At 43.2% G+C, this 71839-nt stretch overlaps 4 protein-coding genes across 4 annotated transcripts; all 4 read left to right on the forward strand.

Annotated features, from left to right (window-relative positions):
• The first annotated feature begins 9758 nt into the window (after nucleotides 1–9758).
• Nucleotides 9759–15345, forward strand: LOC139396405 (zinc finger protein 180-like). Its single transcript, XM_071143444.1, has 2 exons — nucleotides 9759–10185; nucleotides 13249–15345. The coding sequence occupies exons 1-2, from the start codon at nucleotides 9759–9761 to the stop codon at nucleotides 14127–14129; spliced, it is 1308 nt and encodes a 435-aa protein (XP_070999545.1). The 3' UTR covers nucleotides 14130–15345.
• Nucleotides 15346–18165: 2820 nt separating this feature from the next.
• On the forward strand, nucleotides 18166–28753 carry LOC139396403 (zinc finger protein 135-like). The gene is made up of 3 exons (XM_071143441.1): nucleotides 18166–18227; nucleotides 27385–27861; nucleotides 28021–28753. Exons 1-3 carry the CDS (start codon nucleotides 18166–18168, stop codon nucleotides 28751–28753), a joined length of 1272 nt encoding a protein of 423 aa, XP_070999542.1.
• An 18458-nt stretch (nucleotides 28754–47211) lies between these two features.
• On the forward strand, nucleotides 47212–52845 carry LOC139396404 (zinc finger protein 271-like). The gene is made up of 4 exons (XM_071143443.1): nucleotides 47212–47560; nucleotides 50365–50554; nucleotides 51059–52375; nucleotides 52458–52845. The coding sequence occupies exons 1-4, from the start codon at nucleotides 47212–47214 to the stop codon at nucleotides 52843–52845; spliced, it is 2244 nt and encodes a 747-aa protein (XP_070999544.1).
• Nucleotides 52846–61571: 8726 nt separating this feature from the next.
• Nucleotides 61572–66102, forward strand: LOC139396406 (zinc finger protein 180-like). Its single transcript, XM_071143445.1, has 3 exons — nucleotides 61572–61998; nucleotides 65152–65291; nucleotides 65354–66102. Exons 1-3 carry the CDS (start codon nucleotides 61572–61574, stop codon nucleotides 66032–66034), a joined length of 1248 nt encoding a protein of 415 aa, XP_070999546.1. The 3' UTR covers nucleotides 66035–66102.
• The last annotated feature ends 5737 nt before the right edge of the window (nucleotides 66103–71839 follow it).

Below are 71839 nucleotides of genomic sequence, written 5' to 3' on the forward strand. Positions count from 1 at the left end.
CACCAAAGAAGAAAGGGATAAAGAGGGGGAGCTTGGCAGGAAGTGAGAGGGAGGGGGGTGTGGAGGGGGAGGGGGGGGTTAAGAGAGTGGCGGGAGGGGGAGGGGAGGGTAATTTGTCCTCCCGGTTTGCCTCAGCCCCTTGCATTTTAGTGGATGACTCCAGTGAGGGGTCGGTGGGTTGTTTGCTAGAGGGATCCCAACTCCTGTTTGGGGAGATGGGGTCCCCTATATGCAGCCCCGAGGCAAACAGGGAGGGGGGGATGGTGGGTGGGGAGGGAGGACCCAACACACTGCCTGGATCATGGGTTGGGATGGAGGACGGGGGGGCGTCAGGAGAGGAGAGGACGTCCCCGCCGGTGGAGATGGACCAGGGGAGCATCGGGTGAGTCTCCTGGTTTTTCTTTGGGTTTTGGGGTTTTTATTTGTTGTAAATATTTAAATGAATAGTTCTGTTTCTTTTTTTAGTCTAAATGTTAGGGGGTTAAGGGATAATGTTAAAAGGAGGGCGGTTTTTTGTTATTTAGAGGGTGTGGGGTTTGATTTCTGTTTTTTACAGGAGGCTCACCTGAGGGATGGTGGGGATGTGTGTAGATTTAAGAGGGAGTGGGATAAGGGGGAATCTTTTTGGGGCATAGGAGGGGTGCACTCAACAGGAGTAGGGATTTTGTGTGGGCATAGAGAGGTTAAAATAGAGAACACTTTTGTAATAATGCAGGGTAGAGTTTTGGGGATAGATGTTAAGTTTAGAGAAGCTAGATATAGGTTAATTGGGGTGTATGGGCCACAGGTGGCGGCAGACAGGAGGGAGATGGTGGACTGTCTGGCGCCCCTGTGTGTTACAAACAGGCACTTGGTGATAGGAGGAGACTTTAATATAGATTTAGGGTTAGGCGGTGATAGCAGTGCAGGTGCCATCTCTGGGCTAATGGCTTGCCATGGTCTGGTTGATGGTGGCCTGCACACTACTCCGGCAATGGTCGGTCCTACATGGCGCAACTCCAGGGGGGTTGCGCGGAGGCTCGACTACATTTTTGTATCCAGGTCTTTGGGTCAGTTGTCTGGGCGGCTGTTGCCTGTTTTCTTCACGGATCACGACGGGGTGTTCCTGCAGGTGGGGTCGCCAGTCTGCCTCTTCGGTAGGGGGTACTGGAAGTTAGATCGGGATATACTGGAGGAGCAGGCTTTCGTTGATGCATTTTTTTGTTTCTTTCGGAGGCTTGACGGCCTCCGGTCCATGTGCGAGGGGGTGTTAGAGTGGTGGGATTTAGTCAAGGGGAGGATAAGGGCTTTTATAATAGGATATTGTAGAAGGAAAAAAAGGGAGGAAAGGAGGGAGGTGGATCGTATCCAAAGGTTAATTGAACTCGAGTACGAGGCAGGCAACCTCGGCGGGTCGATTGACTGGGAGAGATTCGCAGCCCTAAAGGCGCAGCTCAGGGAGCTGCAGGAGCAGAAGGCTCGAGCTTTCCTGGAGCGTGCGCATAGTGGCTTTCTAGAACATAATGAGACTTGTTCCGCTATGTTCTTTAAGTCGGTTAGGGCCAGACAGAGTAGGAAGGTAATGAAGGGAGTTAGGGAAGAAAATGGTAGTATAGTAAGTAAACCAGAGGAAATGGTCAGGGTGACAACTGATCATTTCCAAGGTTTATTTAAGGAAAGGGAAATAGATGTAGAGCAGGGAAACGTGTTTTTAGAACACTTGTCCCGGCGGTTGCCAGAGGACATTAGAGACGTGATGGAGGCCCAGATCTCACTAGAAGAGGTTGAGAGCGCTCTTAGGAGGATGGGAAAAGGGAAGGTGCCTGGGATGGATGGGCTGCCGGCTGAGTTTTACCTCAAGTTTTGGGGTATACTTGGACCAGTGGTTCTCGAAGTCTTGAAGGCCATCCTTGAGACGGGGGTCCCGGGGGGATCAATGGCTGTTGGTGTGCTGTCACTTCTTTATAAGAAGGGGGAAGCAACTGACCTTGGCAACTGGCGGCCATTGACCATGCTGTGCGTAGATTACAAGATTCTTGCAAAGGTTTTAGCAGACCGGTTGCGCACAGCCCTTCCCTACGTCGTCCACGAGGATCAGACGTGCGGGGTAGAGGGCCGCTCTATAAGATGGAACCTACAGTTGATCAGGGATTCCATCGCTTGGGTTGAAGATAGAGGGCTGCCTTTAATGGTAGCAGCGCTAGATCAGGCGAAAGCTTTTGATCGCGTGAATAGATCTTTTCTATTCAGGGTGTTAGGTAGATTAGGATTTGGGGAGAAGTTTATAGGATGGATCCGTACTTTATATGTCGGAGCGGGGTGTCGAGTTAGTGTAAATAGTCACTTAGGTGACGTTTTTGACCTCTCGTCTGGGGTCAGGCAGGGATGCCCACTCTCGGCTCTCCTCTTCGTTCTGTACATGGAGCCTCTGGGGGCTGCCATTAGGGCAGACACAGGGGTGGAAGGCTTGTTGATCCCTGGAAGCGGTGGGCTGCGTGTTAAGATGACGCAGTACGCCGACGACACTTCCTTGCTGTTGTGCAAGGACTCGTGCCTGACAAGGTCCCTTGCCATCTTTGGGGATTTCACCCGAGCGTCGGGAGCAGTTCTGAACCATGCAAAGTCTTCCGTCAAGTTTTTCGGAAGATGGCGCGGTAGAACGGATGTGCCTGGGGGGTTATCTCTCTGTGAAGGGGCCCTGAGGATTCTCGGGGTTCATTTTGAGACCTCCGGCTCAGCGACGCTAAACTGGAACATGCGTATCGCAGTGGTACAGAGGAAGCTAGCAATGTGGAAGGCTAGGTATTTGTCTTTTATGGGCAAAGTCCTGGTCCTAAAGGTGGATGTGTTGCCGTCTCTTTTGTATGTGGCATACATCTATCCATTGCCGGCTTGTCTGAGGAGGCCTCTAGTGAGGCTTGTGTTTCAGTTTATGTGGAGTGGCAGGTGCGAGTGGGTCGCCAGGGCACGCATGATCTGTCCCATCGGGGAGGGAGGTAGGGGGGTACCACATTTCCCCCTCAAGCTGGACGCCATTTTTGTTTCTTTCTTGTTGACGGAGCTTGCTCGTCCGGTTATACACCCGTCCGGTTACCTCCTGCGGGTGTTCTTCTCGTATAAGGCGAGAAGCGTAATGGTGTGGTCTAACGCGGGTCCTCGGGCGGAACAGCTGCCGTGGCATTTTGGCCATGCGGCCAAGTGGCTGCGTGCGCACCCCGAGGTTGAAGTTGCCCGAGTAGGTTTAGACCACAGGCACCTGTACGAGGAGGTCAGGCAGGCAGGGAGTCCTGCGCCTGTAGCGGGCATCTCGTCAGTGGTCTGGGAGGGAGTGCAGGCGCGGGGCCTGGACAATAGGCTCAAGGACCTGAATTGGTTGGGCCTCCATAAGTGCTTGCCGGTACGTGCCATCTTGTACCGGTATAGTTTGGTGCAATCCCCCACCTGTCCAAGATCCTCTTGTGGCAGGGAGGAGACTGTGCGCCATGCCTTTTGGGACTGTGCCTTTGCCGGACTAGTCTGGGCTAGGGCACGGGTAATGCTAGGTGTGGTTAGGAGTGATTTTGTTTTGACATGGGCTAGGCTAGAGAGAGGCGTAGGGAGAGCAAAGGGAACGGATAGGGACAGGTTTCTGCTCTGGCTTCTCATGAGTCTCTTTAAAAAGGGACTGTGGGAAGCCAGGCAGAATTTAGTCAAGACAGGGAGAGATTGGGGGGTGGAAGGGATAGTGAGAAGGGTGGAAGGTGATTTGAGGGGGAAGATGAAGAGGGAGGAGAGGAAGTGGGGGAAGCATGCGGCACGGGAGAGGTGGAAAGGGGGTTTAGGGCTGGGAGTGTTAGAGTGAGTTTGGTAAGGGGATAGATTAGGGAAGGGGAGATAGGGAAAGGGTTAGGTATTGGTTAGGTATGACGGGGAGGGACGATGCTCCCCTGAGGTTTGTTTTTGTTTGATGTTTTTGTAAATACAATTAATTAAGAATGAATGAGAATTATGATTTTGTAATAGTATGAATGGTATTGATTGTAATAAATTATTTTAACCACCACCGTTTTGGTTTGCTTCCTGTTTTTAAGTTTGTTGTGGGTTTTTCTCTTGTTTGCCTCTTCTTGGGCAGATTTAGTGGGTCTCATGGTGGGTGTCTTTTAGGTCCCAGTTGTTGTTACTAGTCAACTTTCAGTGGACACTGAGAGCAAAACTGCAACATTATGTTATTGTACTTTTATTGTATCAAATGGTTGTTTTATGCAACAGAATAGAGGGTTCTTAGAACTATTGTGTCTGTGTTCTACTGAGGATGGGCCTCTGGGAGGAAACACTGACAGGAGATTTACAATGTCTTTTGGGTGATTAAAACCTAAAGAGACAGTATTCCAGATTATGAGTTAATGTTTCTGTTCTATATGTTACCAGGGAGAGATGACCCCAGGGCCAGACCCTGGTTTCTACTCAGAGTACTGTTTTTACAGCAGATGCTTATAATTCTCAGCAGACAGTATCTTTCATACAAATCTTAACCTTGTGACCCGTTCCATACATCTGTTGGTCATATAGGTTGAAAGGGGTTTATCTTAGCTATAAAAGACCTTTGTACTTTTGTCTCGTGGCTCTCAACGAATCATCTGGGGGTGATTTGTTGACCAGCCAATATTATCGTAGAGCACTCAATTGATTCACTTTATATGTGTGTGTTGTATTGACCTGCTCCCTTATTAATAAGTGAATAAAGATTTAGTTTAAGAATACATCTGACTTGTGTGATAAGTTTGTTTCTCATTTGATATTAAAGAAATTTACAACCACATTTGGCAATGTGAATCTTGACTTGGTGACCGCTCCTGACGACCTGGGTAAATCGTCCTTGAGGGATCCCTCAAACTTGGAATCTCATGGAGACCACACTTCGGGAACGGAGCAGATGGACCCACCTGAGGCAGCGAGCAGATTCTATACACCTAGTTTTTTTTAAAGTGAGTTTTTAGAATATCCTCGTAGGCTCTGAGTGTGTATTCCTATGTGAGGGGGCACCTTGGAGGCGTAAACCGGGCCGAGTCAGGACCTGAGTGTGTACTCCTGTGTGGGGGTGTAAACAGGGCCCAGTCAGGAGGCTCGGAGTGTGTATTCCTATGCGAGGGGGCACCTTGGAGGCATAAACAGGGCCGAGTCAGGACCTGAGTGTGTACTCCTGTGTGGGGGTGTAAACAGGCTCTGAGTATAAATGTATGAGTTGCATTATTCTAGGAACTAACCATGAGATAGAATTGTGAAAATATTCCTGAAGGTAAAAATATTGTTGAAAAACTAATTGATTAGGTATGTTTGGGAATAGCATTGTGTGACTGATATGAGAGTTGTGTGAATGTGGAAATGAGTGTTAATCTGACGTTTGGATAGTAACATATAGAAATATGATTACTCAGATTATTGAAATTTGGATAATAAACGGGATGATATTTTAGAAAGCAGCGGGAGGTTTATAGTTCCTGGGAGTCTTGATTTTGCCGTGGTCTCTGGGAGGTTAGAGAACTGTTGAGGATCCCATGGTCATTGTCTGGGAAACAAAAGTTTATTTTTTTATTCTGCTGAGAGTATGTTTGGAGAGCTGCTTCTTAGCTATGGAGAGTCCTTGAAAAAGCAAATTGAATGGTTGTCGCAAGTCGCTGAGAATTTCTGACGTTTTATATGGATTCTGTAAATATAGGAAAAGATGATGAATTGTATGTGTGTATAATGATTACTACAGATTTGATAAAGTAAAACTGGGAATATAATTAGATACAATTTAAACAACCCATATGTAGACAAACGTAGGTTTTAAATTGGTATCTTTAATGGATAATTTGATAAAGATGAGGTTTATACTTTCAGACAAAAAGCTAAAAAAGTTATTTGAAGAACCCCTTATCATGGTTGCTCAAGGAACCTTTTGGGGTTCCTTTTTTAACTCCCTGTCCACCCTCCCTCCATTATAAAAACAGATTATAATAATATTGACAATATTGACTTAAATAATTCATTGTTTATTTAGTGGCAGCACAAATGTGAATTAATATTTACAAAACAATTTACCCCCCAAAAAAACACATTACAAAATTGCAACATTTCTGCAGACATGTCAGACCATAATAAATAATAAAATTACTTTGTAAAGTGCTTTTCATGACATTTAAAACACATCTAAAATAGCTGTGGGGTCTTTGTAATGTAGGTTTGATAGTTATATTTTCAATAATGAAGTGTTAGCTGTTATGTGACAATTAGGTCAAAAACTCTATTTTATATTTTTTGGTGTAGATGGCCAAGGAAGTTGCACAGAACTTCCCCAACATCCCAAATTGATATGGAACCTTCAAAAAACACATGGAGCAACTGCAGAAATAAATGGCTGAGGATATACTAAAAATGTCTGGTATGTAATGACATTTAATTCAAAGTAAATGTCAATTCTTTATTTTTATGTAGTTGTGTGGGACAGCCATATGTTCAGTTCATGCCTATGATTTCAGAGTTCAAAAAAGCCTGCTTCATGTGTGCCACTGATGAAGAACCTGGATGTGGCCCAGACTGACAGGGTTAGTAACTTTATTTAACATGTTTATAATCTTTTGACAACAGTGACGGCATGTAAGACAATTTATGATATAACACAATGGATGGCTAATTCGTCATACTGCATCGATATTTGATATTACTTCTAACGTGTTCCGCTTTGTTTTAGATTGAATGCTTTGCCAACGTGGGTTCCATGTGCTGTGCCTCGGAATGAAGACCAAAGAGTTCACCAGAGTAAAGAACACAAACTGGAAGTGCAGTCTTTGTTGTTGAAAATGTCTGCTCTACCCCATCCACACTGAAGAGGCTCTGACATGTACATCAACCAGGGATAAAGAGGAAGTTAACACTGACATGTACATCAACCAGGGATAAAGAGGAAGTTAACACTGACGTGTACATCAACCAGGGATAAAGAGGAAGTTAACACTGACATGTACATCAACCAGGGATAAAGAGGAAGTTAACACTGACGTGTACATCAACCAGGGATAAAGAGGAAGTTAACACTGACATGTACATCAACCAGGGATAAAGAGGATGTTAACACTGACGTGTACATCAACCAGGGATACAGAGGAAGTTAACACTGACGTGTACATCAACCAGGGATAAAGAGGAAGTTAACACTGACATGTACATCGACCAGGGATAAAGAGGAAGTTAACACTGACATGTACATCAACCAGGGATAAAGAGGAAGTTAACACTGACATGTACATCAACCAGGGATAAAGAGGAAGTTAACACTGACATGTACATCAACCAGGGATAAAGAGGATGTTAACACTGACGTGTACATCAACCAGGGATACAGAGGAAGTTAACACTGACGTGTACATCAACCAGGGATAAAGAGGAAGTTAACACTGACATGTACATCGACCAGGGATAAAGAGGAAGTTAACACTGACATGTACATCAACCAGGGATAAAGAGGAAGTTAACACTGACATGTACATCAACCAGGGATAAAGAGGAAGTTAACACTGACGTGTACATCAACCAGGGATAAAGAGGAAGTTAACACTGACATGTACATCAACCAGGGATAAAGAGGAAGTTAACACTGACATGTACATCAACCAGGGATAAAGAGGAAGTTAACACTGACATGTACATCAACCAGGGATAAAGAGGAAGTTAACACTGACATGTACATCAACCAGGGATAAAGAGGAAGTTAACACTGACATGTACATCGACCAGGGATAAAGAGGAAGTTAACACTGACATGTACATCGACCAGGGATAAAGAGGAAGTTAACACTGACATGTACATCGACCAGGGATAAAGAGGAAGTTAACACTGACATGTACATCAACCAGGGATAAAGAGGAAGTTAACACTGACATGTACATCAACCAGGGATAAAGAGGAAGTTAACATGGTGAAATCCCACTGCAGCCCACCTCACCAGCTAACTCTCCATCCCTGTTCAGTATATGTATTGGCCAGCAAACCCACTGCAGCCTACCTCACCAGCTAACTCTCCATCCATGTTCAGTATATGTATTGACCAGCAAACCCACTGCAGCCTACCTCACCAGCTAACTCTCCATCCCTGCTTTGAACAATTAATAGCATGACTCTCGTACTTTGCCATTTTCTTTTATGGTTGATGTTAACGATAAAAGGATATATTATCTGTCTCTCTCCTATCTGTCTCTCTCCTATCTGTCTCTCTCTCCTATCTGTCTCTCTCTCCTATCTGTCTCTCTCTCCTATCTGTCTCTCTCTCCTATCTGTCTCTCTCTCCTATCTGTCTCTCTCTCCTATCTGTCTCTCTCTCCTATCTGTCTCTCTCCTATCTGTCTCTCTCTCCTATCTGTCTCTCTCTCCTATCGCTGTTAAATACTGTGGGAAAAGGAAAAAAACAGGGGAAATAAGTACTTAGAACTACCCATTTTTGTAGATAAATATTAAAGAAAAGGGTAAACAACAACACTGGACTGAACCCCATAACTGTCAAACTAATATTAATGTGCAACAATATAGAAGAGACATGACTAGAGGTTATACAATATGGGTGTATATCCACTGCATGCTTCTTAGGTGTGTAATTGACATGACCAAGGAGCTATTGCAAATTTGAAACTATGAAAAATGTATGTTACACCTTGTGATTTTACACTACACAAACCAGACTGTGCAATATTGAAGGGTAGTCAGCAGACAATAGGTCATACGACCAAGGAGCTATTGAATTTTTAATTTACATTTTTTTAAATGTAAAACCATGTGAGATGAAAATGGACAAACTAAAGTGTGTGCAATATAGAAGTGTAGTCAGTGGATATTCTGAACCTTGTTTGAAGTCAGTAGATCACATGACCAAGGACCGATTGAAATTTGAATGTAAAAAAAGTTTATCCTTTGTTTACGCTCCCTAACTAATTCAACAAGGAATACAAAATATTGCTCACATTTCCACATGTTTATTAGCTTTGGAAAGAGAATTAATGTCCAAATCGTGAAAATAAGAACTGTGCAATGTTGTGCGCAATATTTCCAACATCATGACACTTATTTGGAGTCTGTGGCTCAAGTGGTTTGAAAGCTATTTAGGTTTGAAAGCGCGAATATCTGTCTAATTTCCAAGTTAAAACTGTCTTTACCTCGGTCGTTACACTGGCATACAAACTCGGTAGCACAGAGAATATCATCCATATGACGTTGGGAAATAGTGCATTGTGGGTAGTTTAGAAGATTTTCCGAAATAAGTTAATAAATATGTAATAACGCAAAAACATAACTGTTTGTTCTTATAGGTAACCATAAAGTGGCTACAACTAGCTTACTAAGTATTTAACCACACTGTATTGTTACACTGGTGAGTAAAAACTCCTGCTTCCTACACTTTAACTTGTTGTCTGAAGATAAAATATACATTTTACTCAACTGCGTTACCCACTCCAGTCAGCAGATGGCGGTCTGGGAATTTAAGGCGATGCTGCTGGTGTGACGTATAATCTACTGGACGGAACGCTTCTTTCAACAGCAGCAACAGTTCTTCAGACACCTCGGTAGCTTGCTAGACAAAATAGACGAACCAATAAAGCTCTTTAGACGCTTTAGTGTTTATTAGCCACTGTATTTTAAACTCACTACTGTCGTCTAGTTAGTTATCCGATTTAATTTAATGATTTAATTTCATATTTACGGTGTTGTTATTAGTCAGTTTAGGGGCTGGTTAAGTTAGCATTAGCCTAGCTAGCTAACATCTCTGACCATGACTTCACTAAGCTGCTCTCCTCCTGATAAAGAAGAGGAGGTCTGCTGGACGGAGAAAGAAGCTCTGGTGAAAGAGGAGGAGGAAGTTACAATACAAAAACTAGTAGAGGGTGAGGCTGTTAAGGTGAAAGAAGAAGAGAAAGAGAAAGACGTCTCAGTTAAAGAAGAGGAAGATACGTTCAGAGTGAAAGAGGAGGAGGATGTTACAGTAAAAGAAGAGGAGGAAGAGAAAGAGGAGGATGCGGTTTTTGGAGTGAAAGAGGAGGAGGAGGAGGTGACTGTCACATCCAAAAAGGAGGAGGAAGAAGATGAGGAAACTGGATATCTGGGCCCGGTTTCCCAAACGCATCTTCAGGCGTCCGATGGTTCTAACAATGAACTTAGCCGTAAGATGGTTTTGAGAAACCGGGCCCTGATTAACACTAGTAAGTACAGTCTTAAAAACAGAGGCACAAACTCTGCAGTTGTTGGGCTGATGTTTGGTGTTAAAGGGGAAATCTGCAATGCTACATCCATTTTTTTACTTTTAAATGATTTATTTATAGTAATTGATTCTTGAAGAATATAACACATGCCTCATGAGCTTAGTTCAACTGTTGTACCCCATCAGAACCCCAAAACGGCTGATTTGTAGATTTGTGAACATATCAAAATACTTAAACGTACAAAATACCCGCTGTTAACTTTTAAATGATTGGAATGAATTATCCAAAGAGAGTGTAAAGATTTTTATTTTTGGACAAAGACTGGCCATCCATGAGGTCAAAATTATAGTTTAATTTCGAGGCTATATAGTATATTCTAGAATTCATCCATGATGTTATAATAATAGTTAAACCAGGTTTCTAGGATATATTCTAGAATTCATCTATGATGTCATAATGATAGTTTAACCAGGTTTATAGGCTATATAGTATATTATAGAATTCATCCATGAGGTCATAATGATAGTTTAACCAGGTTTATAGGCTATATAGTATATTCTAGAATTCATCCATGAGGTCATAATGATAGTTTAACCAGGTTTCTAGGATATATAGTATATTCTAGAATGACCAGTGTAGATTTCCTGTGGAGGTCAAATTGTTAGAGCTGTTGATAAGTCATTGTATAATATTCATCCAGATTATTTTCATGCCATTACATCAATATAGTCTAACCAGAAGAGAAAAGACTCTAACCGAACCACCTCCTCCTGGTGGCCTTTGTAAATTTCTACCAATCTGCGTGCCAGTTATGATTTTTACATGCACATTTTTGTGGAACAGTTTCATTTAATTTATAATAGTATCTCAAAATCATTGTCTGTGATTAATCTACATTCTATCTAAATTAAAATTATAAGTAACTTTTATTGCCATTGCCAACTATGTAAACAAATAGTCTACATAAAGCCAACAAATAAAAGCATTGCAAATAAATATACTATAAATCACATGGCCTGTCTAGAATGAACTTGAAACATTGTATAAGATATTCTGGGCTCTCAGTTTCCCGTGCCAGTGAGTTCTGGACAGACACAGCTGTAAGCTATTTGTGAAAAGGATAAGAAGTAATCAGGTTTTTTAGGACATTTCCACTGGATCAGAGCATTACATTTTTCCCTTTTATGCCGAGTGGTTATCGAAAGGGCGAGAGCTGGAAATATTTTACAAAAATACTTTGAGGAACTATTCTCATTTGCAATTGATTTTGATTAGACTTTGTTTACTTGCTGTTTGAGGTGAAGATACATTTGCTTTGAGAAGCTCCACAACTCATTAGTGGTGGTGCGTTAAGACAATCAGAAATACTATCAGACATCCCCAAGTGGGCACATTTATAGGCCTACATTTGTGCCCAGGCCAGGTAGACTCGTCCTACTTCTATATGCGTAATTGGGTGTGTGTCCTTACTCAACATTGACAGGAGTGTTTCAAACAAAAGACAATGAATAAACTGACTCATCTTGCGGGGTCAGGTCTGGGTGGTCTGGGTGGTCTGGGTCAGGTCTGGGTGGTCTGCCAGGGGCCTTTTCATTTAGTATCCGTTTGGGTCGGCATGAGGAGTGATTGTATTTCCCCATGGTATGTTGAGTAAGTAGAGGGAACATTAGTTATAGTCATAACGTTAAGCTTGTCATGTGAGGAACTTAAATACTGGATCTTGCTGTCGGACAGTTTTTTGTATTCAGATCTCTGAAATGCTCTCTACCTACGTAACATTTAGTGTCTCCTTATGTTACGCTGGGAAAACAGTTTTCATTGGCACAGATCCTAAATCATTTCAGAGTTTGCTAAATCCAATGATTCTAACCGAGAGTCACCATAACTTTATTGACAACACCCAAATCAATACTGTCATTAATGTGGTTCTTCAATAATTACACATCATTCTTAATACTGTAGCTGTTTAGTTACAGTCACATGTTCGACAATCTGTCATTCAGAAAACGATCAGCCGATCCAGGAAATCATTTTTTGAATGACAGTCAAATGACAAACATCACGACAACAACCAAAGTGCTTCTTCATTCATTACTCTGGTAAAGACAGTTATGCCGTGCTCCACGTTGGATCCAACATCCCTAACAAATTGATGTTTATAATTTGTTATTGACTGCTTGATTTACAGTAGGGTCTTGTTAGTCTGTTTGGACACAGAGATACTTAGCTCATAATTTGTGGAGAACTGTTCCTTGATGGATAGGCTATTGTACAACACACACGTGCTCTAGTATGTCTGTAGTTATTGTGGTTCGGGGAAGTTATGGGTCCTACAGTAGGTCTATGTTATTGTTAGGTGAAGTTATGGGCCAATTTGTTATAAACACTTAATGTACAAACCCTCATTGCCAGGCTGATGGCAAAGCTAGCTAAAGAGCATTTTACTGGTTGAAGTGTTTTATAAGTATAAAGCAGTTTATTTGCGACGATAACACAAACATATTAAGCAGGAGATTCAAGCGAGCCTTACAATTATATTCCAAAAGTAATGCAAAATGCGAATAAGCAACCTGTAAATGGAGGCTATTTTTGCTGTCAGCCTATGAGAACTCCCCTGAGTTTCCCCCCACGGTGGTGAATTAGTGAATAGACACAGAGCTTAATGTGAGTTTCCTTCAGTAGCTCTCCTGATCTTGCACTGTAATCTTCAGAATACATTGTGAAAACGAGAAAATCTGCTCACCATTTTTGCTCCAGGCAGATATACTACATCGGTTTCCTCATTAGCATGGGGGAGCTTCTGCAATCAAATTGTGTGTGTGCGTCGCCCTCATGCCGCAATTTTAGCAAACACAGAAAGGGGCCTTTTTTGGAGACCAAAGGTCGTCTGCCACACTGCTTAGGTTTTGACTGTCTTAAGACAATTGTAAAATAATTTAACAGATGTCAATTGTTGTACAACTTCATGGGGATGCTCTGGGCATCACCTTTTACCTCAAATAAACAGTGGAGTTCTGGTGTTGTGGGCCTTTAAACATCTGTCTGACCTTGTTGTTCACACAGGAGAGAGATGTGACTATCGTGGATCCTCTGGGGAGCCTCAACAACATCATGAGACAGAGAAAAGTCTCTCCAGATCAGAACTCCTCAAGAAACACCAGCAGAGACCCACAGGGAAGAAATCTCACTTCTGCCCTGACTGTGGGAAAGGTTGCAAATCTTCATCAGAACTTAAAATACACCAGCGAGTACACACAGGAGAGAAATCTCACTGCTGCTCTGACTATGGTAAAAGATTAAACTCTTCAGTAAAACTTAAAATACATCAAAGATTACACAAAAGAGACAAACCATATGGCTGTGCTCAATGTGGGAAGAGTTTTTCTTCATCTAGCTATCTCATTGTACACAAGAGAACACACACAGGAGAGAAACCTTATAACTGTGATCAATGTGGGAAGAGTTTTACTTCATCTGGCCAGCTGACGTTACACCAGAGAACACACACAGGAGAGAAATTGTATAGCTGTGATCAATGTGGGAAGAGTTTTACTCGATCTGACCATCTGACTTTACACCAGAGAATACACACAGGAGAGAAGTCTTATAGCTGTGAACAATGTGGGAAGAGTTTTACTAGATCTGACCATCTGACTTTACACCAGAGGATACACACAGGAGAGAAATCTTATAGCTGTGATCAATGTGGGAAGAGTTTTACTAGATCTGACCATCTGACTTTACACCAGAGAATACACACAGGAGAGAAACCGTTTAGCTGTGATCAATGTGGGAAGAGTTTTACGACATCTAGCTATCTGACTATACACCAGCGGACACACACAGGAGAGAAACCTTATAGCTGTAATCAATGTGGGAAGAGATACTCTGGTAAAAGATCTCTGATTAAACATCAGAAAATACATGAAGGAGTTGTTTCATGATATCAATGAAATAATGTCACAATGTAGAATGTTTTAACATAATGTCACAATGTAGAACCCTAAATGTTTCTCCCCTCCCTGTTCTATTAATTTCCACATTAAATGGATATTAGCCTCAGGGGAAAAATCTAGGCTCTGAATTGAAAGAGTACTATGATGTCACAATGTAGAATCCTTTATTTATGAGATTTAACAAAAAGTGACAACAAAAAGAGTTGTTACACTGACCACGTTGGCCACCCACTTGAATCAAAATGTAGCCAGCTGTTTTCTACAAGTTGTCCTCTAACCAGGGATGTACACATTATTCCCAGATTCCGTGTGGTTTTTGCTGCGTTAGTTTTAACAGGGCGTGCAACCTCATCTCCCTCCTTTCGCACAATTGATTTCAACATGATATTGATGAGTGATGACAAATAAGTCTTGCGTTCCTTTGTTTAGTGACCCCTACATTTAAATGCATCACTCCAAAATGTAGCTGACTGTCTTCTGCAGGTTGTCCTCTAACCAGTGAGGTGAAATATATCTCCCATTTCCATTTGTTTTTTTAGTTGTGTTCGTTTCAACGGCACGTACAACCTGATTTCCCCCCTAATCGATATCATTGATTTATTGCTACTTGTCAAAACAACAGCGTTTCTGGTGCTTGTTTAAGAAAAATTCAAGTAATATGATTATTGTGGAAGATGTTTGTGTATATAGCACATTTTATGTTTAGGCTTTCAATATATCACAAACTGTTTCTGCATATTGGTTATTGATAATGGAATGTATATGTTTAAGGTAATGACTAAAGGATTCCACCCTGAAACGTATAACTGTGTAAAGAATTAGAATTAATAGACTGTAATTCTCTAATGTGTGTGCGTAGGACAAGTTAAGACTTTACTATTTAGCAATTCAAGTGAGACATTCAAGGAAAAGAGGAACTGTTAACAGACAGCTTGTGACAGACAACTTGTGACCACTGTAAAACTGATAACAGGAAGGAGGTCTCCCCACCCAGGGCTGAGGGAAACCGTTAGGCTTGCAGTAGATTATGTAACATGTTTCAGGATATGATAAGCAATGTATGTGTTGGAGAAGACTTGTAACCAGCATTGACAGTGTTTGAGAAGAGTAGGGGTATTTATATAACCAAATGTGAGGTATAAAAGGCTATGTGCTTGTATGATTTTCGGAGCTCTCTGAATAAAGAACTTACCCTTTGCAGAAATTCTGGGACTTTGTCCAATTCTTCTATGAAGGGGCCTTACAACCCCCAGCAGTCTGACTGGGGAATTGGTCAGTAGATTGTGAGTTTTGAGTTCATATCATTGGAACTAGACATTCTTGTGACAGTTATTGATTTGGAAACTTGGGGGGGAAAAATGTGTAATTGGAAAGACATTGAAAAGGAGGCTATGCCCAACGTCCAATATGCGTTTGGTTGTAGTTGAATGTGAAAGTTGAAAATGTTGTTTTGGGTTGTTTTTTTCAACGACTTACATGGATACACATGGACGCAGTATAATACATTGGTCTATAATCAATTTTATTAACAGTCCTACATCACTCCAGCATTTCTTGACAACACTCAAGTGCTAATTGTCTTTATTCCAATACTGAAGAAGCATGACTCAAATCACCTCATATTTCAAACATTCAGCCTGACAAAATATACATGTTTTATTATTCCATGCCTCACCATTATGTTAATTATTACATATTAACAAAGGGGTGTACATTTGGTTTTCATATTTATAATTAATGTAACATTTAGTATTCATAATTATTTATGCAACCAACTGACAATTTTTGGGTACAATTATATTGACATTGTTGCCCTGCTTTTATAATATCAGGGATCATTCTCAGATGTGCCAACCCAAATGTACTAGAGACTGGGCCCCAAATATTGGAGACTGGGCCCCGATCCTACAACATGCCTGTCGAGTGAACCCTGAGAAGAGAGAGAGAAGCTCTGCAGTGAGGTAGAAAGTTACTACGGATATTACAGGAGTTTCCTCTTGAACTCAGACATGTCGATGGTAAGGACAACTTGGTTGCTGATTGTTTCAAGGGTGGGCAGTCAAAAATATTTGTGTTTTGCGTTAAGCCAGTGCTTTTCCATGGATCACAATTTATTTTGACACGTTTTTCTGTATTGGAGATGAGTTTTGTTTGGACTCGTTCTAAGGGGACAAGAGTTCTAGAAGGTAGTGAGTTTTAGGAAGATGAGAGTTCTAGAAGCTAGTGGGTTTTAGGAAGATGAGAGTTCTAGAAGCTAGTGAGTTTTAGGAAGATGAGAGTTCTAGAAGCTAGTGGGTTTTAGGAAGATGAGAGTTCTAGAAGCTAGTGAGTTTTAGAAAGACGAGAGTTCTAGAAGCTAGTGAGTTTTAGAAGACGAGAGTTCTAGAAGCTAGTGAATTTTAGAAGACGAGAGTTCTAGAAGCTAGTGGGTTTTAGGAAGACGAGAGTTCTAGAAGCTAGTGTGTTTTTAGGAAGACGGGAGTTCTAGAAGCTTGTGGGGAAAAATATATGTATTTTTCTTGTTTTTAATTGTTGACAGCCAGTCTACACCATAGAAGGTGAAGCATTGTAGTTGATTATTATGTGAAATGGAAGTTGTTTTCTTTTGGTGGTAAGCAAACTTGTCCAACAAAACGATAGGACATAAACTCCTGATGATCAACCTCCTCCTTCACATCTGACTCCTGATGATCAACCTCCTCCTTCACATCTGACCCCAGTGATCAATCCAGAGCGTCTTCTTTCTTGGGGGGAATCCCGATGGACGACATCATCTAATAGGCCGTCATCTCCACCACCACCCACAAGTTAATTGTCATTCAGGTTATCAATGGGAAGAGCATTAGCAATACGTCCTGTCTGGTAACTTGTCTCACTTAATGGATTTACATTGGCAGGTGCACAGGGAGAATAGGACAACGGCAGTCATGTCTGAAGTGTAAAACTACCAATAACTCAGTAATCCTTCTGGGAATGTCATGGGAATGTTATGACGTCATAAAGATATGGGTGGAGTTAGAAAGTTGGCTGTCAGAAATAAATCATAAATCAAATCAAATGTATTTATATAGCCCTTCGTACATCAGCTGATATCTCAAAGTGCTGTACAGAAACCCAGCCTAAAACCCCAAACAGCAAGCAATGCAGGTGTAGAAGCACGGTAGCTAGGAAAAACTCCCTAGAAAGGCCAAAACCTAGGAAGAAACCTAGAGAGGAACCAGGCTATGTGGGGTGGCCAGTCCTCTTCTGGCTGTGCCGGGTGGAGATTATAACAGAACATGGCCAAGATGTTCAAATGTTCATAAATGACCAGCATGGTCGAATAATAATAAGGCAGAACAGTTGAAACTGGAGCAGCAGCACAGTCAGGTGGACTGGGGACAGCAAGGAGTCATCATGTCAGGTAGTCCTGGGGCATGGTCCTAGGGCTCAGGTCCTCCGAGAGAGAGAAAGAAAGAGAGAATTAGAGAGAGCATATGTGGGGTGGCCAGTCCTCTTCTGGCATGGTCCTAGGGCTCAGGTCTTCCGAGAGAGAGAAAGAAAGAGAGAAGGAGAGAATTAGAGAACGCACACTTAGATTCACACAGGACACCGAATAGGACAGGAGAAGTACTCCAGATATAACAAACTGACCCTAGCCCCCCGACACATAAACTACTGCAGCATAAATACTGGAGGCTGAGACAGGAGGGGTCAGGAGACACTGTGGCCCCATCTGAGGACACCCCCGGACAGGGCCAAACAGGAAGGATATAACCCCACCGACTTTGCCAAAGCACAGCCCCCACACCACCAAGTACAGTTATACAATGTAAAATTACTTTTAATCCATCTGTCTGCATATTTCAAGACATGGAATATGAGGGTGTGTTGAGATACCCGATAGTTGGATGATACTTTTCTCATCAATCATCTTAAATATTAAAAACTGGAAATCAACCAATCTTCCACTGTTAACTCAATGGAAAGGTCAAATTCTTTATTATCTAAAAATGTAAAGTTCTGGGCGATGGAGAGAAATAAAATGGTGCAGTTTGAGGCCATGTGGCGGAGAGTGATGCAGGAGCTGGAGATGGGGGTGTGTCAGTGGCGACCTGTCATTCAGGGCAGAGCCCCAGAATGTTTGCCCCAAGAAATCAAATATATATAAACATGTGGGGGGGCTTGCCTGTTTTGCATGTTAATTTGGCATTAATAAGTGTTGCACATCAGTTGCAAACAATGTCAAAATATATATATATATATCATTGAGTTAATACATTTGCATACACACATGGCATATTTTTGTTTTCTTGAGTAAGGCAGCTCCAAATTGCAGGTGTTTCAGCTTAGCTCAGTGCTTTCTGTGGCGGTGGGGCGAGCCAGCAAAAAATAGGAGCATTGCGCTGTAATTGGCTCAGTGTTCTGTCACTCATGGGGACACTACGTCGTGGGGAAGTTTATGTCCTTAGTAAAGGTAGACATCCAAAATGTCAGCCCTTTGCATCCTGCCATAGAGTTAATATTACAAGTGGCCTTCCAAGAAGGCTCAAGGTCATTGGCCACAGATAAAATTACATCAAATCACGTTATATGTACGGTAGCTTTGATTGGACTGATCATGCCAACATCTTACTGTTGTGTTGTGTCTTGCAGGCATGCATTTAAAACAATATTGAGGAGACCCCACCAAGATTGACATGCTAAAATCGGGTCTGGGCAGGTGTGATGTAGTTAATGGAGATGGGGGTGTGTTCTAGTGGGTCTGGGCAGGTTTGATGTGGATAATGGAGATGGAGGTGTGTTCTAGTGGGTCTGGGCAGGTGTGATGTAGTTCATGGGGAAGGAGATGTGTTCTAGTGGGTCTGGGCAGGTGTGATGTAGTTAATGGAGATGGAGGTGGGTTCTTGTGGGTCTGGGCAGGTGTGATGTAGTTAATGGAGATGGGGGTGTGTTCTAGTGGGTCTGGGCAGCTGTGATGTAGTTAATGGAGATTGGGGTGTGTTCTAGTGCGTCTGGGCAGGTGTGATATAGTTAATGGAGATGGAGGTGTGTTCTAGTGGGTCTGGGCAGGTGTGATGTAGTTAATGGAGATGGGGGGGTGTTCGAGTGGGTCTGGGCAGGTGTGATGTCGTCGTTTGTATGTTTTCCATTGTTTATAAAAGATCAACATTTATTTTTAAAGTCCCAATTCAAAGTTAAACCACACTGTTCTATTTTTGGAGTTGTTACATAAAACGAATCAGAATTCATTAGAATGATAAAGTCAGGAGTAATGTCATATGGAGGACCAGCCTATTACCTATGATGGTGTGAAGTAATATGGAGGACCAGCCTGTTACCTATGATGGTGTGAAGTAATATGGTGGACCAGCCTATTACCTATGATGGTGTGATGTAATATGGAGGACCAGCCTATTACCTATGATGGTGTGAAGTAATATGGAGGACCAGCCTATTACCTATGATGTAAACTACAACAGAAATAACTTCAAATGTTTTACTTCAAATTTAACCAATCGTTTGCAATCATGACTTGAGTGATTAAAGTAAACCAATGTTTGGAAATACATAACGCCATCTAACCAAATAATCAAAGCTATACAGTATGCAGTTATCTTAGCCAGCCAGCTAACGTTAGCTATTTAGCCAAATAGCAATTAGCCTAACAAGTGTAGCCAACCAGCACGGAGACCATTTACAACCAAACTAACAAAACCTAAACGTGTTTGCAGATCAAAAGATCAGAGACATAGAGAATGATGGACAAAATTAATATTCAGACGTCATTGATCACGTGCTGCTGATAAAGTGATACAGGCATCGGCACACTGCTTTGAAGTTTACTGTTTAGCGATTTGGACACGTGCCTCGTAGCTCCGGTATCAAACGTAACGTAACATCCCTACCGAAAAGTTGACAAAACAAAAAGGAGCAAGCAGGTTGATTTCCTCTGTTGTTTTGATCCCACGGCAAGAAGGCACCAGAGCCCTGCTATCGGGTTCCCACTAGATAACACAACCACACAGTTCATATGAGGCACCAGAGCCCTGCTATCGGGTTCCCACTAGATAACACAACCACACAGTTCATATGAGGCACCAGAGCCCTGCTAACGGGTTCCCACTAGATAACACAACCACACAGTTCATATGCCCTGCTAACGGGTTCCCACTAGATAACACAACCACACAGTTCATATGAGGCACCAGAGCCCTGCTATCGGGTTCCCACTAGATAACACAACCACACAGTTCATATGAGGCACCAGAGCCCTGCTAACGGGTTCCCACTAGATAACACAACCACACAGTTCATGAAAAGCATGAGATGAAGCTTGAGCTCGATATCAACCTATCGAGCTAGTGTGACCATCCTGATCCCTCAAGTCAGTGAGTCAACACAGGAAGGAGCAATGAATGGATAGTTAATTTATTTCCAAAGCTGCAATGATGGGACACACACAGTATGGATGAATGATCAGTAGTGACGGGATATAAATACCACTCCCACAGCAATTCTACATTAATCTGCCCTGTAATATACTAACAAAAAAAGAGTTGAAATGTCTATCAAAGTTATTGTGATCGTATAGTGGATTTAACAATTCCTACTAATTCCTAATTTACTATTATAAATGAATCAATTGTTTCCATGTGTCTCATATTCACAACATCAGAATATCGCGTCATCCATTTTAGTATCAAAATATATCAAATTGACATGGAAAATTACTCAATGTCCCCCTCAGGTGGCGAAGAAGTATAATACACCTAAACTAACAAAACCGGGCTGATAAACTGGCTGGTGTTCATGAGTTTATAAAACATGTACTTTATACTTTTGTCATAAATGACCTGCATTGATGAGACACACAGTGTGGATGAACGATCAGTAGTGAACAGGGTAAAAATAGCAACCCTAAAGAAGAAGCATTTTCCAGTTAGATACCAACTTGAAAGAGGGATCTTTAGCATAAAACCCACATGGAAAACAGAGATTTGGCAAATAACATATAAAGAGAGGCTGACATGACACCAAACCAAAACAATAGTTACTAAAACATAAATCGCTAATGTATGATTTAAAACGTGGATTTAATGATGTAATGTCAATTGTATACATTTCTATCCCAGGACCACTCAATTTTCAAGTTCTCCATAAATCTGCTGTGGATTACCCAGAATCCCACACCTTTATCATACGAGCGGGGCAGCGGTCTAAGGCACTTTTCTTAACTGAATTGCCTAGTTAAATAGAGGATACAAATATTTTAAACATGTAACTTCGTTACACCGTTACACTGGCAAACAAACTCAGTAGCACAGAGAATATCATCCATATGACGTTGAGAAATACTGCATTGTGGGTAGTTTGGAAGAGTCACAAAATAAATTCATAAATATGTAATAACGCAAAAACATAACTGTTTGTTCTTATAGGTAACCATATCGTGATTACAATTAGCTTACTAAGTCTTTAACCACACTGTATTGTTACACTGGTGAGTTAAAACTCATGCTTCGTACACTTTAACTTGTTATCTGAAGATAAAATCTACATTTTACTCAACTGCGTTACTCACTCCAGTCAGCAGATGGCGGTCTGGGAATTTAAAGTTATGCTGCTGGTGTGACGTATAATCTAGTGGACGGAACGCTTCTTTCAACAGCAGCAACAGTTTGTCAGAAACCTCGGTAGCTTGCTAGACAAATAGCCGAACCAATAAAGCTCTTTAGACACTTTAGTGTATATTAGCCACTGTGTTTTAAACCTACTTCTGTCGTCTAGTTAGTTATCCGATTTAATTTCATATTTATGGTGTTGTTATTAGTCAGCTAGCGGGCTGGTTAAGTTAGCATTAGCCTAGCTAGGTAACATCTCCGACCATGCGGTCACAAAGCTACTCTCCTTCTAATGAAGAGAAGGATATCACAGTAAATCAAGAAGTAGGGAGTGGGGCCGTTACTGTGAAAGAAGAGGAGGACGCGTTCAGAGTGAAAGAGGAGGATGATGTCACAGTAAAACAAGAAGTAGAGGGTGGGGCCGTTACTGTGAAAGAAGAAGAGAAAGACACGTTCAGAGTGAAAGACGAGGAAGATATCACAGTAAAACAAGAAGTAGAGAGTGGGGCTGTTACTGTGAAAGAAGAGGAGGACGCGTTCAGAGTGAAAGAGGAGGATGATGTCACAGTAAAAGGAGAGGAAGATGCAGTTTATGGCGTGAAAGAGGAGGGGGAGGGGATTACTTTTACATCGAAAAAGGAGGAGGAAGAAGAGGAGGAACCTGGATATCTGGGCCCGGTTTCCCAAATGCATCTTAAGGCATCCAATGGTTCTAACGATGAACTCAACCGTAAGATGGTTTTGAGAAACCGTTCCCTGATTAACACTGGTAAGTACTGTCTTAACAACAGAGGCACAAACTCTGCAGTTGAACTGATGTTTGGTGTTACGGTGGAAATCTGCAATCGCTACATCCATATTGTGACTTTTAAATTATTTATTTACAGCCATTGATTCTTAAAGAATATAACACATGCCTCATGAGCTGAGTTCAACTGTTGTACCCCATCAGAGCCCCAAATAATATTTTTTTTACTATAATGTTTAGAAACAATGTAAATCAACACTGTATAGCAGTTAAGAACAAATTCTTATTTTCAATAACGGACTAGGAACAGTGGGTTAATTGCCTGTTCAGGGGCAGAACGACAGATTTGTACCATGTCAGCTCGGGGATGTGAACTTGCAACCGGTTACTAGTCCAACGCTCTAACCACTAGGCTACCCTGCTGCCTCAACATGGTTAAAACTATAATGTTGATATCATGGATGGTCAGTCCTTGCATCTGTAGGTCTGTCTGTAGTTACATTTATCCAAACCCATAATAATTTTATTACCAAAATAGTGGTGGAATGACAGATTTGTTATTGTTTGAACTGCAGATTGCTGGGTTGTGTGGGGTTTTTAAACAGCAACAAAATGGCTGCCCAGAGACTTGGTTAACAGCTGAGGGATGGGGGAAGGAGAAGTGTAACCACTCTCAAATTCATAGAGAACGATATTGTAGAAACCTTAACCCAACACCTAGCGACCTCGTCAAGAAGTTCAGACATCTTGGCGTAACAGTTATAAGGTGTTGACTTGACAGTCGCTGGACCCAGGTTTGAGTTCAGCTCAGGGCCTCTCCCTGAATTCACTACACTATGAATACAAGGACTGGCCATCCATGAGGTCATAATGATAATTTAACCAGTTTTCTAGGCTATATAGTATATTATAGAATTCATCCATGATGTCATAATGATAGTTTAACCAGGTTTCTAGGCTATATAGTATATTCTAGAATTCATCCATGATGTCATAATGATAGTTTAACCAGGTTTCTAGGCTATATAGTACATTCTCTCATTTTGTCTGTCACAGTTGAAGTGTACCTATGATGAGAATTACAGGCCTCTCATCTTTTTAAGTGGGAGAACTTGCGCAATTGGTGGCTCACTAAATACTTTTTTTTGACCCACAGTATGTCATGCAACAACAACCAAAGTGCTTCTTCGTTCATTACAGGTATATTTGTTGTTCGGTGAAGTTGTGGGCCAATATGGATAACAGTGTACAAACCCTCATTGTCAGGTTGATGGAAAACCAAAAAGCATTTTACTGGTTGAAGTGTTTTTTGATTTGCGATGATGACACAAACATCATATTAAGCAAACGATCCTTACAATTAAACTCCAAAGTACTGTGAAATGCACTCATAAGCAACCTGGAAATGGAGGTTCCTTCCCTGAGTTTTCCCCCATTCACATTCAGAATACATTGTGAAAAACAAATCTTTGTGTAACGGATGTGAAACGGCTAGCTTAGTTAGCGTGGGCGCTAAGTAGCGTTTCAATCAGTGACGTCACTTGCTCTGAGACCTTGAAGTAGTAGTTCCCCTTGCTCTGCAAGGGCCGCGGCTTTTGTGGAGCGATGGGTAACGACGCTTCGTAGGCGTCAGTTGTTGATGTGTGCAGAAGGTCCCTAGTTCGCGCCCGGGTATGGGCGAGGGGACGGTCTAAATTTGTACTGTAACATTGGTGCCGTGACCCGGATTACTGGTTGCTGCGGAAAAAGGAGGAAGGTCAAAAGGGGGGTGAGTGTAACGGATGTGAAACGGCTAGCTTAGTTAGCGTGGGCGCTAAGTAGCGTTTCAATCAGTGACGTCACTTGCTCTGAGACCTTGAAGTAGTAGTTCCCCTTGCTCTGCAAGGGCCGCGGCTTTTGTGGAGCGATGGGTAACGACGCTTCGTAGGCGTCAGTTGTTGATGTGTGCAGAAGGTCCCTAGTTCGCGCCCGGGTATGGGCGAGGGGACGGTCTAAATTTGTACTGTAACATTTGCTCACCATTTTTGCTCCTGGCAGATATACTACATCCATAACTAGTGGTTTTCTCATTACCAGATATACTACATCCATAACTAGTGGTTTCCTCATTAGCAGATATACTACATCCATAACTAGTGGTTTCCTCATTACCAGATATACTACATCCATAACTAGTGGTTTCCTCATTACCAGATATACTACATCCATAACTAGTGGTTTCCTCATTACCAGATATACTACATCCATAACTAGTGGTTTCCTCATTAGCAGATATACTACATCCATAACTAGTGGTTTCCTCATTACCAGATATACTACATCCATAACTAGTGGTTTCCTCATTACCAGATATACTACATCCATAACTAGTGGTTTCCTCATTACCAGATATACTACATCCATAACTAGTGGTTTCCTCATTACCAGATATACTACATCCATAACTAGTGGTTTCCTCATGACCAGACATACTACATCCATAACTAGTGGTTTCCTCATTACCAGATATACTACATCCATAACTAGTGGTTTCCTCATTACCAGATATACTACATCCATAACTAGTGGTTTCCTCATTACCAGATATACTACATCCATAACTAGTGGTTTCCTCATTAGCAGATATACTACATCCATAACTAGTGGTTTCCTCATTAGCAGATATACTACATCCATAACTAGTGGTTTCCTCATTAGCAGATATACTTTGTCGCGATACGAAACCTTCAGCCCCGCCCCTTGGCCGGCAGCGGGGTGCTAGAGGTGGTTAGCGTCCCGTTCCCTGGATTGGACAGGGCACTATAGATACTTCAGGTTATCTCGGTATAACCAGGACCGCTCGCGTAGCCCTCCCTCTCTTTCTATATCGAAGCATTGTCCGCGTAGAGAGGTATTTTGCCTTGTCACTCTCAACGGTCTAGCTCTAGCTGGGATGTGTGAACCCCACGTTTATCCTCTAGACTCTTTGTTTCACCACTAATTGATCCCTGAGTTGTTATTAAGCACTAGTCCTACCAGTCTCTATATGATTTCCCTGTGGTTGAGTATTTCCCCTCTGTGATGTATCTAGTTTAAAGTGTGAAGACCTTTAGTCAACTTAGTCTCACTACTCTGCCCGTCGGCTAAGTATCGCTTGGAAAATAAAACTTAGATAGCTCGATAAGACAATTAAATGAATCACTACTGGACACACCTTCCTCCTTGTCTTTTAATGGTAACTCATTCTGTCATAGAGCATTGATCCCCGTTTCCAGTGTCCCGGTAGCAGGGAGTGTCAGAGTTGTTATCTCCCGTGCCGTTAACTGTCTTTGAGAGAACCGTTTTTTACAATCAAAAACACTTCAAAATACACAATTTGTTACTCGGTCACACACAGCGTTAATCAAAAACATGCAAATGCCTTAATGCTCTATAAAATGCCTGATACAATGATAACACTTATCTCTACATTAAATGCTTATAATAGTTATTTACTTACCTTTGAGAGATGACGAGGAGACCCACGAGATCAGGAGCAGATTGTCAATCGGTCAGAGTTCTTTTAGAATTTAGTTAGTAGCGACTCCCCTCTACTGGCTGAGAAGTTGACTTGAAGTCGGTGATTTACTAAATTTAGAGATTCAAGTTTGGACTGGATGAGAGGACCCGTTGGTGATCCCTTGCCCCAATGGAATATCAAAAAGTCTAACACGCAACGAGGCCGAGGTTCTGAGACACGCACCTGGTCAATATGCTTACAGGGTCAATTCAGATAACCATAGGTATAAACAAGAGATCAACTAAAGGACTAGAGTGACTCTCAGTCCCGTTGAACTACCGCAGCGTCCGTGGCACGCAACGAGGCCGAGGTTCTGAGACACACGCACCTGGTCAATATGCGACAAAACAGCTGTTCAATAGTTAAACGGTATATTGGAAAGTCACTTCTCAGATCCAACAAGTTAGAATCTTTAAGTAATTTGAGTCAGGTGTAAATTTACCCGAAGTCAAATGGTTGTCTAAATGAATTCAGAATTCAGGAAGTCAGCGCCAATTAATGGCAAATGTCTCTTTATATACCTTTTGATTCTCTGCACCCGATCCGCTTCTTCTCCCATTCCCTCAGAGCAGAGAGGGTGATGACATATCTTACAACAGGAAATACTTTTCTTACAGTGCATATATGGGCCTCTTGTTATGACAGAGCCTATTACTCTAGCAACAATGAAGAAACACTTTTCTTAGAGTGCGCAAATGGGCCTCTGTTTATGACAGTGCCCTTACTCTATCAGCAATGAGTCTATCAGCTGTTCCCATTCAGAGGTGTCACTTGAGGCAGAGGGTGATTCTTCCTGACACCAGTCAGGTTCAATAGTTGGTTGGCTGGTGCCTTCTTCTGGTGGCTTTGCCCAATCCGGTATTTCGGTAGGCGAGATCATCTCTGTCTCTACCCTTGGTGGGAGAGGCAGGGGAAGAGGACCAGGAGGTAGATCCATTTGACGTTTTACTATAGTCATATAATTTAACAGGCGTCAATTGTTGTACAACTTCATGGGTATCACCTTTTACCTCAAATAACCAGTGGATTTCTGCTGTTGTGTGCCTTTAACTGTCTGTCTGACGTTGTCATTCACACAGGAGAGAGATGTGACTATCATGGATCCTCTGGGGAGACTCAACAACCTCATGATGCTGACGAGGCAGAGAAGAGTCTCTCCAGATCAGAACTCCTCAAGAAACACCCGCAGAGACCCACAGGGAAGAGAACCTACTGCTGCTCTGACTGTGGGAAGAGATTCACATCATCAGGCATTAAAATTCATCAGAGAACACACACAGGAGAGAAACGTTATAGCTGTGATCAATGTGGGAAGAGTTTTACTTCATCTGGCAATCTGACTCAACACCAAAGAACACACACAGGAGAGAAATCTCATAGCTGTGATCAATGTGGGAAGAGTTTTAGTCGATCTGGAGATCTGACAGTGCACAAGAGAATACACACAGGAGAGAAACCTTATAGCTGTGGTCAATGTGGGAGGAGTTTTAGTCGATCTGGAGATCTGACAGTGCACAAGAGAATACACACAGGAGAGAAACCTTATAGCTGTGACCAATGTGGGAAGAGATTAGCTACATCTGGCCACCTGACTCTACACCAGAGAACACACACAGGAGAGAATCCGTATAGCTGTGATCAATGTGGGAAGAGATTTGCTACATCTGGCCACCTGACTCTACACCAGAGAACACACACAGGAGAGAAACCTTATAGCTGTGGTCAATGTGGGAGGAGTTTTAGTCGATCTGGAGATCTGACAGTGCACAAGAGAATACACACAGGAGAGAAACCTTATAGCTGTGATCAATGTGGGAAGAGATTTACTCAGTCACACAGCCTGATACACCACCAGAGAATACACACAGGAGAGAAGCCTTATAGCTGTGATCAATGTGGGAAGAGATTTGCGACACCTGGCCACCTGACTCTACACCAGAGAACACACACAGGAGAGAATCCGTATAGCTGTGATCATTGTGGGAAGAGATTTGCTACATCTGGCCACCTGACTCTACACCAGAGAACACACACAGGAGAGAAACCTTATAGCTGTGGTCAATGTGGGAGGAGTTTCAGTCGATCTGGCGATCTTACAGTGCACAAGAGAATACACACAGGAGAGAAACCTTATAGCTGTGATCAATGTGGGAAGGGATTTGCTACATCTGGCAACCTGACTCTACACCAGAGGACACACACAGGAGAGAAACCTTATAGCTGTGGTCAATGTGGGAGGAGTTTTAGTCGATCTGGCGATCTGACAGTGCACAAGAGAATACACACAGGAGAGAAACCTTGTAGCTGTGATCAATGTGGGAAGAGATTTGCTACACCTGGCCACCTGACTCTACACCAGAGAACACACACAGGAGAGAAACCTTATTGCTGTGATCAATGTGGGAAGAGTTTTAGTCGATCTGGAGATCTGACAGTGCACAAGAGAATACACACAGGAGAAAAACCTTATAGCTGTGATCAGTGTGGGAAGAGATTTACTCAGTCACACAGCCTGATACACCACCAGAGAATACACACAGGAGAGAAACCTTATAGCTGTGATCAATGTGGGAAGAGTTTTAGTCGATATGGAGATCTGACAGTGCACAAGAGAATACACACAGGAGAGAAACCTTATAGCTGTGGTCAATGTGGGAAGAGTTTTGTTCAAGCTTGCCATCTGACTGAACACCAGAGAACACACAGGGTTGAAATCTCATAGCTTTGACCAGAGATAATCTGATAAATGATCTCTGATCAAATATTAGAAAATACATACATGAAGTAGTTGTTTCATGATTTCAATTAATTAATGTCACAATGTAGAATTTTTAACATTGTAGTAGGAGTATTGTAATGATTTCACAATGTAGAAGCCTAAACGTGTGCCCACTTATGAATTGATAGCAACATGTTATGGATATTAGCCTCATGGGGAAAAATCCAGGCTCTGAATTGGAAGAGTACTATTTATGTGATTTAACAAAAATTGACAAACAAAAAAATAGTTTGGATCAAATCAAATTTATTTATAAAGCCCCTCTTATATCAGCTGATATCTCAAAGTGCTGTACAGAAACCCAGCCTAAAACCCCAAACAGCAAGCAATGCAGGTGTAGAAGCACGGTGGCTAGGAAAAACTCCCTAGAAAGGCCAAAACCTAGGAAGAAACCTAGAGAGGAACCAGGCTATGAGGGGTGGCCAGCCCTTTTTTGGCTGTGCCGGGTGGAGATTATAACAGAACATGGCCAAGATGTTCAAATGTTCATAAATGACCAGCATGGTCAAATCATAATAATCACAGTAGTTGTCGAGGGTGCAACAGATCAACACCTCAGAGGTAAATGTTAGTTGGCTTTTCATAGCCGATCGTTAAGAGTATCTCTTCCGTTCCTGCTGTCTCTAGAGAGTTGAAAACAGCAGGTTTGGGACAGGTAGCACATCCGGTGAACAGGTCAGGGTTCCATAGCCGCAGGCGGAACAGTTGAAACTGGAGCAGCAACACGGCCAGGTGGACTGGGGACAGCAAGGAGTCATCGTGCCAGGTAGTCCTGAGGCCTGGTCCAAGGGCTCAGGTCCTCCAAGAGTGAGAAAGAAAGAATTAGAGAGAGCATACTTAAATTCACACAGGACACCGGATAAGACAGGAGAAGTACTCGAGATATATCAAACTGACCCTAGCCCCCTGACACAAACTACTGCAGCATAAATACTGGAGGCAGAGACAGGAGGTGTCAGGAGACACTGTGGCCCCATCCGATGATACCCCCGGACAGGGCCAAACAGGAAGGATATAACCCCACCCACTTTGCCAAAGCACAGCCCCCACACCGCTAGAGGGATATCTTCAACCACCAACTTACCATCCTGAGACAAGGCCGAGTAAAGCCCACAAAGATCTCCGCCACGGCACAACCCAAGGTGGAGCGCCAACCCAGACAGGAAGATCACGTCAGTGACTCAACCCACTCAAGTGATGCACCCCTCCTAGGGACGACATGAAAGAGCACCAGTTTGCCAGTGACTCAGCCCCTTTAATTGGGTTAGAGGCCGGTTCCCCTCTCTCCCAGTGGAGAGAGGGGAACCGGCCAGGCAGAGACAGCAAGGACGGTTCGTTGCTCCAGAGCCTTTCCGTTTACCTTCACACTCCTGGGCCAGACTACACTCAATCATATGACCTACTGAAGAGATGAGTCTTCAGTAAAGACTTAAAGGTTGAGACTGAGTCTGCGTCTCTCACATGGATAGGCAGACCATTCCATTCAAATGGAGATCTACAGGAGAAAGCCCTGCCTCCAGCTGTTTGCTTAGAAATTCTAGGGACAATTAGGAGTTGTGTTACACTTACCACGTTGGTGACCCACTTGAATCAAAATGCAACACTTCAAAATGTGGCGTGCTGTTTTCTACAAATTGTCCTCTAACCAGGGATGTACTCCCAGGGATGTACTCCCAGATTCCGTGTGGTTTTTGAGCTGTTAGTTTTAACAGGACGTGCAACCTCATCTCTCTCCTCTCTCACAATTTTTTTTAGCATGATATCGATGAGTGATGGCAAATAAGTGTTGCATTCCCTTGTTTAGCGACCCCTAAATTTAATGCATCGCTCCCAAATGTAGCTGACTCTTCTGCAGGTTGTCCCCTAACCAGGGAGGTAAAATATATCTCCCATTTCCATGTGTTTTTTTTGTTGTGTCAGTTTCAACAGCACGTACAACCTAATTTCCCCCCTAATCGATATCAGTGATTTATTGCTATTTGTCAAAACAACAGCGTTTCTGGTGCTTGTGCAGTTTATAAGGAGCTTGTTTAAAAAATACAAGTAATATGATTATTGTGGCAGATGTTTGTGTAAATAGCACATGTTATGTTTAGGTTTTCAATTTATCCACAAACTGTTCCTGCATATTGGTTATTGATTTGGACACGTTAAAACTGTGTTTTGACATTGGGCTATCCCACCAAGCAAAATTATATTGAAAAGACGTTGAAAATATGACTATGCAATCAAATATTTCATATTTACATTTCATGTAACATTTGGTAGTGATATTTATTCATGCAACCAACATGACAATTTTTTGGTACAATTATATTGACATTGTTGCCCTGTTTTTAGAATATCAGGGTTAATTCTCACATGTGCCAAACCAAATGTTCTAGAGCATGATATTGGGGACTGGGCCCAGATCCAACAACATGCCTATCTAGTGAACCCTGAAAAGAGAGAGAAGCTCCGCAGTGAGGTGGAAAGTTATTACGGATATCGCAGGAGTTTCCTCTTGAAATCAGTCCGTGGTAAGGAAAACTTGGTTGCTGATTATCCCTGGGGTGGGCAGTCAGAAGGATTTGTGTTTTGCGTTGAGCCAGCGTGTTTATTTGGAGTTTTATCTCTTATTCTTTTCCGTATTGAAACTGCACTGTTGGTTAGGGGCTCATAAGGAAGCATTTCACTGTTGTATTCGGTGCATGTGACTAATACAATTTGATCTGAGTTTTGTTTTGGCTCGTTCCAAGAGGACGAGAGTTCTAGAAGCAAGTGAGTTGTAGGAAGACGAGAGTTCTAGAAGCTAGTGAGTTTTAGGAAGACGAGAGTTCTAGAAGCTAGTGAGTTGTAGGATTCTATAGAAAGAAAAAGGAGAAAAAAATAACATGATTGTTTATTATTATTTAGGAATAGGTGTTTTTTCTTGTTTTTAATTGTTGACAGCCAGTAGACACCATGTTTATATTGGTGAAGGTGAAGCATTGTAGTTGATTATAATGTGAAATGGAAGTTGTTTTCTGTTGGTGGTGAGCAAACGTGTCCAACAAAAATATAGGATATGTTTGTTGTCTTAAGGGGGAAGGTGATACAGGCTTTGGTTTTTCCATTTATGTTTTGAGGTTGGACTTTAGCACGTCTATCTCGTTAGCACGTAGGACGCACTGATTGGTGTCACCTCGTTAGTCAGTATGTGTTACACCTGTGCTGGCTTGTCCATCTCGTTAGTGAGAAGGTTTTTCACCTGAGCTGGTCCAGGTTCTATTTAAGAGTGTCTGGCCCAGTGCTCCAGTTGTCTTGATAGATGTGGAGAGTCAACACCTTTAGTGGCTCCACCTTTTTGGTTTAAAGATGTTTTCACTTCAGGTTGTAGCTTCTTTCTGAAGAGAGCTTTTTTTCTTCAAAAAAAAAAAAAAAAAAAAAAAAAAAAATGAATACAAACAAGCAAACCTGGTCGGTTCCGGGGATTGGTATAGCAAATACCGTAAGATTTTCATGGACTGAAAAGGAGATGGAACCTTGGGGCAGGGAAACTTTTGGAAGGACCATATTGATGGGATGCCTCAGGATAGAGGTGAAGGAAGTGCTCTGCCTTCAAGGGAACCCGAATGAGAAGGCTTTCGATGTGACGTTTCACAAAGAAGAAAAACATGATGAAGTAATGAAGATGGCAAAGGAAGCGGAGAAAACGGGACCCCTGTGCCATTATGCGGTGACCAGCCTGGCGAAGAACAACTTCAGGGTGGTCACCGTAACCATGTACAATCCGCACGTGAAAGATGAAGAGGTGAGGGCCTTTCTGGGGAGGTACATGGACAATGTCTCCTCAGCGAGGTACCTCAGGGACTCCCTGGGTTTCTGGAACGGGAGAAGAGGGTTCCAGGCGTTACTCAGGGAGTCCCCGAAGAGTGTGGATGGCTACCTCCATCCTCCGGCGATGTTCTCCCTGGGGGCTGACAGGGGAACACTCTACTATGCACGTCAGCCCCCGTTCTGCAGGCGTTGTATGGCCTACGGCCATATCCTGGCCTCGTGCAGCGCCAAGAAATGTCGTTTTTGTGGGTCGGAAGAGCACGAGGCCAAGGAGTGTGACGAGCCCAAGGCTTGCCACGGGTGTGGCTCAAGAGCACACCTGTGGCGTGATTGCCCGGCTCGTCACAGGTCATACGCGTCTGCAGCTGGGGGGGGAGCGGGGGATGGGGGGAGGAAAGAAAGGACGCGTGCGGATTGCATGGATGGCACAGGGGAAAAGACGGCGCAGGAAGAAGATGGGAAGAAGGATGAGGTGAGAAGAAAGAGGCGAGGAGAAGAAAAGAATGGAACAGAAGGAGAGAAGAAAAAGGGGACGGAAGAAGAAGAAGGTGGAGGAGCTGAGAAGAGGGAGAAGGGGACAGTGGTACGAGAAGGAGTGGAAGAGGGAACGGGGACAGTGGTACGAGAAGGAGTGGAAGAGGGAACGGGGACGGAGAAGGAGGGAGGAGTGGATGTGGGAGGGGAGGGGGTGGGAGGGGGGGAGATGGGGGGAAGGAGTGGGGGGACAGCCTGCCAGGCTTCCTCGAGGTCGAAATGAGGGATTTGGTGGAGGGGTTAGTGGGGATGGGACGTTGTGTCTCCCCGCTACCTCCTTCACCAAAGAAGAAAGGGATAAAGAGGGGGAGCTTGGCAGGAAGTGAGAGGGAGGGGGGTGTGGAGGGGGAGGGGGGGGTTAAGAGAGTGGCGGGAGGGGGAGGGGAGGGTAATTTGTCCTCCCGGTTTGCCTCAGCCCCTTGCATTTTAGTGGATGACTCCAGTGAGGGGTCGGTGGGTTGTTTGCTAGAGGGATCCCAACTCCTGTTTGGGGAGATGGGGTCCCCTATATGCAGCCCCGAGGCAAACAGGGAGGGGGGGATGGTGGGTGGGGAGGGAGGACCCAACACACTGCCTGGATCATGGGTTGGGATGGAGGACGGGGGGGCGTCAGGAGAGGAGAGGACGTCCCCGCCGGTGGAGATGGACCAGGGGAGCATCGGGTGAGTCTCCTGGTTTTTCTTTGGGTTTTGGGGTTTTTATTTGTTGTAAATATTTAAATGAATAGTTCTGTTTCTTTTTTTAGTCTAAATGTTAGGGGCTTAAGGGATAATGTTAAAAGGAGGGCGGTTTTTTGTTATTTAGAGGGTGTGGGGTTTGATTTCTGTTTTTTACAGGAGGCTCACCTGAGGGATGGTGGGGATGTGTGTAGATTTAAGAGGGAGTGGGATAAGGGGGAATCTTTTTGGGGCATAGGAGGGGTGCACTCAACAGGAGTAGGGATTTTGTGTGGGCATAGAGAGGTTAAAATAGAGAACACTTTTGTAATAATGCAGGGTAGAGTTTTGGGGATAGATGTTAAGTTTAGAGAAGCTAGATATAGGTTAATTGGGGTGTATGGGCCACAGGTGGCGGCAGACAGGAGGGAGATGGTGGACTGTCTGGCGCCCCTGTGTGTTACAAACAGGCACTTGGTGATAGGAGGAGACTTTAATATAGATTTAGGGTTAGGCGGTGATAGCAGTGCAGGTGCCATCTCTGGGCTAATGGCTTGCCATGGTCTGGTTGATGGTGGCCTGCACACTACTCCGGCAATGGTCGGTCCTACATGGCGCAACTCCAGGGGGGTTGCGCGGAGGCTCGACTACATTTTTGTATCCAGGTCTTTGGGTCAGTTGTCTGGGCGGCTGTTGCCTGTTTTCTTCACGGATCACGACGGGGTGTTCCTGCAGGTGGGGTCGCCAGTCTGCCTCTTCGGTAGGGGGTACTGGAAGTTAGATCGGGATATACTGGAGGAGCAGGCTTTCGTTGATGCATTTTTTTGTTTCTTTCGGAGGCTTGACGGCCTCCGGTCCATGTGCGAGGGGGTGTTAGAGTGGTGGGATTTAGTCAAGGGGAGGATAAGGGTTTTTATAATAGGATATTGTAGAAGGAAAAAAAGGGAGGAAAGGAGGGAGGTGGATCGTATCCAAAGGTTAATTGAACTCGAGTACGAGGCAGGCAACCTCGGCGGGTCGATTGACTGGGAGAGATTCGCAGCCCTAAAGGCGCAGCTCAGGGAGCTGCAGGAGCAGAAGGCTCGAGCTTTCCTGGAGCGTGCGCATAGTGGCTTTCTAGAACATAATGAGACTTGTTCCGCTATGTTCTTTAAGTCGGTTAGGGCCAGACAGAGTAGGAAGGTAATGAAGGGAGTTAGGGAAGAAAATGGTAGTATAGTAAGTAAACCAGAGGAAATGGTCAGGGTGACAACTGATCATTTCCAAGGTTTATTTAAGGAAAGGGAAATAGATGTAGAGCAGGGAAACGTGTTTTTAGAACACTTGTCCCGGCGGTTGCCAGAGGACATTAGAGACGTGATGGAGGCCCAGATCTCACTAGAAGAGGTTGAGAGCGCTCTTAGGAGGATGGGAAAAGGGAAGGTGCCTGGGATGGATGGGCTGCCGGCTGAGTTTTACCTCAAGTTTTGGGGTATACTTGGACCAGTGGTTCTCGAAGTCTTGAAGGCCATCCTTGAGACGGGGGTCCCGGGGGGATCAATGGCTGTTGGTGTGCTGTCACTTCTTTATAAGAAGGGGGAAGCAACTGACCTTGGCAACTGGCGGCCATTGACCATGCTGTGCGTAGATTACAAGATTCTTGCAAAGGTTTTAGCAGACCGGTTGCGCACAGCCCTTCCCTACGTCGTCCACGAGGATCAGACGTGCGGGGTAGAGGGCCGCTCTATAAGATGGAACCTACAGTTGATCAGGGATTCCATCGCTTGGGTTGAAGATAGAGGGCTGCCTTTAATGGTAGCAGCGCTAGATCAGGCGAAAGCTTTTGATCGCGTGAATAGATCCTTTCTATTCAGGGTGTTAGGTAGATTAGGATTTGGGGAGAAGTTTATAGGATGGATCCGTACTTTATATGTCGGAGCGGGGTGTCGAGTTAGTGTAAATAGTCACTTAGGTGACGTTTTTGACCTCTCGTCTGGGGTCAGGCAGGGATGCCCACTCTCGGCTCTCCTCTTCGTTCTGTACATGGAGCCTCTGGGGGCTGCCATTAGGGCAGACACAGGGGTGGAAGGCTTGTTGATCCCTGGAAGCGGTGGGCTGCGTGTTAAGATGACGCAGTACGCCGACGACACTTCCTTGCTGTTGTGCAAGGACTCGTGCCTGACAAGGTCCCTTGCCATCTTTGGGGATTTCACCCGAGCGTCGGGAGCAGTTCTGAACCATGCAAAGTCTTCCGTCAAGTTTTTCGGAAGATGGCGCGGTAGAACGGATGTGCCTGGGGGGTTATCTCTCTGTGAAGGGGCCCTGAGGATTCTCGGGGTTCATTTTGAGACCTCCGGCTCAGCGACGCTAAACTGGAACATGCGTATCGCAGTGGTACAGAGGAAGCTAGCAATGTGGAAGGCTAGGTATTTGTCTTTTATGGGCAAAGTCCTGGTCCTAAAGGTGGATGTGTTGCCGTCTCTTTTGTATGTGGCATACATCTATCCATTGCCGGCTTGTCTGAGGAGGCCTCTAGTGAGGCTTGTGTTTCAGTTTATGTGGAGTGGCAGGTGCGAGTGGGTCGCCAGGGCACGCATGATCTGTCCCATCGGGGAGGGAGGTAGGGGGGTACCACATTTCCCCCTCAAGCTGGACGCCATTTTTGTTTCTTTCTTGTTGACGGAGCTTGCTCGTCCGGTTATACACCCGTCCGGTTACCTCCTGCGGGTGTTCTTCTCGTATAAGGCGAGAAGCGTAATGGTGTGGTCTAACGCGGGTCCTCGGGCGGAACAGCTGCCGTGGCATTTTGGCCATGCGGCCAAGTGGCTGCGTGCGCACCCCGAGGTTGAAGTTGCCCGAGTAGGTTTAGACCACAGGCACCTGTACGAGGAGGTCAGGCAGGCAGGGAGTCCTGCGCCTGTAGCGGGCATCTCGTCAGTGGTCTGGGAGGGAGTGCAGGCGCGGGGCCTGGACAATAGGCTCAAGGACCTGAATTGGTTGGGCCTCCATAAGTGCTTGCCGGTACGTGCCATCTTGTACCGGTATAGTTTGGTGCAATCCCCCACCTGTCCAAGATCCTCTTGTGGCAGGGAGGAGACTGTGCGCCATGCCTTTTGGGACTGTGCCTTTGCTGGACTAGTCTGGGCTAGGGCACGGGTAATGCTAGGTGTGGTTAGGAGTGATTTTGTTTTGACATGGGCTAGGCTAGAGAGAGGCGTAGGGAGAGCAAAGGGAACGGATAGGGACAGGTTTCTGCTCTGGCTTCTCATGAGTCTCTTTAAAAAGGGACTGTGGGAAGCCAGGCAGAATTTAGTCAAGACAGGGAGAGATTGGGGGGTGGAAGGGATAGTGAGAAGGGTGGAAGGTGATTTGAGGGGGAAGATGAAGAGGGAGGAGAGGAAGTGGGGGAAGCATGCGGCACGGGAGAGGTGGAAAGGGGGTTTAGGGCTGGGAGTGTTAGAGTGAGTTTGGTAAGGGGATAGATTAGGGAAGGGGAGATAGGGAAAGGGTTAGGTATTGGTTAGGTATGACGGGGAGGGACGATGCTCCCCTGAGGTTTGTTTTTGTTTGATGTTTTTGTAAATACAATTAATTAAGAATGAATGAGAATTATGATTTTGTAATAGTATGAATGGTATTGATTGTAATAAATTATTTTAACCACACGTTTGCTTCCTGTTTTTAAGCTTGTTGTGGGTTTTTCTTTTGTTTGCCTCTTCTTGGGCAGATTTAGTGGGTCTCATGGTGGGTGTCTTTTAGGTCCCAGTTGTTGTTACTAGTCAACTTTCAGTGGACACTGAGAGCAAAACTGCAACATTATGTTATTGTACTTTTATTGTATCAAATGGTTGTTTTATGTAACAGAATAGAGGGTTCTTAGAACTATTGTGTCTGTGTTCTACTGAGGATGGGCTTCTGGGAGAAAACACTGACAGGAGATTTACAATGTTTTTGGGGTGATTTAAAACCTAAAGAGGCAGTATTCCAGATTATGAGTTAATGTTTCTGTTCTATATGTTACCAGGGAGAGATGACCTCAGGGCCAGACCCTGGTTTCTACACAGAGTACTGTTTTTACAGCAGATGCTGTCTGCTGAGAATTATAAGTATCTTTCATACAAATCTTAACCTTGTGACCCGTTCTATACATCTGTTGTTGGTCATGTAGGTTGAAAGGGGTTTATCTTAGCTATAAAATACCTTTTGTACTTTTGTCTCGTGGCTCTCAACGAATCATCTGGGGGTGATTTGTTGACCAGCCAATATTATTGTAGAGCACTCAATTGATTAACTTTATGTGTGTGTGTTGTATTGACCTGCTCCCTTATTAATAAGTGAATAAAGATTTAGTTTAAGAATAAATCTGACTTGTGTGATAAGTTTGTTTCTCATTTGATATTAAAGAAATTAACAACCACATTTGGCAATGTGAATCTTGACTTGGTGACCGCTCCTGACGACCTGGGTAAATCGTCCTCGATCCTTTAGGGGTTCTTCAATTTGAAACTGTGGGGGAACCCCTAAAAGTTATTTGAAAAACCTTTTGTGAGAACGTCTAAGTTCTTTGACGAACCCCTTATCATGGTTCCTCAAGGAACCTTTTGGGGTTCCTTTTTTAACTCCCTGTCCACCCTCCCTCCATTATAAAAATAATAATATTGACAATATTGACTTAAATAATGAATTGTTTATTTAGTGGCACCACAAATGTGAATTCATATTTACAAAACAATTTACCAAACAAAACAGATTACAAAACTGCAACATTTCTGCAGACATGTCAGACCATAATAAATCATACATTTACCTCATATAGTGCTTTTCATGACATTTAAAAAATATATACAAATGTGAATTAATATTTACAAAACAATTTACCCAACAATTTTTTTTAAAAATGATGATGTACAATAAAAACAACATACATTAAAAATGAATCATAGGTAAACTAACAACATTGTAGACTTCATAATAAATGCAGATTTTTCAGCTTTAGTGTGTATATCATATTCACCTAGTTATGTTAGGAAGTTTGCCATCTTTATGACCGGCCCTGGTAACTTCACCCAACTTCTCCTATCCCCAGAACACAGTAACTTAATAACATAAGTGTTTTTCTGACATTTTGAGAAATTTAAGGGAACATTTTTTTTTAAAAATACAGCCGAAGCAGAGCCCCAAGTCCCATGGGGACGTCCTCGAGGGCGTGGATGTTCTCCCCATCAAAGGCCAGCGGGATTTCACTCTCATGGTGAAATGGATTTCCACCGATGTGCAGTAAAGGAGTGAAGAGCGGTGAAATCTGTGTCAACAAAAGTAAGAAAAGATTAATACACATACAACTAACAAAGACCATAACAAATGTTCAGCTGTAGTTTTATATAAGCGTGCACACCTATGTTTATGAAGAAACAGATGAATGGTGCATAAGCATACCATGTCACGGACATAAAGGCCACTCGGGTCCTGAAGAGGTAGGGCAAGAGCAGAATCGCTGCTGTGGTCTCCAGTCCTAGTAAAGCATTGATCTTACTACACTTGCTAATTTTATTACAAAATACATTAGAGAAAGGGAAGGAATAAGAGCAAATCCCTCTTCTGTATTTTCCTTCAGGGACTGTCAAAATAGCAGGATGATGTCCTCACCCCTGCCTCGCCTCTCTACCTCTGCTAGTCATTGAATTCTCTTTTTGTCTATATCCATTCCATGGCCTTGATTCATTTCTGAGAAGTTCTGAAAAGATAATTAAGATAATTAACGCGGACATGTAACGTTTCCAAAATGGGACAGTATTGTCCATGTAACGTTTCCAAAATGGGATAGTATTGTCCATGTAACGTTTCCAAAATGGGATAGTTTTGTCCATGTAACGTTTCCAAAATGGGATAGTATTGTACATGTAACGTTTCCAAAATGGGATAGTATTGTACATGTAACGTTATGCCCCCTTGTGAGTTAATAGTATTGCATGCTGTAGCAGGCTATATAAAGAGAAAGACCTCCATTGACGGTTCAGTTCGTTGTAACATCTCGTATTGTTGATTTCAAAATTTTTCATCTTCAACAAATGCACTAAATGTAAACTTTTTCATACTAAGATGGAGCATGAGTCGATTGGTTGGTCATTGGTTTCATTTATTTTTGCAATATGTTCAAACCAAGCTTGAATAATACAGCACATTTCAGACATGGATGCAACGCAATGCATTTCACAGGAAGAATAAATAAAACATTCACAGCAAACAGAACTGAAAGACTAATGACTAACAAGAACTGGATGCTACAACCCAAAATATAAGCTTGTTTTACTACATTGTTTGTTACATTCCCCAGCAAGAAAACCATAAACGTCACTTAAAAAGAAGAGGGAACTAACAAAGTCATTGACAACAAAAACTAAACAGGTTTTAGGAGGGATTCTGAATGACACTATGATGGTGTCCACTGAAAGTTGACTAGTAACAACAACTGAGACATAAGACACCCACCATGAGACCCACTAAATCTGCCCAAGAAGAGGGAAACAAAAGAAAAACCCTCACCAAACTTACAGACAGGAAGCAAACCAAAAAGGTGGTTAAAATAATTTATTACAATCAATACCATTCATACTATTACAAAATCATAATTCTCATTCATTCTTAATTAATTCTATTTACAAAAACATCAAACAAAAACAAACCTCAGGGGAGCATCGTCCCTCCCCGTCATACCTAACCAATACCTAACCCTTTCCCTATCTCCCCTTCCCTAATCTATCCCCTTACCAAACTCACTCTAACACTCCCAGCCCTAAACCCCCTTTCCACCTCTCCCGTGCCGCATGCTTCCCCCACTTCCTCTCCTCCCTCTTCATCTTCCCCCTCAAATCACCTTCCACCCTTCTCACTATCCCTTCCACCCCCCAATCTCTCCCTGTCTTGACTAAATTCTGCCTGGCTTCCCACAGTCCCTTTTTAAAGAGACTCATGAGAAGCCAGAGCAGAAACCTGTCCCTATCCGTTCCCTTTGCTCTCCCTACGCCTCTCTCTAGCCTAGCCCATGTCAAAACAAAATCACTCCTAACCACACCTAGCATTACCCGTGCCCTAGCCCAGACTAGTCCGGCAAAGGCACAGTCCCAAAAGGCATGGCGCACAGTCTCCTCCCTGCCACAAGAGGATCTTGGACAGGCGGGGGATTGCACCAAACTATACCGGTACAAGATGGCACGTACCGGCAAGCACTTATGGAGGCCCAACCAATTCAGGTCCTTGAGCCTATTGTCCAGGCCCCGCGCCTGCACTCCCTCCCAGACCACTGACGAGATGCCCGCTACAGGCGCAGGACTCCCTGCCTGCCTGACCTCCTCGTACAGGTGCCTGTGGTCTAAACCTACTCGGGCAACTTCAACCTCGGGGTGCGCACGCAGCCACTTGGCCGCATGGCCAAAATGCCACGGCAGCTGTTCCGCCCGAGGACCCGCGTTAGACCACACCATTACGCTTCTCGCCTTATACGAGAAGAACACCCGCAGGAGGTAACCGGACGGGTGTATAACCGGACGAGCAAGCTCCGTCAACAAGAAAGAAACAAAAATGGCGTCCAGCTTGAGGGGGAAATGTGGTACCCCCCTACCTCCCTCCCCGATGGGACAGATCATGCGTGCCCTGGCGACCCACTCGCACCTGCCACTCCACATAAACTGAAACACAAGCCTCACTAGAGGCCTCCTCAGACAAGCCGGCAATGGTAGATGTATGCCACATACAAAAGAGACGGCAACACATCCACCTTTAGGACCAGAACTTTGCCCATAAAAGACAAATACCTAGCCTTCCACATTGCTAGCTTCCTCTGTACCACTGCGATACGCATGTTCCAGTTTAGCGTCGCTGAGCCGGAGGTCTCAAAATGAACCCCGAGAATCCTCAGGGCCCCTTCACAGAGAGATAACCCCCCAGGCACATCCGTTCTACCGCGCCATCTTCCGAAAAACTTGACGGAAGACTTTGCATGGTTCAGAACCGCTCCCGACGCTCGGGTGAAATCCCCAAAGATGGCAAGGGACCTTGTCAGGCACGAGTCCTTGCACAACAGCAAGGAAGTGTCGTCGGCGTACTGCGTCATCTTAACACGCAGCCCACCGCTTCCAGGGATCAACAAGCCTTCCACCCCTGTGTCTGCCCTAATGGCAGCCCCCAGAGGCTCCATGTACAGAACGAAGAGGAGAGCCGAGAGTGGGCATCCCTGCCTGACCCCAGACGAGAGGTCAAAAACGTCACCTAAGTGACTATTTACACTAACTCGACACCCCGCTCCGACATATAAAGTACGGATCCATCCTATAAACTTCTCCCCAAATCCTAATCTACCTAACACCCTGAATAGAAAAGATCTATTCACGCGATCAAAAGCTTTCGCCTGATCTAGCGCTGCTACCATTAAAGGCAGCCCTCTATCTTCAACCCAAGCGATGGAATCCCTGATCAACTGTAGGTTCCATCTTATAGAGCGGCCCTCTACCCCGCACGTCTGATCCTCGTGGACGACGTAGGGAAGGGCTGTGCGCAACCGGTCTGCTAAAACCTTTGCAAGAATCTTGTAATCTACGCACAGCATGGTCAATGGCCGCCAGTTGCCAAGGTCAGTTGCTTCCCCCTTCTTATAAAGAAGTGACAGCACACCAACAGCCATTGATCCCCCCGGGACCCCCGTCTCAAGGATGGCCTTCAAGACTTCGAGAACCACTGGTCCAAGTATACCCCAAAACTTGAGGTAAAACTCAGCCGGCAGCCCATCCATCCCAGGCACCTTCCCTTTTCCCATCCTCCTAAGAGCGCTCTCAACCTCTTCTAGTGAGATCTGGGCCTCCATCACGTCTCTAATGTCCTCTGGCAACCGCCGGGACAAGTGTTATAAAAACACGTTTCCCTGCTCTACATCTATTTCCCTTTCCTTAAATAAACCTTGGAAATGATCAGTTGTCACCCTGACCATTTCCTCTGGTTTACTTACTATACTACCATTTTCTTCCCTAACTCCCTTCATTACCTTCCTACTCTGTCTGGCCCTAACCGACTTAAAGAACATAGCGGAACAAGTCTCATTATGTTCTAGAAAGCCACTATGCGCACGCTCCAGGAAAGCTCGAGCCTTCTGCTCCTGCAGCTCCCTGAGCTGCGCCTTTAGGGCTGCGAATCTCTCCCAGTCAATCGACCCGCCGAGGTTGCCTGCCTCGTACTCGAGTTCAATTAACCTTTGGATACGATCCACCTCCCTCCTTTCCTCCCTTTTTTTCCTTCTACAATATCCTATTATAAAAGCCCTTATCCTCCCCTTGACTAAATCCCACCACTCTAACACCCCCTCGCACATGGACCGGAGGCCGTCAAGCCTCCGAAAGAAACAAAAAAATGCGTCAACGAAAGCCTGCTCCTCCAGTATATCCCGATCTAACTTCCAGTACCCCCTACCGAAGAGGCAGACTGGCGACCCCACCTGCAGGAACACCCCGTCGTGATCCGTGAAGAAAACAGGCAACAGCCGCCCAGACAACTGACCCAAAGACCTGGATACAAAAATGTAGTCGAGCCTCCGCGCAACCCCCCTGGAGTTGCGCCATGTAGGACCGACCATTGCCGGAGTAGTGTGCAGGCCACCATCAACCAGACCATGGCAAGCCATTAGCCCAGAGATGGCACCTGCACTGCTATCACCGCCTAACCCTAAATCTATATTAAAGTCTCCTCCTATCACCAAGTGCCTGTTTGTAACACACAGGGGCGCCAGACAGTCCACCATCTCCCTCCTGTCTGCCGCCACCTGTGGCCCATACACCCCAATTAACCTATATCTAGCTTCTCTAAACTTAACATCTATCCCCAAAACTCTACCCTGCATTATTACAAAAGTGTTCTCTATTTTAACCTCTCTATGCCCACACAAAATCCCTACTCCTGTTGAGTGCACCCCTCCTATGCCCCAAAAAGATTCCCCCTTATCCCACTCCCTCTTAAATCTACACACATCCCCACCATCCCTCAGGTGAGCCTCCTGTAAAAAACAGAAATCAAACCCCACACCCTCTAAATAACAAAAAACCGCCCTCCTTTTAACATTATCCCTTAACCCCCTAACATTTAGACTAAAAAAAGAAACAGAACTATTCATTTAATTATTTACAACAAATAAAAACCCCAAAACCCAAAGAAAAACCAGGAGACTCACCCGATGCTCCCCTGGTCCATCTCCACCGGCGGGGACGTCCTCTCCTCTCCTGACGCCCCCCCGTCCTCCATCCCAACCCATGATCCAGGCAGTGTGTTGGGTCCTCCCTCCCCACCCACCATCCCCCCCTCCCTGTTTGCCTCGGGGCTGCATATAGGGGACCCCATCTCCCCAAACAGGAGTTGGGATCCCTCTAGCAAACAACCCACCGACCCCTCACTGGAGTCATCCACTAAAATGCAAGGGGCTGAGGCAAACCGGGAGGACAAATTACCCTCCCCCCCCCCCCCCCGCCACTCTCTTAACCCCCCCCTCCCCCTCCACACCCCCCTCCCTCTCACTTCCTGCCAAGCTCCCCCTCTTTATCCCTTTCTTCTTTGGTGAAGGAGGTAGCGGGGAGACACAACGTCCCATCCCCACTAACCCCTCCACCAAATCCCTCATTTCGACCTCGAGGAAGCCTGGCAGGCTGTCCCCCCACTCCTTCCCCCCATCTCCCCCCCCCCCACCCCCTCCCCTCCCACCTCCACTCCTCCCTCCTTCTCCGTCACTGTCCCCGTTCCCTCTTCCACTCCTTCTCGTACCACTGTCCCCTTCTCCCTCTTCTTAGCTCCTCCACCTTCTTCCGTCCCCTTTTTCTTCTCTCCTTCTGTTCCATTCTTTTCTTCTCCTCGCCTCTTTCTTCCCACCTCATCCTTCTTCCCATCTTCTTCCTGCGCCGTCTTTTCCCCTGTGCCATCCATGCAATCCGCACGCGTCCTTTCTTTCCTCCCCCCATCCCCCGCTCCCCCCCCAGCTGCAGACGCGTATGACCTGTGACGAGCCGGGCAATCACGCCACAGGTGTGCTCTTGAGCCACACCCGTGGCAAGCCTTGGGCTCGTCACACTCCTTGGCCTCGTGCTCTTCCGACCCACAAAAACGACATTTCTTGGCGCTGCACGAGGCCAGGATATGGCCGTAGGCCATACAACGCCTGCAGAACGGGGGCTGACGTGCATAGTAGAGTGTTCCCCTGTCAGCCCCCAGGGAGAACATCGCCGGAGGATGGAGGTAGCCATCCACACTCTTCGGGGACTCCCTGAGTAACGCCTGGAACCCTCTCCTCCCGTTCCAGAAACCCAGGGAGTCCCTGAGGTACCTCGCTGAGGAGACATTGTCCATGTACCTCCCCAGAAAGGCCCTCACCTCTTCATCCTTCACGTGCGGATTGTACATGTTTACGGTGACCACCCTGAAGTTGTTCTTTGCCAGGCTGGTCACCGCATAATGGCACAGGGGTCCTTTTCTTTCCGCTTCCTTTGCCATCTTCAATACATCATCATGTTTCTCTTGCTTGTGAAACGTCACATCAAAACCCTTTTCATTTGGGTTGCCTTGAAGGCAGAGCACTTCCTTCACCTCTATCCTGAGGCATCCCATCAATATGGTCCTTCCAAAAGTTTCCCTGCCCCAAGGTTCCATCTCCTTTTCAGTCCATGAAAATCTTACGGTATTTGCTATACCAATCCCCGGAACCGATCAGGTTTGCTTGTTTGATTCATTTTTCTTTTAAAAAATAAGCTCTCTTCAGAAAGAAGCTTCAACCTGAAGTGAAAACATCTTTAACCAAAAAGGTGGAGCAACTAAAGGTGTTGACTCTCCACATCTATCAAGACAACTGGAACACTGGGCCAGACACTCTTAAATAGAACCTGGACCAGCTCAGGTGAAACACATACTGACTAATGAGGTGGTACCAATCAGTGCACCCTACGTGCTAACGAGCTATACGTGCTAAAGTCCAACCTCAAAACATAAATGGAAAGACCAAAGCCTGTAACACCTTCCCCCTTTAGACAACAAATATATCCTATATTTTTGTTGGACATGGTTGCTCACCCCCAACAGAAAACGTCCATTTCACATAATCAACTACAATGCTTCTACAATATAAACATGGTGTCTACTGGCTGTCAACAATTAAAAACAAGAAAAAATACGTATTTCTAAATAATAATATACAATCGTATTATTAAAAAAAAAAAATGTTCTTTCAATAGAATCCTAAAACTCACTCAAAGACAGGAATTTGATCACCTCAAAGACATTCATACCTAAACTGCACATTAATTTGCCAAGGTAGAGTACATGATCAGTGAATATATTAAATGTACAGGCTACAATGTGGGGATCTCATGCATAGTAATAACTACATGTATATTTGACTTGAATCCTTGGCAAAACATGATATTATATTCTACTCAATCCATAGGCTTCATTAATGTCATTCAGGCTGTTTTGAAGTTGATGCAACTGGCTATGATAGCTGAGGTTCATAGCTAGGTTCTGAACTAATATGTATACCAAACGTTTGGGTCCATACACAGATCGGCTAGATAGCTAGCTACACATCCATGGGCATTCAGGGATTTTAATCATCCACTGCATAATAAGCAAGAACAAGAATAACAAGAACATAGCAATCTATGCGATTTCATCTATCTGCATGGCAAATATCAGCAAGTTAAGCTTACAAAATTGCACATTCAATTTGCAGTACATTTTTCAGCTAGCTAGATTCTATGCATCCACTGTTTTACAAAATGACAGCCTGGTGTGCTGGCCATCTTTGATCCATTTCTTGTCTGTGTAGGGGTACCCCTCTCTCCTAGTATTTCTGTCTGCCATCTTTGCTGAAGAAAGTCTAACAGTCACTAGTGTAGCAGCAGCCTCCCCCGGTCCTAGTGCCGAACCGGTAGGACTTTTAAAATGCGATGGAACGGTTGACGAAAAAAAGAAATCACAGAAAAAATATATGGACTGATATTGATTTATTTAGTGGGGGCTAATATATATTTTAGTTCTAGCGATGTCCCTGATTCCTACCCTTTAACTTTTTGTCTGATAATAAAATATACATTTTACTCAACTGCGTTACCCACTCCAGTCAGCAGATGGCGGTCTGAGACTTTAAGGTTATGCTGTTGGTGTGACGTATAATCTAGTGGACGGAACGCTTCTTTCAACAGCAACAGTAAGTTATCCACCTCGGTAGCTTGCTAGACAAAAAAGCTGAACCAGTAAAGCTCTTCAGACGCTTTCGTGTTTATTAGCCACTGTATTTTAAACACACTTCTTTTGTCTAGGTAGTTATCCGATTTAATTTAATATTTACGGCGTTGTTGTTATTAGTCAGCTAGCAGTCTGGTTAAGTTAGCATTAGCATAGCTAACATCCGCGACCATGCGGTCACTAAGCTACTCTCCTTCTGCTAAAGAAGAGGTGGATATCACAGTAAAACAAGAAGTAGATATCACAGTAAAACAAGAAGTAGAGGCCGTTACTGTGAAAGAAGAGGAAGACGCGTTCAGAGTGAAAAAGGAGGAGGATGTTACAGTAAAACGAGAGGAGGATGCAGTTTATAGAGTGAAAGAGGAGGAGAGAGAGATGACTGTTACATCGAAAAAGGAGGAAGAAGAGGAACCTGGATATCTGGGCCCGGTTTTCCGAATGCATCTTAAGGCTTCCAATGGTTCTAATGATGAATTTAGCCAAAATGTGATTTTGAGAAACCGTAACCTGACTAACACTAGTAAGTACTGTCTTAACAACAGAGGCACAAACTCTGCAGTTGTTGAACAGATGTTTGGTGTTAAAGCAGAAATCTGCAATTGCTACATTCATGTTATGACTTTTAAATAATTTATTTATAGCCATTGATTCTTGAAGAATATAACACATGCTTCATGAGCTTAGTTCAACTGTTGTACCCCATCAGAACCCAGAATAAGCTTTTTTTTCTTTAATGTTTAGAAACAATGTAAATAAACACTGTATCGCCTCAAAATGTCAGCTCGGGGATATGAACTTGCAACCGGTTACTAGTCCAACGCTCTAACCACTAGGCTACCCTGCTGCCTCAACATGGTTAAAACTATAATGTTGATATCATGGATGGTCAGTCCTTGCATCCATAGGTCTGTCTGTAGTTACATTTATCCAAACCATAATAATTGTATTACCAAAATAGTGGTGGAATGACAGATTTGTTATTGTTTGAACTGCAGATTGCTGGGTTGTGTGGGGTTTTTAAACAGCAACAAAATGGCTGCCCAGAGACTTGGTTAACAGCTGAGGGATGGGGGAAGGAGAAGTGTAACCACTCTCAAATTCATAGAGAACGATATTGTAGAAACCATAACCCAACACCTAGCGACCTCGTCAAGAAGTTCAGACATCTTGGCGTAACAGTTATAACAGTTGCCAGTCGCTGGACCCAGGTTTGAGTTCAGCTCAGTCCCTCCCCCTGAATTCAATACAAGGACTGGTGTCATAATGTCATAATGATAATTTAACCAGTTTTCTAGGCTATATAGTATATTCTAGAATTAATCCATGATGTCATAATGATAGTTTAACCAGGTTTCTAGGCTATATAGTACATTCTCTCATTTTGTCTGTCACAGTTGCTGACTTTTGCCTTATACCTGCAGCAAATGCCTCTACCCCGTCTTCTGGCTGGGCAGAGGACTTTAGGATTTTAGTTACTGCGGTGTAACAAGGGCCTAGCCGTGCGGCCCTACCAACCCTTCTATTTCTTCGTAATGGCCCTTCGCGTGAGTTGGGTTTGTTCCTTCGTTCACGTTGTCACTCCCTTATTTTCCGGTCTAGTATGAGGCCTTGGATAGATATACTCCTATTTAAATATTCTGAGTGTTATGGATTCCTCCTGTATTTCCTTACCTTCAAGTTTCTTTTACCTCTATATATATCAATACCTAATAACTTCTTCTATTGGTTATTATGCTCGTCAGCTAGTAGTCACTTGGAAACTAGTATTGGTATATATTTTGACACACAATGACAGTTTTTTATTTTACCTTTATTTTACTAGGCAAGTCAGTTAAGAACAAATTCTTATTTTCAATGACGGCCTAGGAACAGTGGGTTAACTGCCTGTTCAGGGGCAGAACGACAGATTTGTACCTTGTCAGCTCGGGGATTCGAACTTGCAACCTTTCGGTTACTAGTCCAACGCTCCAACCACTCGGCTACCCTGCTGCCCCAAATATTCTTTAATTGGTAATTGGTATTCTCACAGCACTAACGCTAGATTCCGAATTCCAATATCCTAATACACTTCCAACTCTTGTGTATGGACTCAATATATTGTAACTGGTACTTGGCTGTTTCCTTGTATTGCTAATCACATCTGTACTTGATGTCTCACTGTTTTACTGCCGCTTTGTCTGTGATCAAGAGGTGTCAAGACCCCTGTGTTTCAAATATGGTTCTCGTCTAACAAAAAGCGTATAGTGCAATAGTAAATTTACCTATGAGGATTCTCCATATGAAGTCTGTCTCATATGTCAGTGAGGATCATGCCTCTCTTATGATCTCTGTTCTCTTTATATACCTTTTTACAGGGTAAGTTCGCAAGTTTCTGGAGCTGTGGCTAAACCACACTTTCACACTGACACTGCCCTGCTGCTTGCACCGGCCGCTTACTCGGGGACTGTAGATTGCTTACACTGAGTGCTTACTCGGGGACTGTAGATTGCTTACACTGAGTGCTTACTCGGGGACTGTAGATTGCTTACACTGAGTGCTTACTCGGGGACTGTAGATTGCTTACACTGAGTGCTTACTCGGGGACTGTAGATTGCTTACACTGAGTGCTTACACTGGGACGGTAGATTGCTTCTTACGTCATCTTAGACCTGTGTCAAAAAGGAAGCTTCTTATTCTAAATCTAGGTCATGCACTACTAACTCCCATTCTGCTGCTTCCGTGTTACTGTTGGCTGATTCTACTTAATGATACCAGCTGGTTGTTTCACCACTTGAGGCGGCGTAGGTGGCATGTCAAGCTTCAGCTGGGAGAAGTCTATGATAGGTATCTCCTCTGCTTCCCCCTGTTGTCCAGTTTCTGCAGGTGTGGTCCATGGTTCCATGAGGTCCCGTGAATGCCCTGTGTTGCTGTCCCCATTGCTTGATGGAGTGGGCAGATTCTTTTCATCTCTTGTCACACCAGATACACGACATCCATAACTAGTGGTTTCCTCATTAGCATGGAGGAGTTTATGCAATCAAATTGCCCTCGTGCTGCAATTTTCGAAAACACAAAGGGGCCTGTATTGTAGACCAAAAGTCTTCTACCACACTGCTTAGAGTTTCAACAACATGAATAACTTATTTCTAGTCTACAATCTTAGATGTTACTACTAATGTGAAAACAAGACAAAATATGACTTCTTGCTCATTTTAAGACAATTTTAACATTCATTACAGACATCAATTGTTGTACAACATCATGGCTATGCTGTTGGCATCAACCTTTACCCTGGATTATCACTGTTGTGGTCCTTTAATCATCTGTCTGACTTTGTTCACACAGGAGAGAGACGTGACTATCGTGGATCCTCTGGGGAGCCTCAACAACCTCATGATGCTGAGGAGACAGAGAAGAGTCTCTCCAGATCAGAACACCTCAATAAACACCCACAGAGACCCACAGGGAAGAGAACTCACTGCTGCTCTGACTGTGGGAAGAGATTCACATCATCAGGCATTAAAATTCATCAGAGAACACACACAGGAGAGAAATCTTATAGCTGTGCTCAATGTGGGAAGAGATTTACTAAATCTGGAGATCTGACAGTGCACAAGAGAATACACACAGGAGAGAAACCTTATAGCTGTGATCAATGTGGGAAGAGATTTGCTACATCTGGCAAACTGACTCTACACCAGAGAACACACACAGGAGAGAAATCTTATAGCTGTGCTCAATGTGGGAAGAGTTTTACTGCATCTAGCTCTCTGACTTCACACCAGAGAACACACACAGGAGAGAAACCTTATAGCTGTGCTCAATGTGGGAAGAGATTTACTAAATCTGGAGATCTGACAGTGCACAAGAGAATACACACAGGAGAGAAACCTTATAGCTGTGATCAATGTGGGAAGAGATTTGCTAAATCTGGCAAACTGACTCTACACCAGAGAACACACACAGGAGAGAAACCTTATAGCTGTGCTCAATGTGGGAAGAGATTTACTCAATCGGGCAATCTGACTCTACACAAGATAATACACACAGGAGAGAAACCTTATAGCTGTGATCAATGTGGGAAGAGATTTGCTACATCTGGCAAACTGACTCTACACCAGAGAACACACACAGGAGAGAAACCTTATAGTTGTGATCAATGTGGGAAGAGTTTTGTTCAAACTTGCCATCTGACTCTACACCAGAGAACACACACAGGAGAGAAACCTTATAGCTGTGATCAATGCGGGAAGAGTTTTACTTCATCTGGCAGTCTGACTCGACACCAGAGAACACACACAGGAGAGAAACCTTATGGCTGTGATCAATGTGGGAAGAGTTTTTTTCAAACTTGCCATCTGACTCTACACCAGAGAACACACACAGGAGAGAAACCTTTTAGCTGTGATCAATGCGGTAAGAGTTTTACTTCATCTGGCAGTCTGACTCTACACCAGAGAACACACACAGGAGAGAAACCATATAGCTGTGATCAATGTGGGAAGAGATTTACTTCATCTGGAGATCTGACAGCGCACAAGAGAATACACATGGGAGAGAAACCTTATAGCTGTGCTCAATGTGGGAAGAGATTTACTCAATCGGGCAATCTGACTCTACACAAGATAATACACACAGGAGAGAAACCTTATAGCTGTGATCAATGTGGGAAGAGATTTGCTACATCTGGCAAACTGACTCTACACCAGAGAACACACACAGGAGAGAAACCTTATAGTTGTGATCAATGTGGGAAGAGTTTTGTTCAAACTTGCCATCTGACTCTACACCAGAGAACACACACAGGAGAGAAACCTTATAGCTGTGATCAATGCGGGAAGAGTTTTACTTCATCTGGCAGTCTGACTCGACACCAGAGAACACACACAGGAGAGAAACCTTATGGCTGTGATCAATGTGGGAAGAGTTTTTTTCAAACTTGCCATCTGACTCTACACCAGAGAACACACACAGGAGAGAAACCTTTTAGCTGTGATCAATGCGGTAAGAGTTTTACTTCATCTGGCAGTCTGACTCTACACCAGAGAACACACACAGGAGAGAAACCATATAGCTGTGATCAATGTGGGAAGAGATTTACTTCATCTGGAGATCTGACAGCGCACAAGAGAATACACATGGGAGAGAAACCTTATAGCTGTGATCAATGTGGGAAGAGATTTGCTACATCTGGCAAACTGACTCTACACCAGAGAACACACACAGGAGACAAACCTTATAGCTGTGATCAATGCGGGAAGAGTTTGACTTCATCTGGCAGTCTGACTCTACACCAGAGAACACACACAGGAGAGAAACCTTATAGCTGTGATCAATGTGGGAAGAGATTTACTTCATCTGGAGACCTGACAGTGCACAAGAGAATACACACGGGAGAGAAACCTTATAGCTGTGATCAATGTGGGAAGATTTGCTACATCTAGCAGCCTGACTCTACACCAGAGAACACACACAGGAGAGAAACCTTATAGCTGTGCTCAATGTGGGAAGAGATTTACTAAATCTGGAGATCTGACAGTGCACAAGAGAATACACACAGGAGAGAAATCTTATAGCTGTGATCAATGTGGGAAGAGATTTACTTCATTTGGCAATCTGACTCAACACCAGAGAACACACACAGGAGAGAAACCTTATAGCTGTGATCAATGTGGGAAGAGATTTACTTCATTTGGCAATCTGACTCTACACCAGAGAATACACACAGGAGAGAATCCTTATAGCTGTGGTCAATGTGGGAAGAGGTTTCGTCAATCTGGCGAACTGACTCAACACCAGAGAATACACAGGATTGAAATCTCATAGCTGTGACCAGAGATAATCTGATAAAAGATCTGATCAAATATTAGAAAAAACATACATGAAGACGTTGTTTCATGATTTCAATGAATTAATGTCACAATGTAGAATTTTTTTAACATTGTAGTAGGAGTATTGTAATGGTTTCACAATGTAGAAGCCTAAACGTGTGCCCACTTATGAATTGATATCAACATGTAATGGATATTAGCCTCAGGGGAAAAATCCAGGCTCTGAAATGGAAGAGTACTATTTATGTGATTTAACAAAAATTGACAAACAAATCAAATTAATTTATAAAGCCCTTCTGATATCAGCTGATATCTCAAAGTGCTGTACAGAAACCCAGCCTAAAACCCCAAACAGCAAGCAATGCAGGTGTAGAAGCACGGTGGCTAGGAAAAACTCCCTAGAAAGGCCAAAACCTAGGAAGAAACCTAGAGAAGAACCAGGCCATGAGGGGTGGCCAGCCCTTTTCTGGCAGTGCCGGGTGGAGATTATAACAACATGGCCAAGATGTTCATAAATGACCAGCATGGTCGAATCATAATAATCACAGTAGTTGTTGAGGGTGCAACAGATCAACACCTCAGGAGTAAATGTCAGTTGGCTTTTCATAGCCGATCATTAAGAGTATCTCTTCCGTTCCTGCTGTCTCTAGAGAGTTGAAAACAGCAGGTTTGGGACAGGTAGCACATCCGGTGAACAGGTCAGGGTTCCATAGCCGCAGGCAGAACAGTTGAAACTGGAGCAGCAACACAGCCAGGTGGACTTGGGACAGCAAGGAGTCATCGTGCCAGGTAGTCCTGAGGCCTGGTCCTAGGGCTCAGGTCCTCCGAGAGTGAGAAAGAAAGAATTAGAGAGAGCATACTTAAATTCACACAGGACACCGGATAAGACAGGAGAAGTACTGCAGATATATCAAACTGACCCTAGCCCCCTGACACATAAACTACTGCAGCATAAATACTGGAGGCTGAGACAGGAGGGGTCAGGAGACACTGTGGCCCCATCCGATGATAATCTCGGACGGGGCCAAACAGGAAGGATATAACCCCACCCACTTTGCCAAAGCACAGCCCCCACACCGCTAGAGGGATATCTTCAACCACCAACTTACCATCCTGAGACAAGGCCGAGTAAAGCCCACAAAGATCTCCGCCACGGCACAACCCAAGGGGGAGCGCCAACCCAGACAGGAAGATCACGTCAGTGACTCAACCCACTCAAGTGATGCACCCCTCCTAGGGACGGCATGAAAGAGCACCAGTTTGCCAGTGACTCAGCCCCTGTAATAGGGTTAGAGGCAGAGATTCCCAGTGGAGAGAGGGGAACCGGCCAGGCAGAGACAGCAAGGACGGTTCGTTGCTCCAGAGCCTTTCCGTTTACCTTCACACTCCTGGGCCAGACTACACTCAATCATATGACCTACTGAAGAGATGAGTCTTCAGTAAAGACTTAAAGGTTGAGACCGAGTCTGCGTCTCTCACATGGATAGGCAGACCATTCCATTAAATTGGAGATCTACAGGAGAAAGCCCTGCCTCCAGCTGTTTGCTTAGAAATTCTAGGGACAATTAGGAGTTGTGTTACACTTACCACGTTGGTGACCCACTTGAATCAAAATGCAACACTTCAAAATGTGGCGTGCTGTTTTCTACAAATTGTCCTCTAACCAGGGATGTACTCCCAGGGATGTACTCCCAGGGATGTACTCCCAGGGATGTACTCCCAGGGATGTACTCCCAGATTCCGTGTGGTTTTTGAGCTGTTAGTTTTAACAGGACGTGCAACCTCATCTCTCTCCTCTCTCACAATTTTTTTTAGCATGATATCGATGAGTGATGACAAATAAGTGCTGCATTCCCTTGTTTAGCGACCCCTAAATTTAATGCATCACTCCCAAATGTAGCTGACTCTTCTGCAGGTTGTCCTCTAACCAGGGAGGTAAAATATATCTCCCATTTCCATGTGTTTTTTTGTGTCAGTTTTAACAGCACGTACAACCTAATTTCCCACCTAATCACCTAATCACTATCAGTGATTTATTGCTATTTGTTAAAACAACAGTGTTTCTTTCTGGTGCTTGTGCAGTTTATAAGGAGCTTGTTTTAAAAAATACAAGTAATGTGATTATTGTGGCAGATGTTTGTGTATATAGCACATGTTAGGTTTTCAATTGATCCCAAACTGTTTCTGCATATTGGTTACAATTATATTGACATTGTTGCCCTGTTTTTAGAATATCAAGGTTAATTCTCACATGTGCCAAACCAAATGTTCTAGAGCATGATATTGGGGACTGGGCCCAGATCCAACAACATGCCTATCTAGTGAACCCTGAAAAGAGAGAGAAGCTCCGCAGTGAGGTGGAAAGTTATTACGGATATTGCAGGAGTTTCCTCTTGAAATCAACATGTCCGTGGTAAGGAAAACTTGGTTGCTGATTATCTCTGGGGTGGGCAGTCAAAAAGATTTGTGTTTTGCGTTGAGCCAGTGTGTTTATTTTGAGTTTTATCTCTTATTCTTTTCCGTATTGAAACTGCACTGTTGGTTAGGGGCTCGTAAGGAAGCATTTCACTGTTGTATTCGGTGCATGTGACTAATACAATTTTGATTTGAGTTTTGTTTGGGCTCGTTCCAAGAGGACGAGAGTTCTAGAAGCTAGTGAGTTTTAGGAAGACGAGAGTTCTAGAAGCTAGTGAGTTTTAGGAAGACGAGAGTTCTAGAAGCTAGTGAGTTGTAGGATTCTATAGAAAGAAAAAGGAGAAAAAAATAACATAATTGTTTATTAATATTTAGGAATAGGTGTTTTTTCTTGTTTTTAATTGTTGACAGCCAGTAGACACCATGTTTATATTGGTGAAGGTGAAGCATTGTAGTTGATTATAATGTGAAATGGAAGTTGTTTTCTGTTAGTGGTGAGCAAAAGTGTCCAACAGAAATATAGGATATGTTTGTTGTCTTAAGGGGGAAGGTGATACAGGCTTTGGTTTTTCCATTTATGTTTTGAGGTTGGACTTTAGCACGTCTATCTCGTTAGCACGTAGGACGCACTGATTGGTGTCACCTCGTTAGTCAGTATGTGTTACACCTGTGCTGGCTTGTCCATCTCGTTAGTGAGAAGGTTTTTCACCTGAGCTGGTCAAGGTTCTATTTAAGAGTGTCTGGCCCAGTGCTCCAGTTGTCTTGATAGATGTGACAAATCAAAACCTTTAGTTGCACTACCGTTTTGGTTTGCTTCCTGTTTTTAAGTTTGTTGTGGGTTTTTCTCTTGTTTGCCTCTTCTTGGGCAGATTTAGTGGGTCTCATGGTGGGTGTCTTTTAGGTCCCAGTTGTTGTTACTAGTCAACTTTCAGTGGACACTGAGAGCAAAACTTCAACATTATGTTATTGTACTTTTATTGTATCAAATGGTTGTTTTATGCAACAGAATAGAGGTTTCTTAGAACTATTGTGTCTGTGTGTTCTACTGAGGATGGGCCTCTGGGAGGAAACACTGACAGGAGATTTACAATGTCTTTTGGGTGATTAAAACCTAAAGAGACAGTATTCCAGATTATGAGTTAATGTTTCTGTTCTATATGTTACCAGGGAGAGATGACCCCAGGGCCAGACCCTGGTTTCTACTCAGAGTACTGTTTTTACAGCAGATGCTTATAATTCTCAGCAGACAGTATCTTTCATACAAATCTTAACCTTGTGACCCGTTCCATACATCTGTTGGTCATATAGGTTGAAAGGGGTGTATCTTAGCTATAAAATACCTTTGTACTTTTGTCTCGTGGCTCTCAACGAATCATCTGGGGGTGATTTGTTGACCAGCCAATATTATCGTAGAGCACTCAATTAATTCACTTTATATGTGTGTGTTGTATTGACCTGCTCCCTTATTAATAAGTGAATAAAGATTTAGTTTAAGAATACATCTGACTTGTGTGATAAGTTTCTCATTTGATATTAAAGAAATTTACAACCACATTTGGCAATGTGAATCTTGACTTGGTGACCGCTCCTGACGACCTGGGTAAATCGTCCTTGAGGGATCCCTCAAACTTGGAATCTCATGGAGACCACACTTCGGGAACGGAGCAGATGGACCCACCTGAGGCAGCGAGCAGATTCTATACACCTAGTTTTTTTTAAAGTGAGTTTTTAGAATATCCTCGTAGGCTCTGAGTGTATATTCCTGTGTGAGGGGGCACCTTGGAGGCGTAAACCGGGCCGAGTCAGGACCTGAGTGTGTACTCCTGTGTGGGGGTGTAAACAGGGCCCAGTCAGGAGGCTCGGAGTGTGTATTCCTATGCGAGGGGGCACCTTGGAGGCGTAAACAGGGCCGAGTCAGGACCTGAGTGTGTACTCCTGTGTGGGGGTGTAAACAGGCTCTGAGTATAAATGTATGAGTTGCATTATTCTAGGAACTAACCATGAGATAGAATTGTGAAAATATTCCTGAAGGTAAAAATATTGTTGAAAAACTAATTGATTAGGTATGTTTGGGAATAGCATTGTGTGACTGATATGAGAGTTGTGTGAATGTGGAAATGAGTGTTAATCTGACGTTTGGATAGTAACATATAGAAATATGATTACTCAGATTATTGAAATTTGGATAATAAACGGGATGATATTTTAGAAAGCAGCGGGAGGTTTATAGTTCCTGGGAGTCTTGATTTTGCCGTGGTCTCTGGGAGGTTAGAGAACAGTTGAGGATCCTATGGTCTTTGTCTGGGAAACAAAAGTTTATTTTTTTATTCTGCTGGGAGTATGTTTGGAGAGTTGCTTCTTAGCTATGGAGAGTCCTTGAAAAAGCAAATTGAATGGTTGTCGCAAGTCGCTGAGAATTTCTTACGTTTTATATGGATTCTGTAAATATAGGAAAAGATGATGAATTGTATGTGTGTATAATGATTACTACAGATTTGATAAAGTAAAACTGGGAATATAATTAGATACAATTTAAACAACCCATATGTAGACAAACGTAGGTTTTAAATTGGTATCTTTAATGGATAATTTGATAAAGATGAGGTTTATACTTTCAGACAAAAAGCTAAAAAAGTTATTTGAAGAACCCCTTATCATGGTTGCTCAAGGAACCTTTTGGGGTTCCTTTTTTAACTCCCTGTCCACCCTCCCTCCATTATAAAAACAGATTATAATAATATTGACAATATTGACTTAAATAATTCATTGTTTATTTAGTGGCAGCACAAATGTGAATTAATATTTACAAAACAATTTACCCCCCAAAAAAACACATTACAAAATTGCAACATTTCTGCAGACATGTCAGACTATAATAAATAATAAAATTACTTTGTAAAGTGCTTTTCATGACATTTAAAACACATCTAAAATAGCTGTGGGGTCTTTGTAATGTAGGTTTGATAGTTATATTTTCAATAATGAAGTGTTAGCTGTTATGTGACAATTAGGTCAAAAACTCTATTTTATATTTTTTGGTGTAGATGGCCAAGGAAGTTGCACAGAACTTCCCCAACATCCCAAATTGATATGGAACCTTCAAAAAACACATGGAGCAACTGCAGAAATAAATGGCTGAGGATATACTAAAAATGTCTGGTATGTAATGACATTTAATTCAAAGTAAATGTCAATTCTTTATTTTTATGTAGTTGTGTGGGACAGCCACATGTTCAGTTCATGCCTATGATTTCAGAGTTCAAAAAAGCCTGCTTCATGTGTGCCACTGATGAAGAACCTGGATGTGGCCCAGACTGACAGGGTTAGTAACTTTATTTAACATGTTTATAAACTTTTGACAACAGTGACGGCATGTAAGACAATTTATGATATAACACAATGGATGGCTAATTCGTCATACTGCATCGATATTTGATATTACTTCTAACGTGTTCCGCTTTGTTTTAGATTGAATGCTTTGCCAACGGGGGTTCCATGTGCTGTGCCTCGGAATGAAGACCAAAGAGTTCACCAGAGTAAAGAACACAAACTGGAAGTGCTGTCTTTGTTGTTGAAAATGTCTGCTCTACCCCATCCACACTGAAGAGGCTCTGACATGTACATCAACCAGGGATAAAGAGGAAGTTAACACTGACATGTACATCAACCAGGGATAAAGAGGAAGTTAACACTGACATGTACATCAACCAGGGATAAAGAGGAAGTTAACACTGACATGTACATCAACCAGGGATAAAGAGGAAGTTAACACTGACATGTACATCAACCAGGGATAAAGAGGAAGTTAACACTGACATGTACATCAACCAGGGATAAAGAGGAAGTTAACACTGACATGTACATCAACCAGGGATAAAGAGGAAGTTAACACTGACATGTACATCAACCAGGGATAAAGAGGAAGTTAACACTGACATGTACATCAACCAGGGATAAAGAGGAAGTTAACACTGACATGTACATCAACCAGGGATAAAGAGGAAGTTAACACTGACATGTACATCAACCAGGGATAAAGAGGAAGTTAACACTGACATGTACATCGACCAGGGATAAAGAGGAAGTTAACACTGACATGTACATCAACCAGGGATAAAGAGGAAGTTAACACTGACATGTACATCAACCAGGGATACAGAGGAAGTTAACACTGACATGTACATCAACCAGGGATAAAGAGGAAGTTAACACTGACATGTACATCAACCAGGGATAAAGAGGAAGTTAACACTGACGTGTACATCAACCAGGGATAAAGAGGAAGTTAACACTGACATGTACATCAACCAGGGATAAAGAGGAAGTTAACACTGACATGTACATCAACCAGGGATAAAGAGGAAGTTAACACTGACATGTACATCAACCAGGGATAAAGAGGAAGTTAACACTGACGTGTACATCAACCAGGGATAAAGAGGAAGTTAACACTGACATGTACATCGACCAGGGATAAAGAGGAAGTTAACACTGACATGTACATCAACCAGGGATAAAGAGGAAGTTAACATGGTGAAATGTTTCATACTTATTTGAAGTTAAGTGTCTGTTGACATGTTGGAAAAGATTAAAGGTCTACAATTTCTGTTTAATTTGTCAATGTTACATTTTTAATCATTGATTTTCTGGCCACCATTACTGTGGTTACATGTTCAGTATTTGTATTGGCCAGTAAACCCACTGCAGCCCACCTCACCAGCTAACTCTCCATCCCTGTTCAGTATTTGTATTGACCAGCCCACCTCACCAGCTAACTCTCCATCCCTGTTCAGTATTTGTATTGACCAGCCTACCTCACCAGCTAACTCTCCATCCCTGTTCAGTATATGTATTGACCAGCCTACCTCACCAGCTAACTCTCCATCCCTGTTCAGTATATGCATTGACCAGCCTACCTCACCAGCTAACTCTCCATCCCTGTTCAGTATATGTATTGACCAGCAGTACAGTACTTAGAACTACCAATTAAACATTAAAGAAAAGGGTAAACACAACACTGGACTGAACCATCTAACTGTCAAACTAATATTAATGTGCAACAATATAGAAGAGACATGACTAGAGGTTATGCAATATGGGTTATGCAATACACTGCACGCTTCTTAGGTGTGTAATTGACATGACCAAGGAGCTATTGCAAATTTGAAACTATGAAAAATGTATGTTACACCTTGTGATTTTACACTACACAAACCAGACTGTGCAATATGGAAGGGTAGTCAGCAGACAATAGGTCACACGACCAAGGAGCTATTGAATTTTTAATTATTATTTTTTTTTAATGTAAAACCTTTTGAGATGAAAATGGACAAACTAAAGTTTGTGCAATATAGAAGTGTAGTCAGTGGACATTCTGAACCTTGTTTGAAGTCAGTAGATCACATGACCAAGGACCTATTGAAATTTGAATGTAAAAAAAGTTTGTACTTTGTTTACGCTCCCTAACTAATTCAACAAGGAATACAAAATATTGCTCACATTTCCACATGTTTATTAGCTTTGGAAAGAGAATTAATGTCCAAATCGTGAAAATAAGAACTGTGCAATGTTGTACGCAATATTTCCAACATCATGACACTTATTTGGAGTTTGTGGCTCAAGTGGTTTGAAAGCTATTGAGGTTAAAAAGCGTGAATATCTGTCTAATATCCAACTTCAAACTGTCTTTACCTCGGTCGTTACACTGGCATACAAACTCGGTAGCACAGAGTTGATCATCCATATAAGGTTGGGATATTAGTGCATTGTGGGTAGTTTAGAAGATTGCCCGAAATAAGTTAATAAATATGTAATAACGCAAAAACATAACTGTTTGTCCTTATAGGTAACCATAAAGTGATTACAACTAGCTTACTAAGTCTTTAGCCACACTGTATTGTTACACTGGTGAGTAAAAACTCCTGCTTTCTACACTTTAACTTGTTGTCTGAAGATAAAATATACATTTTACTCAACTGCGTTACCCACTCCAGTCAGCAGATGGCGGTCTGGGAATTTAAGGCGATGCTGCTGGTGTGACGTATAATGTAGTGGACGGAACGCTTCTTTCAACAGCAGCAACAGTTCGTTAGACACCTCGGTAGCTTGCTAGACAAAATAGACGAACCAATAAAGCTCTTTAGACGCTTTAGTGTTTATTAGCCACTGTATTTTAAACTCACTACTGTCGTCTAGTTAGTTATCCGATTTAATTTAATGATTTAATTTCATATTTACGGTGTTGTTATTAGTCAGTTTAGGGGCTGGTTAAGTTAGCATTAGCCTAGCTAGCTAACATCTCTGACCATGACTTCACTAAGCTGCTCTCCTCCTGATAAAGAAGAGGAGGTCTGCTGGACGGAGAAAGAAGCTCTGGTGAAAGAGGAGGAGGAAGTTACAATACAAAAACAAGTAGAGGGTGAGGCTGTTACGGTGAAAGAAGAAGAGAAAGAGGAAGACGTTTCAGTGAAAGAAGAGGAAGATACGTTCAGAGTGAAAGAGGAGGAGGATGTTACAGTAAAAGAAGAGGAGGAAGAGAAAGAGGAGGATGCGGTTTTTGGAGTGAAAGAGGAGGAGGAGGAGGTGACTGTCACATCCAAAAAGGAGGAGGAAGAAGATGAGGAAACTGGATATCTGGGCCCGGTTTCCCAAACGCATCTTCAGGCGTCCGATGGTTCTAACAATGAACTTAGCCGTAAGATGGTTTTGAGAAACCGGGCCCTGATTAACACTAGTAAGTACAGTCTTAAAAACAGAGGCACAAACTCTGCAGTTGTTGGGCTGATGTTTGGTGTTAAAGGGGAAATCTGCAATGCTACATCCATTTTTTTACTTTTAAATTATTTATTTATAGTCATTGATTCTTGAAGAATATAACACATGCCTCATGAGCTTAGTTCAACTGTTGTACCCCATCAGAACCCCAAAACGGCTGTTTTGTAGATTTGTGAACATATCAAAATACTTAAACGTACATGCAAAATACCCGCTGTTAACTTTTAAATGATTGGAATTAATTATCCAAAGAGAGTGTAAAGATTTTTATTTTTGGACAAAGACTGGCCATCCATGAGGTCAAAATTATAGTTTAATTTCGAGGCTATATAGTATATTCTAGAATTCATCCATGATGTTATAATAATAGTTAAACCATGTTTCTAGGATATATTCTAGAATTCATCTATGATGTCATAATGATAGTTTAACCAGGTTTATAGGCTATATAGTATATTCTAGAATTCATCCATGAGGTCATAATGATAGTTTAACCAGGTTTCTAGGATATATAGTATATTCTAGAATGACCAGTGTAGATTTCCTGCGGAGGTCAAATTGTTAGAGCTGTTGATAAGTCATTGTATAATATTCAGCCAGATTATTTTCATGCCATTACATCAATATAGTCTAACCAGAAGAGAAAAGACTCTAACCGAACCACCTCCTCCTGGTGGCCTTTGTAAATTTCTACCAGTCTGCGTGCCAGTTATGATTTTTACATGCACATTTTCGTGGAACAGTTTCATTTGATTTATAATAGTATCTCAAAATCATTGTCTGTGATTAATCTACATTCTATCTAAATTAAAATTATAAGTAACTTTTATTGCCATTGCCAACTATGTAAACAAATAGTCTACATAAAGCCAACAAATAAAAGCATTGCAAATAAATATACTATAAATCACATGGCCTGTCTACAATGAACTTGAAACATTGTATAAGATATTCTGGGCTCTCAGTTTCCCGTGCCAGTGAGTTCTGGACAGACACAGTTGTCGGCTATTTGTGAAAGGGGCTAAGAAGTAATCAGGTATTTTATGACATTTCCACTGGATCAGAGCATTACATTTTTCCCTTTTATGCCGAGTGGTTATCGAAAGGGCGAGAGCTGGAAATATTTTACAAAAATACTTTGAGGAACTATTCTCATTTGCAATTGATTTTGATTAGACTTTGTTTACTTGCTGTTTGAGGTGAAGATACATTTGCTTTGAGAAGCTCCACAACTCATTAGTGGTGGTGCGTTAAGACAATCAGAAATACTATCAGACATCCCCAAGTGGGCACATTTATAGGCCTACATTTGTGCCCAGGCCAGGTAGACTCGTCCAACTTCTATATGCGTAATTGGGTGTGTGTCCTTACTCAACATTGACAGGAGTGTTTCAAACAAAAGACAATGAATAAACTGACTCATCTTGCGGGGTCAGGTCTGGGTGGTCTGTGTGGTCTGGGTGGTCTGTGTGGTTTGGGTGGTCTGGGTGGTCTGGGTGGTCTGGGTCAGGTCTGGGTGGTCTGGGTGGTCTGGGTGGTCTGGGTGGTCTGGGTGGTCTGGGTCAGGTCTGGGTGGTCTGGGTGGTCTGGGTGGTCTGGGTGGTCTGGGTCAGGTCTGGGTGGTCTGCCAGGGGCCTTTTCATTTAGTATCCGTTTGCGTCGGCATGAGGAATGATTGTATTTCCCCATGGTATGTTGAGTAAGTAGAGGGAACATTAGTTATAGTCATAACGTTAAGCTTGTCATGTGAGGAACTTAAATACTGGATCTTGCTGTCGGACAGTTTTTTGTATTCAGATCTCTGAAATGCTCTCTACCTACGTAACATTTAGTGTCTCCTTATGTTACGCTGGGAAAACAGTTTTCATGGGCACAGATCCTAAATCATTTCAGAGTTTGCTAAATCCAATGATTCTAACCGAGAGTCACCTTAACTTTATTGACAACACCCAAATCAATACTGTCATTAATGCGGTTCTTCAATAATTACACATAATTCTTAATACTGTAGCTGTTTAGTTACAGTCACATGTTCGACAATCTGTCATTCAGAAAACTGATCAGCTGATCCAGGAAATCATTTTCTGAATGACAGTCAAATGACAAACATCACGACAACAACCAAAGTGCTTCTTCATTCATTACTCTGGTAAAGACAGTTATGCCGTGCTCCACGTTGGATCCAACATCCCTAACAAATTGATGTTTATAATTTGTTATTGTCTGCTTGATTTACAGTAGGGTCTTGTTAGTCTGTTTGGACACAGAGATACTTAGCTCATAATTTGTGGAGAACTGTTCCTTGATGGATAGGCTATTGTACAACACACACGTGCTCTAGTATGTCTGTAGTTATTGTGGTTCGGGGAAGTTATGGGTCCTACAGTAGGTCTATGTTATTGTTAGGTGAAGTTATGGGCCAATTTGTTATAAACACTTAATGTACAAACCCTCATTGCCAGGCTGATGGCAAAGCTAGCTAAAGAGCATTTTACTGGTTGAAGTGTTTTATAAGTATAAAGCAGTTTATTTGCGACGATAACACAAACATATTAAGCAGGAGATTCAAGCGAGCCTTACAATTATATTCCAAAAAGTAATGTGAAATGCACTTATAAGCAACCTGTAAATGGAGGCTATTTTTTCTGTCAGTCTATGAGAACTCCCCTGAGTTTCCTCCCACGGTGGTGAATTAGTGAATAGACACAGAGCTTAATGTGAGTTTCCTTCAGTAGCATCCTGATCTTGCACTGTAATCTTCAGAATACATTGTGAAAACGAAAATCTGCTCACCATTTTTGCTCCAGGCAGATATACTACATCGGTTTCCTCATTAGCATGGGGGAGCTTCTGCAATCAAATTGTGTGTGCGTCGCCCTCATGCCGCAATTTTAGCAAACACAGAAAGGGGCCTTTTTTTGGAGACCAAAGGTCGTCTGCCACACTGCTTAGGTTTTGACTGTCTTAAGACAATTGTAAAATAATTTAACAGATGTCAATTGTTGTACAACTTCATGGGGATGCTCTGGGCATCACCTTTTACCTCAAATAAACAGTGGAGTTCTGGTGTTGTGGGCCTTTAAACATCTGTCTGACCTTGTTGTTCACACAGGAGAGAGATGTGACTATCGTGGATCCTCTGGGGAGCCTCAACAACATCATGAGACAGAGAAAAGTCTCTCCAGATCAGAACTCCTCAAGAAACACCAGCAGAGACCCACAGGGAAGAAATCTCACTTCTGCTCTCTGACTGTGGGAAAGGTTGCAAATCTTCATCAGAACTTAAAATACACCAGCGAGTACACACAGGAGAGAAATCTCACTGCTGCTCTGACTATGGTAAAAGATTAAACTCTTCAGTAAAACTTAAAATACATCAAAGATTACACAAAAGAGACAAACCATATGGCTGTGCTCAATGTGGGAAGAGTTTTTCTTCATCTAGCTATCTCATTGTACACAAGAGAACACACACAGGAGAGAAACCTTATAACTGTGATCAATGTGGGAAGAGTTTTACTTCATCTGGCCAGCTGACGTTACACCAGAGAACACACACAGGAGAGAAATTGTATAGCTGTGATCAATGTGGGAAGAGTTTTACTCGATCTGACCATCTGACTTTACACCAGAGAATACACACAGGAGAGAAGTCTTATAGCTGTGAACAATGTGGGAAGAGTTTTACTAGATCTGACCATCTGACTTTACACCAGAGGATACACACAGGAGAGAAATCTTATAGCTGTGATCAATGTGGGAAGAGTTTTACTAGATCTGACCATCTGACTTTACACCAGAGAATACACACAGGAGAGAAACCGTTTAGCTGTGCTCAATGTGGGAAGAGTTTTACGACATCTAGCTATCTGACTATACACCAGCGGACACACACAGGAGAGAAACCTTATAGCTGTAATCAATGTGGGAAGAGATACTCTGGTAAAAGATCTCTGATTAAACATCAGAAAATACATGAAGGAGTTGTTTCATGATATCAATGAAATAATGTCACAATGTAGAATGTTTTAACATAATGTCACAATGTAGAACCCTAAATGTTTCTCCCCTCCCTGTTCTATTAATTTCCACATTAAATGGATATTAGCCTCAGGGGAAAAATCTAGGCTCTGAATTGAAAGAGTACTATGATGTCACAATGTAGAATCCTTTATTTATGAGATTTAACAAAAAGTGACAACAAAAAGAGTTGTTACACTGACCACGTATGTTTAAGGTAATGACTAAAGGATTCCACCCTGAAACGTATAACTGTGTAAAGAATTAGAATTAATAGACTGTAATTCTCTAATGTGTGTGCGTAGGACAAGTTAAGACTTTACTATTTAGCAATTCAAGTGAGACATTCAAGGAAAAGAGGAACTGTTAACAGACAGCTTGTGACAGACAACTTGTGACCACTGTAAAACTGATAACAGGAAGGAGGTCTCCCCACCCAGGGAGGGGAGAAACCGTTAGGCTTGCAGTAGATTATGTAACATGTTTCAGGATATGATAAGCAATGTATGTGTTGGAGAAGACTTGTAAAACAGCATTGACAGTGTTTGAGAAGAGTAGGGGTATTTATATGACCAAATGTGAGGTATAAAAGGCTATGTGCTTGTATGATTTTCGGAATAAATAATAAAGAACTTACCTTTTGCAGAAATTCTGGGACTTTGTCCAATTCTTCTATGAAGGGGCCTTACAACCCCCAGCAGTCTGACTGGGGAATTGGTCAAAGTAGATTGTGAGTTTTGAGTTCATATCATTGGAACTAGGCATTCTTGTGACAGTTATTGATTTGGAAACTTGGGGGGGAAAAATGTAATTGGAAAGACATTGAAAAGAAGGCTATGCCCAACGTCCAATATGCGTTCGGTTGTAGTTGAATGGGAAAGTTGAAAATGTTGTTTTGGGTTGTTTTTTTCAACAACTTTAAAACAACTTAATTTCAAGGTACTTGCAGCCTATACACATGGTCGCAGTATAATACATTGGTCTATAATCAATTTTATTAACAATCCTACATCACTCCAGCATTTCTTGACAACACTCAAGTGCTAATTGTCTTTATTCCACTACTGAAGAAGCATGACTCAAATCACCTACTCATATTTCAAACATTCAGCCTGACAAAAGATACATGTTTTATTATTCCATGCCTCACCATTATGTTAATTATTACATATTAACAAAGGGGTGTACATTTGGTTTTCATATTTATAATTAATGTAACATTTAGTATTAAGAATTATTTATGCAACCAACTGACAATTTTTGGGTACAATTATATTGACATTGTTGCCCTGCTTTTATAATATCAGGGATCATTCTCAGATGTGCCAACCCAAATGTACTAGAGACTGGGCCCCAAATATTGGAGACTGGGCCCCGATCCTACAACATGCCTATCGAGTGAACCCTGAGAAGAGAGAGAGAAGCTCTGCAGTGAGGTAGAAAGTTACTACGGATATTACAGGAGTTTCCTCTTGAACTCAGACATGTCGGTGGTAAGGACAACTTGGTTGCTGATTGTTTCAAGGGTGGGCAGTCAAAAATATTTGTGTTTTGCGTTTAGCCAGTGCTTTTCCATGGATCACAATTTATTTTGACACGTTTTTCTGTATTGGAGATGAGTTTTGTTTGGACTCGTTCTAAGGGGACAAGAGTTCTAGAAGGTAGTGAGTGAAAGACGAGAGTACTAGAAGCTAGTGAATTTTAGAAGACGAGAGTTCTAGAAGCTAGTGGGTTTTAGGAAGACGAGAGTTCTAGAAGCTAGTGTGTTTTTAGGAAGACGGGAGTTCTAGAAGCTTGTGGGGAAAAATATATGTATTTTTCTTGTTTTTAATTGTTGACAGCCAATCTACACCATGTTTATACTGTAGAAGGTGAAGCATTGTAGTTGATTATTATGTGAAATGGAAGTTGTTTTCTTTTGGTGGTAAGCAAACTTGTCCAACAAAACGATAGGACATAAACTCCTGATGATCAACCTCCTCCTTCACATCTGACTCCTGATGATCAACCTCCTTCACATCTGACCCCAGTGATCAATCCAGAGCGTCTTCTTTCTTGGGGGGAATCCCGATGGACGATATCATCTAATAGGCCGTCATCACCACCACCACCCACAAGTTAATTGTCATTCAGGTTATCAATGGGAAGAGCATTAGCAATACGTCCTGTCTGGTAACTTGTCTCACTTAATGGATTTACATTGGCAGGTGCACAGGGAGAATAGGACAACGGCAGTCATGTCTGAAGTGTAAAACTACCAATAACTCAGTAATCCTTCTGGGAATGTTATGGGAATGTTATGACGTCATAAAGATATGGGTGGAGTTAGAAAGTTGACTGTCAGAAATAAATCATAAATCAAATCAAATGTATTTATATAGCCCTTCGTACATCAGCTGATATCTCAAAGTGCTGTACAGAAACCCAGCCTAAAACCCCAAACAGCAAGCAATGCAGGTGTAGAAGCACGGTGGCTAGGAAAAACTCCCTAGAAAGGCCAAAACCTAGGAAGAAACCTAGAGAGGAACCAGGCTATGTGGGGTGGCCAGTCCTCTTCTGGCTGTGCCGGGTGGAGATTATAACAGAACATGGCCAAGATGTTCAAATTATCATAAATGACCAGCATGGTCGAATAATAATAAGGCAGAACAGTTGAAACTGGAGCAGCAGCACGGTCAGGTGGACTGGGGACAGCAAGGAGTCATCATGTCAGGTAGTCCTGGGGCATGGTCCTAGGGCTCAGGTCCTCAGAGAGAGAGAAAGAAAGAGAGAATTAGAGAGAGCATATGTGGGGTGGCCAGTCCTCTTCTGGCATGGTCCTAGGGCTCAGGTCCTCCGAGAGAGAGAAAGAAAGAGAGAAGGAGAGAATTAGAGAACGCACACTTAGATTCACACAGGACACCGAATAGGACAGGAGAAGTACTCCAGATATAACAAACGGACCCTACCCCCCCGACACATAAACTACTGCAGCATAAATACTGGAGGCTGAGACAGGAGGGGTCAGGAGACACTGTGTTTAATCCATCTGTCTACATATTTCAAGACATGGAATATGAGGGTGTGTTGAGATACCCGTTGGTTGGATGATACTTTTCTCATCAATCATCTTAAATATTAAAAACTGGAAATCAACCAATCTTCCACTGTAAACTCAACGGAAAGGTCAAATTCTTTATTATCTAAAAATGTAAAGTTCTGGGCGATGGAGAGAAATAAAATGGTGCAGTTTGAGGCCATGTGGCGGAGAGTGATGCAGGAGCTGGAGATGGGGGTGTGTCAGTGGCGACCTGTCATTCAGGGCAGAGCCCCAGAATTTTGGCCCCCAAGAAATCAAATATATATAAACATGTGGGGGGGCTTGCCTGTTTTGCATGTTAATTTGGCATTAATAAGTGTTGCACATCAGTTGCAAACAATGTCAAAATATATATATATATATCATTGAGTTAATACATTTGCATACACACATGGCATATTTTTGTTTTCTTGAGTAAGGCAGCTCCAAATTGCAGGTGTTTCAGCTTAGCTCAGTGCTTTCTGTGGCGGTGGGGCGAGCCAGCAAAAAATAGGAGCATTGCGCTGTAATTGGCTCAGTGTTCTGTCACTCATGGGGACACTACGTCGTGGTGAAGTTTATGTCCTTAGTAAAGGTAGACATCCAAAATGTCAGAGCTTTGCATCCTGCCATAGAGTTAATATTACAAGTGGCCTTCCAAGAAGGCTCAAGGTCATTGGCCACAGATAAAATTACGTAAAATCACGTTACGGTAGCTTTGATTGGACTGATCATGCCAACATCTTACTGTTGTGTTGTGTCTTGCAGGCATGCATCTAAAACAATATTGAGGAGACCCCACCAAGATTGACATGCTAAAATTGCCACTGGGGTGTGTTCTAGTGGGTCTGGGCAGGTGTGATGTAGTTAATGGAGATGGAGGTGTGTTCTAGTGGGTCTGGGCAGGTGTGATGTAGTTAATGGAGATGGAGGTGTGTTCTAGTGGGTCTGGGCAGGTGTGAAGTAGTTAATGGAGATGGAGGTGTGTTCTAGTGGGTCTGGGCAAGTGTGATGTAGTTAATGGGGAAGGAGGTGTGTTCTAGTGGGTCTGGGCAGGTGTGATGTAGTTAATGGAGATGGAGGTGTGTTCTAGTGGGTCTGGGCAGGTGTGATGTAGTTAATGGAGATGGAGGTGTGTTCTAGTGGGTCTGGGCAGGTGTGATGTAGTTAATGGAGATGGAGGTGTGTTCTAGTGGGTCTGGGCAAGTGTGATGTAGTTAATGGGGAAGGAGGTGTGTTCTCGTGGGTCTGGGCAGTTGTGATGTAGTTAATGGAGATGGGGGTGTGTTCTAGTGGGTCTGGGCAGGTGTGATGTAGTTAATGGAGATGGAGGTGTGTTCTAGTGGGTCAGGGCAGTTGTGATGTAGTTAATGGAGATGGAGGTGTGTTCTAGTGGGTCTGGGCAGGTGTGATGTAGTTAATGGAGATGGAGGTGTGTTCTAGTGGGTCTGGGCAGGTGTGATGTAGTTAATGGAGATGGAGGTGTGTTCTAGTGGGTCTGGGCAGGTGTGATGTAGTTAATGGAGATGGAGGTGTGTTCTAGTGGGTCTGGGCAGGTGTGATGTAGTTAATGGAGATGGAGGTGTGTTCTAGTGGGTCTGGGCAGGTGTGATGTAGTTAATGGAGATGGAGGTGTGTTCTAGTGGGTCTGGGCAGGTGTGATGTAGTTAATGGAGATGGAGGTGTGTTCTAGTGGGTCTGGGCAGGTGTGATGTAGTTAATGGAGATGGAGGTGTGTTTTAGTGGGTCGGGGCAGGTGTGATGTAGTTAATGGAGATGGAGGTGTGTTCTAGTGGGTCGGGGCAGGTGTGATGTAGTTAATGGAGATGGAGGTGTGTTCTAGTGGGTCTGGGCAGGTGTGATGTAGTTAATGGAGATGGAGGTGTGTTCTAGTGGGTCGGGGCAGGTGTGATGTAGTTAATGGAGATGGAGGTGTGTTCTAGTGGGTCTGGGCAGGTGTGATGTAGTTAATGGAGATGGAGGTGTGTTCTAGTGGGTCTGGGCAGGTGTGATGTAGTTAATGGAGATGGAGGTGTGTTCTAGTGGGTCGGGGCAGGTGTGATGTAGTTAATGGAGATGGAGGTGTGTTCTAGTGGGTCTGGGCAGGTGTGATGTAGTTAATGGAGATGGAGGTGTGTTCTAGTGGGTCTGGGCAGGTGTGATGTAGTTAATGGAGATGGAGGTGTGTTCTAGTGGGTCGGGGCAGGTGTGATGTAGTTAATGGAGATGGAGGTGTGTTCTAGTGGGTCTGGGCAGGTGTGATGTAGTTAATGGAGATGGAGGTGTGTTCTAGTGGGTCGGGGCAGGTGTGATGTAGTTAATGGAGATGGAGGTGTGTTCTAGTGGGTCGGGGCAGGTGTGATGTAGTTAATGGAGATGGAGGTGTGTTCTAGTGGGTCGGGGCAGGTGTGATGTAGTTAATGGAGATGGAGGTGTGTTCTAGTGGGTCTGGGCAGGTGTGATGTAGTTAATGGAGATGGAGGTGTGTTCTAGTGGGTCTGGGCAGGTGTGATGTAGTTAATGGAGGTAGAGGTGTGTTCTAGTGGGTCTGGATAGGTGTGATGTCGTTAATGGGGATGGAGGTGTGTTCTAGTGGGTCGGGGCAGGTGTGATGTAGTTAATGGAGATGGAGGTGTGTTCTAGTGGGTCTGGGCAGGTGTGATGTAGTTAATGGAGATGGAGGTGTGTTCTAGTGGGTCTGGGCAGGTGTGATGTAGTTAAT

Source organism: Oncorhynchus clarkii, unplaced genomic scaffold (assembly GCF_045791955.1).
Source record: "Oncorhynchus clarkii lewisi isolate Uvic-CL-2024 unplaced genomic scaffold, UVic_Ocla_1.0 unplaced_contig_417_pilon_pilon, whole genome shotgun sequence".
Classification (NCBI taxonomy): domain Eukaryota; kingdom Metazoa; phylum Chordata; class Actinopteri; order Salmoniformes; family Salmonidae; genus Oncorhynchus; species Oncorhynchus clarkii.

Excerpts from the sequence above, each read along its gene's own strand:
- LOC139396405 (XM_071143444.1), top strand. The coding sequence starts at position 9,759 with ATGACTTCACTAAGCTGCTCTCCTCCTGATAAAGAAGAGGAGGTCTGC. Across the intron at positions 10,186-13,248 it reads CCGGGCCCTGATTAACACTA|GAGAGAGATGTGACTATCGT; the intron begins GTAAGTACAGTC and ends TTGTTCACACAG.
- LOC139396403 (XM_071143441.1), top strand. The coding sequence starts at position 18,166 with ATGGTGCAGTTTGAGGCCATGTGGCGGAGAGTGATGCAGGAGCTGGAG. Across the intron at positions 18,228-27,384 it reads CTGGAGATGGGGGTGTGTCA|AACACACACAGGAGAGAAAT; the intron begins GTGGCGACCTGT and ends TCAACACCAAAG. Across the intron at positions 27,862-28,020 it reads TGTGGGAAGAGATTTACTCA|ATTTGCTACATCTGGCCACC; the intron begins GTCACACAGCCT and ends TTGTGGGAAGAG.
- LOC139396404 (XM_071143443.1), top strand. The coding sequence starts at position 47,212 with ATGCGGTCACTAAGCTACTCTCCTTCTGCTAAAGAAGAGGTGGATATC. Across the intron at positions 47,561-50,364 it reads CCGTAACCTGACTAACACTA|GAGAGAGACGTGACTATCGT; the intron begins GTAAGTACTGTC and ends TTGTTCACACAG. Across the intron at positions 50,555-51,058 it reads GGCATTAAAATTCATCAGAG|AATACACACAGGAGAGAAAC; the intron begins AACACACACAGG and ends TCTACACAAGAT.
- LOC139396406 (XM_071143445.1), top strand. The coding sequence starts at position 61,572 with ATGACTTCACTAAGCTGCTCTCCTCCTGATAAAGAAGAGGAGGTCTGC. Across the intron at positions 61,999-65,151 it reads CCGGGCCCTGATTAACACTA|GAGAGAGATGTGACTATCGT; the intron begins GTAAGTACAGTC and ends TTGTTCACACAG. Across the intron at positions 65,292-65,353 it reads CTCACTTCTGCTCTCTGACT|AAATCTCACTGCTGCTCTGA; the intron begins GTGGGAAAGGTT and ends CACACAGGAGAG.